Consider the following 71,783-nt stretch of genomic DNA (forward strand, 5'->3'; position numbering starts at 1 on the left):
CGAACTTCTTCAAGTTGCTGCTTCCTCCATGATGGTGTAATTTTAGCACCAGTAGCTAGAGCTACATAAAGGATAACTAAAAAAAAAAAAACTAAATTTTAGAATTGATTTACTTAGTTAGATATTTAATATTAACTTACCAATTGCCAAATGCATTCGCATGTTGAAAACTTTCTGAATGATATTTGAAGATTTCACATCACTTATATAAGAAAGTTGAAGTAAATTCTATTATTTAGATAAAAGGAAGTTAAAGATATAAAATTCAAAATTCTTAGAATTCTCCAAAAAAGTTACAATGTACGATGTGATTAATTGGGGTAGCTCTTCGGTTGGTGTTTAATGTTTTATTTTGTTCTATAGTGATCTGGCTAAGTCAATTCACATGTCGAACATATTTAGCGCCTCCGGTATGGTTAATTAAGATTTAATTTGATAAGGAAGTCACAAATGATGAAGTTTGTGGTTTAGTCATAAAAAAAACTGCAAATAGATTAAAGAAACAAATCTAAGCTGTTGAACGTTTCTTTTATCGCCCTCATCAAAGACTTTACGAAGATGAAAGTTGAACCAAATCTTGATGAATCATTCAATTTTATTATTTTTTGTTTTCGTGATTAATTGGGTGGTACAAATTTCTATTTTACAAATTTGACCAAAAAAAGTAAGGTGTGCTATAAATTTGTATTAATTGTATTAATCTTAGAAACTCTGCTAAGTTGTTAAAAAATCCTCGAAAGACCATTAAATCTTTGTGACATGTTAGAACAAAGATTCCTGACAACAAAGTCGATTTAAGTGTGAATGTAAAAGTTTTAGGAAAGTTTAATTTGGATTGATAAAAAAATATACAATATTTTACGACCAGTTGAAAAAAAAAAATTATATTTAAAATGCTAAAGATGCTAGCTTACTTACTTGCTAGCAAATGTATAAAAACAACGACAATTTTTTTTTTAATAAAAGTGGGGACTGCAAATTGGTGTAAGTTTTTGATTTTAACTTTTTACAACATTCATTCACATTCTGTCAGTAATAAAAACTCAAAAATACATGTTTGTGTATAAAATTTTTTTGAGAAAGTCAATAGCAAGCACCTAACATTAAATTTGTGCTAATAAAGATGAGTAGTTCCTGAGATATAGCGGTTTAAAAATCTCAAAAATTAATTTTTTAGGACAATAAATCAAAAAACGACTGCTACGATTTTGTTGAAAATATTTAAGAGTGATTTCTTAAATATTGTCAACCTCAGTATTGTCTATGATAAAAAAGTTGTTTTTTTTTGAAAACCATTATTAGCGGTATTCGGAAAGGATGCACTCCTTTCCGCTTTTTTTGTTCTGAATTATTCCCAAACGACTGATTTCAACATTTTTTTTTTTACACAAAGCCATTATGTACTTTTTCATTTAAATACAATTTAGGATTTTTTTAAAAAAAGTATACCTACAGTATTTTTTTTTTTTTTAATTTCGGAAATGGGACATTGAATTTTTTTTTAAATTTAGATTTTAGGTTTAGATTAATAAAACTGATGAATATTATTTAAAAAAATTCAAAAAATTATTTAAAAAATTTATTGTTTTAGAAACAAGTCTAACGATTTCGCAACCGAAAAGCAAAATCTTGAGAATAAGTGTTTTTGCAAGTACTATTCTCGTATTTAAAGGCGTGTTATTTTTTTGGCTTGCTTAAAAATAAACTAAGCAACTTACACTAAGAGTTTATTTGGCAAACATGACCACTCTATTGACTCTTCACATCAAAAACATCTAAAAATTCTTAGTAATGAAATTTTCAAAAGTGTGTTTTTTTTTTTAATTACGTTTCTCAACCTAACTTTTCCTAATCATTGTTTCGAATCCTTTATGGTCTTAAGTTATAGGGGATGGTTAAAATATGCGAAACTTTTGATGTGAATAATTTTTTTTACATTATCTACTTAAAAAATATTGAGAAAAATCTGATTTCTTTGATTTAAAAAAAAAAAATAAATTACATAACTTTTAATCAAAATTTTTTTAAGTTTTCAAAATTTCAATAGTAGATTTTTTTTGTTGAAATTTTACAACTGTAAAACTACTGCCAAAAACGGAAATAAAAAAAAACTCAGCACCTACTCATTTTTGATTTTATTCGCAAAACAATAATAAAAATAACAAAAGTAAGTATTTGTTTTTATTGTTTTTTCGAATAAAATAAAAAAATGAGTACTACAAAACACGCCTTATGTGAAAATAGAATGTATTAAAAATTTAGATACCTTATTGCTGGCATTATATTTCCATTGCATTTATCATTGATTGCTAAAATTTTTCAAAAATCAAAAATTAGTTCAACAAATATTTTCAACCAATAATAATCAAAATTAAAAACAAAAATGATTTTTTGCATTTTTCTCAATATTTTTGAGAGTTTAAAAGAAAATTATCTGGGTAAATAAAAGTTGTAGAGCTTTTGATTATCTACAATAATTGTTACTTTAATTTTTTTCTCGATTAAAGATCTTATGTATATAAACATCGTAGAAAACCCGTTTTTACACCCTAACCCACTTCCAGTCATCTGTTGCGATCCAATCTTTTCATTCCTATAAACCTACTAATACATTGGACTCTTATAAGTAATCCAGATTATAAGAAATTCCTGCTTTGAATTTCTATAGATCCATTTATGGACGATTCGAATTGTAGCATCCCACCAAAATTTTAGCTTCATGAATAAAATTCAAATCATTAAAAGAAATTTACATAACATTCTAGGTTCCTATAGAGTTTTCATACAAGTTCCTCTTGTAGCGACCCTAATTAGAAAAATAGAACCCAATAAGAATTATTGTAATATGAATTTCAACCGGTTATAAGAAGAATCTCAGTTTTACATTCGTTCAACCTACACACTAAACCGTTTTATTATATTTTATAAGGCTTTAAATTGTCTAGACTTGGATTTTTTTTTTCAATGATCTGATAGTCTTATTCATTCATAGATGATTAAAACTAGTTTGAAAATTGTCTACAAAATAATGCATAATTTTCGTTTCTGATTCAAATTTGTAAAATTAACAACTTGTTTTACAATATAAATTTGTCTTTGATGTAAGCTTATTTGAACTTTATTTCCAGTTAAAAATAAAAAGTACCTACTGAGAAGCAACACCAAAATCTATGCATTTCAAAATAAGTTTTTGTCAGTTTCGACAACTCATTGAGTGATTATAAATATTCAAAATCTGTCCATTATTGTCCATTATGCTATTAAAAAAAAAGACTTTTTTTCGCTGTCAAACTGTTTTCAATCTCTTTAATAAATAAAATTCAGAAAATTTTATATGCATTAATTAATTTTTTATTATCATTTTAATCAAAACAATGCACCAATTTTTTTTTTTTATCCTGCTGATGCAGATGCTAAGGTTGTTGTTGTTGCTGCAGTGGTTGTTGTTGTAGTTGTTGTTGTTGTAGTAGTTGCTGGTGTTCCTCTTGGTCCATCTGCTCCCGGAGCTCCATCTGCTCCTTGTGGACCCATATCTCCTGGAGGTCCCTGGAATCCCATTGGACCACGAGGTCCTCGAGCCCCTTGTACTCCTTGAGGTCCAGTTGCGCCTTGAGGTCCGTCTTTACCCTGCGCACCTTGAGGTCCAGCTGGTCCGGCAGGTCCTTGATCACCAGTTGGTCCTTTCATACCTTGACTACCAGGTGGTCCATCAGGTCCTGGCGGACCAGGTGGACCCGGAGGGCTCATTTGATATCTAATATTTTTTGATTGAATACTTAAAACATCTCCTTCTTCTTCCCCAGTTTCTTCATTTTCAATCAAATCCACGTCAGCGACAACGAGACCCAATAAGATTGCTGTTTAAGAAAAAAAAAAGTTGAAGTAAAAAAAAAAAATCTATGAAACCAAGAAAATTCGTAATTTTTATGAAAAGATTTAAAATTCTTACCAAAAATAACAAATGTGTACTTTCTCATGGCTATACACTATCTAACTTGAAATGAAGATGGGTTTTTTATTTTATAACGAATCTTATGGGAAATGCAAGGAAAAAAGACTTTTTCCATTGGGATGCATCTATTCTTTTCCATTCTTTTCTTTGAGAAAATTTCCAATCAAAATTGGGCGTCACCTCGATCTAAGGTGTGGTTAGAATTTTTTTCCCCAACAGGTATATTTTTTTGCTTTTTGATTCCAATTCTGATTTTCCAATAAAAATTTTGGTTGATTGAAAAAAATATATACATATACACAGTTTTGGTGGATTTAATAAATGCAGAAGAAAATTGTATCAAAAATTTTCTTGAAAAAAATTCGAGTACCTAATACAAAAGAATGACAAATAAGAATGGCTTCAAGGCATATTAAAAATATTGAAGTACGAGGACGAGTTTGTCCGAAAAATTTCCTAAAATTCGAACTCGAATTTAATAAATTGAAAACCTAAAAGTCAATTTGTCAAGTTGTAAAAAAAATTCTGTCGAGGTCAAAGTTTTCGAAAGCGAAATTTTCCATAAAAAATGTTTGCTTTAAAATTTATTTTCTGAAGTTTTTTCTTGAATTTTTTGATTTGTACTTTTATAATTTTTAATTTGCTACAAAGCACGATGGTATTTTTTCGTTAACATGTTCGCTGTTGACTTTGGAGACTTCATAATTTTTCGTTTCGCTTCAGCAGCGTACTAGGCTTAAAGCGTTGAGACTTTGAAGATTATGATAGCCGTGTAACAGAATCCTCTGTCGATTGAACCAAAACATTCAAAGGATATACCCTGAAATGTCATTGTGTAACTACTTTTAAATTATGTCAGGGCTCAAAACGGATTAATTGAATATAGGTTTGAGACCCCACATCCCTATAGATTTATATTGACTCAGATTCAGAGTTGACTCCCAAAAAGGTACATAATGAAAGTGTTTAGATTAGCTTTGATTAAACCTAACTAACTTTTTCTGTCCTTTTAATTTGTCGAGGAAGCCGAGTATACAAATATGTAGTTTTGTTTTAAGAATATAGGAATGTACTCTCTTTTATACCATCTTTGAAAAAAGAGATTCTATACAGATTTTGGTGAAACTAAGGTCATTGTGTCTCAAAAAATGTTGTCAATACCTACCTGAAATATATTTTTGTAACCGATTGTTCGATTGTTCTAATCATTTCATATTCGATCCAATAATTCGATTATTATTATAATTAGAATTTCAACACATAAGTGTAATGAAATAAAAAAAACAGACAACACATTTTGTATGTACCTTATGTATAATAAAAATATTATGTATTTCTTTATTTTCAAATCAGTTTACATTTCTCTTTTAATTTTATGAAAATATTAGATTACAGCTTAACCTACATCTACATTTACTAGTGGTGATTGTGTAGTAGTTGTTGTAGTTGTGGAAGAAGAGCTAGTTGTCGTTGTAGTTGGAGTTGTTGTTGTTGTTGAAGCATCCGAAGAACTAGATGTCGTTGAGGGAGTAGTAGTTGTTGTTGTTGTTGTGGTTGAAGGAGTGTTCGTTGTTGTTGTTGCTGATGTAGTCGTGGTCGATGAAGATCCTCCAATGTTCACATCCACATCAATTAAAGGTGGCGGTGTAGTTGAAGTAGTTGTAGTTGTCGTAGTGGTTGGTGTTGTTGTTGTTGTGGCTTCCGTGGTAGTAGTGGTAGTTGTTGGAGTAGTTGTTGTTGTTGTGGCTTCCGTGGTAGTTGGAGTAGTTGTTGTTGTTGCCGGTGTTGTTGTTGTTGTAGTGGTTGGTGTTGTTGTTGTTGTGGCTTCCGTCGTAGTAGTGGTGGTTGTTGGAGTAGTAGTTGTTGTTGCCGGTGTTGTTGTTGTAGTAGCGGTTGGTGTTGTTGTTGTTGTGGCTTCCGTCGTAGTAGAGGTGGTTGTTGGAGTAGTTGTTGTTGTTGCCGGTGTTGTTGTTGTAGTAGTGGTTGGTGTTGTTGTTGTTGTGGCTTCCGTGGTAGTAGTGGTTGTTGTTGTTGTTGCCGGTGTTGTTGTTGTAGTAGTGGTTGGTGTTGTTGTTGTTGTGGCTTCCGTGGTAGTAGTGGTTGTTGTTGGAGTAGTAGTTGTTGTTGCCGGTGTTGTTGTTGTAGTAGTGGTTGGTGTTGTTGTTGTGGCTTCCGTGGTAGTAGTGGTTGTTGTTGGAGTGGTAGTTGTTGTTGCCGGTGTTGTTGTTGTAGTAGTGGTTGGTGTTGTTGTTGTTGTTGTGGCTTCCGTGGTAGTAGTGGTTGTTGTTGTTGTTGCCGGTGTTGTTGTTGTAGTTGTGGTTGGTGTTGTTGTTGTTGTGGCTTCCGTGGTAGTAGTGGTGGTTGTCGGAGTAGTAGTTGTTGTTGCCGGTGTTGTTGTTGTAGTAGTGGTTGGTGTTGTTGTGGCTTCCGTGGTAGTAGTGGTGGTTGTTGGAGTAGTTGTTGTTGTTGCCGGTGTTGTTGTTGTTGTAGTGGTTGGTGTTGTTGTTGTTGTGGCTTCCGTCGTAGTAGAGGTGGTTGTTGGAGTAGTTGTTGTTGTTGCCGGTGTTGTTGTTGTAGTAGTGGTTGGTGTTGTTGTTGTTGTTGTGGCTTCCGTGGTAGTAGTGGTTGTTGTTGTTGTTGCCGGTGTTGTTGTTGTAGTAGTGGTTGGTGTTGTTGTTGTTGTGGCTTCCGTGGTAGTAGTGGTTGTTGTTGGAGTAGTTGTTGTTGTTGCCGGTGTTGTTGTTTTAGTAGTGGTTGGTGTTGTTGTTGTTGTGGCTGCCGTGGTAGTTGTTCCTCCTCCTCCAATGTCTATAGTTACATCTATTAACGGTGTTGTCGAAGTAGTTGCTGGTGTTGTTGTTGTGGCTTCTGTTGTAGTAGTGGTTGTTGTTGGAGTAGTTGTTGTTGTTGTGGCTTCCGTTGTAGTAGTGGTGGTTGTTGGAGTAGTAGTTGTTGTTGCCGGTGTTGTTGTTGTAGTAGTGGTTGGTGTTGTTGTTGTTGTGGCTTCCGTCGTAGTAGAGGTGGTTGTTGGAGTAGTTGTTGTTGTTGTCGGTGTTGTTGTTGTAGTAGTGGTTGGTGTTGTTGTTGTTGTGGCTTCCGTGGTAGTAGTGGTTGTTGTTGTTGTTGCCGGTGTTGTTGTTGTAGTAGTGGTTGGTGTTGTTGTTGTTGTGGCTTCCGTGGTAGTAGTGGTTGTTGTTGTTGTGGCTGCCGTGGTAGTTGTTCCTCCTCCTCCAATGTCTATAGTTACATCTATTAACGGTGTTGTCGAAGTAGTTGCTGGTGTTGTTGTTGTGGCTTCTGTTGTAGTAGTGGTTGTTGTTGGAGTAGTTGTTGTTGTTGTGGCTTCCGTGGTAGTAGTGGTGGTTGTTGGAGTCGTTGTTGTTGTTGCCGGTGTTGTTGTTGTAGTAGTGGTTGGTGTAGTTGTTGTTGTGGCTTCCGTCGTAGTAGAGGTGGTTGTTGGAGTAGTTGTTGTTGTTGCCGGTGTTGTTGTTGTAGTAGTGGTTGGTGTTGTTGTTGTTGTGGCTTCCGTGGTAGTAGTGGTTGTTGTTGTTGTTGCCGGTGTTGTTGTTGTTGTAGTGGTTGGTGTTGTTGTTGTTGTGGCTGCCGTGGTAGTTGTTCCTCCTCCTCCAATGTCTATAGTTACATCTATTAACGGTGTTGTCGAAGTAGTTGCTGGTGTTGTTGTTGTTGTGGCTTCTGTTGTAGTAGTGGTTGTAGTGGTTGGTGTTGTTGTGGCTTCCGTGGTAGTAGTGGTTGTTGTTGGAGTAGTTGTTGTTGTTGCCGGTGTTGTTGTAGTGGTTGGTGTTGTTGTGGCTTCCGTTGTAGTAGTGGTTGTTGTTGGAGTAGTTGTTGTTGTTGTGGCTTCCGTGGTAGAAGTGGTGGTTGTTGGAGTAGTAGTTGTTGTTGCCGGTGTTGTTGTTGTTGTAGTGGTTGGTGTTGTTGTGGCTTCCGTGGTAGTAGTGGTTGTTGTTGTTGTGGCTGCCGTGGTAGTTGTTCCTCCTCCTCCAATGTCTATAGTTACATCTATTAACGGTGTTGTCGAAGTAGTTGCTGGTGTTGTTGTTGTGGCTTCTGTTGTAGTAGTGGTTGTTGTTTTAGTAGTTGTTGTTGTTGTGGCTTCCGTGGTAGTAGTGGTGGTTGTTGGAGTAGTAGTTGTTGTTGCCGGTGTTGTTGTTGTAGTAGTGGTTGGTGTTGTTGTTGTTGTGGCTTCCGTGGTAGTAGTGGTGGTTGTTGGTGTAGTAGTTGTTGTTGCCGGTGTTGTTGTTGTTGTAGTGGTTGGTGTTGTTGTGGCTTCCGTTGTAGTAGTGGTTGTTTTTGGAGTAGTTGTTGTTGTTGTGGCTTCCGTGGTAGTAGTGGTGGTTGTTGGAGTAGTAGTTGTTGTTGCCGGTGTTGTTGTTGTAGTAGTGGTTGGTGTTGTTGTTGTTGTGGCTTCCGTCGTAGTAGAGGTGGATGTTGGAGTAGTTGTTGTTGTTGCCGGTGTTGTTGTTGTAGTAGTGGTTGGTGTTGTTGTTGTTGTGGCTTCCGTGGTAGTAGTGGTTGTTGTTGGAGTAGTTGTTGTTGTTGTCGGTGTTGTTGTTGTAGTTGTTGATGTTGTTGTAGTTGTTGCTGCCGTGGTAGTAGTGGTTGCAGTTGGAGTAGTTGTTGTTGCTTCCGGTGTTGTTGTGGCATCCGTTGTAGTAGTGGTTGTTGTGGGAGTAGTTGTTGTTGTGGCTGGTGTTGTTGTTGTTGTAGTGGTTGGTGTTGTTGTTGTTGTTGCTGCCGTGGTAGTTGTTGTTGTTGGAGTACTTGTTGTTGTTGCCGGTGTTGTTGTTGTTGCTGATGTTGTTGTTGTGGTTGGTGTTGTTGTAGCTTCTGTAGTTGTTGTTGAAGAGGTTGATGTAGTCGTGGCAGCTGCTGCAGTTGTTGGTGCGGTTGTTCTTGGTGTTGTTGTCCTTCGTCCAGGTGGTCCTGGTGGCCCAGGTGGTCCAGGTCTGCCTGGACGTCCTTTTAAGCCACTTGGTCCAAAATCACCTGGGTATCCGTTTCTACCACGTAATCCCCGAGATCCTGGTGGCCCTTGTGGTTCACGTGGGCCCCTCTCACCAGTTCTTCCTGTTGCTCCCTTCGGTCCCATATATCCAGAATTTCCTGGATCACCCTTAAATCCTTTTAGACCTCTTTGCCCTGGAAAGCCGGGCCTTCCTGGAAGTCCTCTGCGGCCCGGGGCTCCCTTACTAAAGATAATTCGTCTCATACTGTTACTTGCCATTATTTCGTTTTCACCGCTATTGCTATCAACCTTATTGCCATCGAAGTTGTTTATTTCTTCGCTTGAGTATTCTTTCCCAACAACGCATATTGACAGGATAGCTTTTAGTATTTAAAATAAATAAAAAAAAAAGAATGTTTAAAAAATAAATATTTTACAGTCATTATATAAATAAAGACAAATCTTTAAATTCTTACCAAGAAAAATCCACGTGTATCTCTTCATGTCCGTTCACTTTCTTACTTAACATTTAAATGATCAGGAAAATAAGATTTCTTTGTCATCGTTTTCTTTTTCCTTGATTTTTTGTATAATTTTCAATTTATAATCATGGAGGAGTTAACTTCAATATCTAACGAATGCATTTTATAGAAATGCACATAAAATGGAGGTGTGGCTAAAATTTATAAACTCGCTTTCTCTTGAATTGATGTTCTTAAGGCCAAGAGTTGTTGTATTTTACTGGAATATTCATTAAGGAGAATATATGAGTTCTTTAAAGAAGTTCCAAAGACCACATTTGGGTCTTAATTGTACAAAATAAAATTAAAGATATTTTCTTTTTTATAAATTAATATATTTTATTTTAACAAATCTATTTATTTCTTTAACTCAATGTTAAGCTTATAAATGGTATGCACAAGAATTTTGATTGGAAATAATGGTAAAAATTTTCAGTTAAGGTGTATGACTGTAGAAAAATAATATTCCAATTTAACCTACATTTGCATCAACATCTATTAATGATGGGTCAGGAGTTGTACTTGTTGTAGTGGTTGGTGTTGTTGTTGTTGTGGCTTCTGTAGTAGTTGTGGTTGTTGTTGGAGTTGTTGTTGTAGTAGCTTCAGTTGTAGTTGTAGTCGTTGTTGCGGGGGTTGTTGTTGTGGTAGTGGTTGGTGTTGTTGTTGTGGCTTCCGTAGTAGTAGTTGTTGTTGCCGGGGTTGTTGTTGTTGTAGTGGTTGGTGTTGTTGTTGTTGTGGCTTCCGTAGTACTAGTGGTTGTTGCAGGAGTTGTCGTTGTTGTAGTGGTTGGTGTTGTTGTTGTTGTTGTGGCTTCTGTAGTAGTAGTGGTTGTTGTTGTGGTAGCCGGGGTTGTTGTTGTTGTAGTGGTTGGTGTTGTTGTTGTTGTGGCTTCTGTAGTAGTTGTGGTTGTTGTTGGAGTTGTTGTTGTTGTAGTAGCTTCAGTTGTAGTTGTTGTTGCCGGGGTTGTTGTTGTGGTAGTGGTTGGTGTTGTTGTTGTTGTGGCTTCCGTAGTAGTAGTGGTTGTTGTTGGAGTTGTTGTTGTTGTTGCTGGGGTTGTAGTTGTTGTAGTGGTTGGCGTTGTTGTTGTTGTGGCTTCGGTAGTAGTTGTGGTTGTTGTTGGAGTTGTTGTAGTTGCTTCAGTTGTAGTTGTAGTTGTTGTTGCCGGGGTTGTTGTTGTGGTAGTGGTTGGTGTTGTTGTTGTTGTGGCTTCCGTAGTAGTAGTGGTTGTTGTTGGAGTTGTTGGAGTTGTTGTTGTTGTTGCCGGGGTTGTTGTTGTTGTAGTGGTTGGCGTTGTTGTTGTTGTGGCTTCTGTAGTAGTTGTGGTTGTTGTTGGAGTTGTTGTAGTTGCTTCAGTTGTAGTTGTAGTTGTTGTTGCCGGGGTCGTTGTTGTAGTAGTGGTTGGTGTTGTTGTTGTTGTGGCTTCCGTGGTAGTAGTGGTGGTTGTTGGAGTTGTTGTTGTTGTTGCCGGGGTTGTTGTTGTTGTAGTGGTTGGCGTTGTTGTTGTTGTGGCTTCAGTAGTAGTTGTGGTTGTTGTTGGAGTTGCTTCAGTTGTAGTTGTAGTTGTTGTTGCCGGGGTCGTTGTAGTCGTAGTGGTTGGTGTTGTTGTTGTGGCTTCCGTAGTAGTAGTTATTGTGGTTGCAGCTGTTGTTGTTGTTGTCGCTGCTGCAGTTGTGCTTGTTGTTGCTGCTGTCGTTCTTGTTCCAGGAGGTCCTGGCGGTCCAGGTGGTCCAGGTGGACCAGGACGTCCTTTTCCACCCATTGGTCCAGGTGGTCCTGCATTTCCAGGTGGACCAAATGGTCCTCTAGGACCGTCAATCCCTTGTCCCCCTCGTCGACCCATAGGCCCTTGTTTTCCCATTGGACCTCTTGGTCCAGTTACACCAGCTGATCCTCGGTCACCTCTTGGTCCTTTCATACCTTGATTACCAGGTAAACCTGGTTGGCCTGGTGGCCCCGGGGGCCCAGGTGCACCTTTAACAAAGTATATTTGTCTCAATCCGCCAGAAATCATTTCTTTGCTGTCATCATTATTGATATTGTCATTTTCTACTTCATTATTTGATATCTCTTCAGCCACTCCATATACTACCAAAATAACTTTTGGGATGAAAAAAAAAAATAAAAAAATAAAGTAATTGTATGTAAGGACAAACAAAATATATATATTTGTTTAGACCAGTAAATTCTTACCAAGAATAAAGATTGTGTACGTTTTCATGACTTTCCACTTTCTTACTTCCCATTTGAATGATCTTACGAATTTATAACCAATTTAATTAATTCTGGAAATATTTTATTTTCCATCGTATCTTTTTCTTACATTTTCTCCAGGTTTTTTTTTTTTTTTTTTTTTTTTTTTGGAAAATTTACGTCTAGAATTTGGGCGTTAACTAAAATGTTTAGGTTTGAATTTCATCATAGAGGTGTGGTTAGAATAAGAATTTCATAACGTTCAGATTTAAATCCAGCTTAATGTACCTTAGATGTATAAGAACGATATAGATGAGTTTTTTTTTTTTATTAATAAATTAATGTAAGAATTTTCATTAAGCCTCAATCGAAACAAATTGTTAAATGTAGGCAGATAACGAACCCCCGGGATTTTACAAGGAATCTTACCATAAAAAAAATTAGACTTAAAAAAATATAAAAAAGCATTTAGATATCGTACATTTCTTATGGAACATTATAAATTGTAACTTTAATTTTTTTTTCTTGAACAAATAATGTCTGACAACTACTCTGAATAAAAAAAGAGATTCTTATATCGAAAATATCCGTTTTAGGTATTTTGAAAAAAAAAGTTTTTACAAAGTCACAATTCTACCTAATTTTACAAGGGAAAAAACCTATTTTTACCAAATTTCAAATTTAAGAGCGAAAAAATACACAATTTGTTGAAGTTTTTTAAGAAAAGAGTTATTTTAATTTTTTTCGTTTAAAAGGTGTTTCCTGGCAGCTTTATTTTTTTTCATTTTTAATGTGAAATGTGGAAATGTTTTAGAAATTAACCTACATCCACTTCAGCTAGTGGGTCAGGAGTTGTTGTTGTCGTCGTGGTAGTGGTTGTTGTTGGAGTTGTTGTTGTTGTTGTAGCTTCTGTAGTCGTAGTGGTTGTGGTTGCAGGAGTTGTTGTTGTTGTAGCTTCTGTAGTCGTAGTGGTTGTGGTTGCAGGAGTTGTTGTTGTTGTAGTGGTTGGTGTTGTTGTTGTTGTTTCTTCAGTTGTTGTTGTTGTGGTTGCAGGGGTTGTTGTTGTCGTAGTGGTTGGTGTTGTAGTTGTGGTTGCAGGAGTTGTTGTTGTTGTAGTGGTTGGTGTTGTAGTTGTTGTTGTAGCTGCAGTTGTAGTTGTGGTAGTTGTTGTTGGAGCTGCTGTTGTTGTTGTGGTTGTTGTTGTTGTTCCTGGGGTCCCTGGTGGTCCGGGTGGGCCTGGTGGTCCAGGTGGCCCCTGTGGTCCTTGTGGCCCTGGTGGTCCTGCATCTCCTGGTCGACCATTTAGACCCCTAGGACCTGTAATCCCTTCTGGTCCAGTTTCACCCATTGTTCCAGGCTTTCCAGGTGGGCCTGTTTGTCCAACAGGGCCGTCGCTTCCTTGATCGCCACTAGGCCCTTTCAAACCTTGATTGCCTGGTATACCTGGCGGACCTGGTGGTCCCGGGGGCCCATCTGGTCCTTGAACGAAGAACATTTGTCTCAATCCGCCATAAGGCATTTCTTCGCTATCATCATTATTGAAATCATCATATTCTACTTCATTCTTTGATATCTCTTCACAGAAACCATACACTAACAAGATTACTTTTATGGAAGAAAGTAAAAAAAAAATTGTGTTTTAGTACAAAAAAAAATTTATATATTTTCAGTATATTCTTACCAAGGAAATAGATTGTGCTGTACCTTTTCATGGCTATCTTCTTTCTTACTTCACAATTCAATGGTCTTTCGAATTTATAACCAATTTAATTAATTCTGGAAAAGTTTTTTATTTTCCATTTTTTTTTCTTCTTTTTCTTACATTTTCTTCTGTTTCCTTTTTTTTAAGTTGTTCATTTATAATTTTTGGGCGTTAACTAGGTTTTGGATTTCATAAAACAACTCATGGAGGTGTGGTTAAAATATGAAAATTAATATTCTCTTAAAAAGATAATTTTTTTAAGGTAGAAGAACAATATTATAGAGTGTAAAAAATAATGTAAAGAATTGCTTTAAATAAGTAATTATAGTACAATTATGGTTAAGTGAAGACTCAAAATGGATCGTAATAAAATGCAGCGGTATATATTATAAAAAAGCTAAAAAAATTAATTTAAATTAATTGAACTAAAATTAAGCATTTCTCATTGTATGTCAATTTTTTTGTATGCAAAAGTATACAAAAAAAATTATACCTTCAATAAGCCTTTCTTTAAATGAATTAAACCATAACAAAAGCCTATATGATTTGTAGGAACTTTAAAAATCATTTCTTGAAATCACACATTTTTCATGATAAAGCGAAAAATATTAATTTTTATTTCATTTAACATCATACTTTCAATATTTTAATATGACAACCTGTAATGAATTTTATATCATCTGAAAGCTTATTATTTTAGCTCTCAATATTTACTTCAATCATGTTTGTACGACATCTAGAAAGAATTTTTTAATGCAATCAATTTTCATCAAAAAATTAAAAAAAAAACAATCTTTTTTTTCATCTCGATTTGGTCAATGTTTTTATTTGACTAATAATAAATTGTACATCATTGAAAAGCTAATCATTTCACCTTTAAAAACTTTATAAAGTAGTGAAAGAAAATTAAATCTGTTTTTATAATTAATTAAACACCGTTTTAAATGATCTTTTACACAAAAGTATGAATGCATTTCTTGTATAAAAACTAATTTTTGAAAAAAAAATTTCGAAAATGGTAAGTTTAGAAAAAATAATTTTAAAATTTTCTAAAAATTTTAATAAATAAAGTTGGCATAGCTTTTTTTAGAATTGAAATTTTTAGAACTGAAATTTCGATAAAATTCATAAAAAAAAAAAAATTTAAGGGGGGAAATCCCTCTGGAATTTTTTATTTTTGCATTATATATTTTTTTTGCGTAATAAATTTATTTACCAACCGAAGAAACTATTTTCAGTGGTCTTAGCCTTAAATGAAGCCTTAAAAGTGCCTAGATAGTCCCGAAACCAATGCGCTCCGAACCTACCATAGTACGAAAACGAAAATTTTAAACGCATTTTTTTCGAAACTAGTTCTTTTCCGCGCCGTGCAATGTAACTCAAAAACTAATGAAGCTATCGACTTGAAATTTGAAGCAAATTACTCCTTAACTTATTGGCCACAACATGAACCTAAAAGTTGAATAAAATTTGTACAGTAAATATTTTTTTTAACTACTTTTTCGTTTTTTTGATTTCTAATTTTTATTTTTCATTTAAAAAAAATAAATGTAGGTTCATGCAATGCGTACTAATATCATCTAACGGAATAAAATTTTTGATTTAAGATGATTTCCTGGACCTGTGCATTGCACGACGTAAACTAGAGGCGTCAACTTTGAAAGGCTCCAGAGCCGCCATTTTGTTATTTTTTCATTTCAAAAAAATTTTTTTCAATACTTAATAATGTCAGTAATATCTTGTATTTTTCCAAATTTCAATAAGTGCTTTCAGTTTTTCATAAAAAAATATTGAAAAAAGGTGTCGTCCGGAGGGATTTCCCCCCTTAAATATTTTTAAAATTACAAAAATGTGTTAATTCAATTTTTCTGTAGAAAAATGTTGGTTTAAATCGGTTATGCCACTCTTTTAAAAATAATATTCTAACAAATAATTTAGATTCTCGTTATACATTAAGATAAGTCATGATGTGGAGCAGCTGTTGTTGTTATTGTCGTGGTTGTAGTAGATTCTGTAGTAGTAGTGGTTGTGTTTCCCTGTGCACCTCTGTTTGTCCAGCAGCACCATCTCTTCCTTCTACTTCCTCATTGTATGATATCTCTTCGCAGACTCCATAAACTAACAAGATCACTTTTATGAAACAAAATATTAAAAAAAAAAGAAAATATTTTAGTGCAAAAGAAGAAAAAATAGATTTGCTTAAATCAATGAATTCTAACCAAGAAAAAAAATTGTGTACCTTTTCATGACTATCAACAATCTTTCTTCACAATTCAATGTTCTTTCGAATTTATAACCAATTTAATTTATTCTGAAAAAGTTTTTATTTTCCATACTGTTTCTTTTTTTCTTTTCGTCTTATATTTTCATCCAGAATTTTGGGCGTTAACTAAAAGCAATTTAATTTGAATTCCATATAATCTACTCACAATTCGAAGAATCGTGTTGGCTGGAATATATGAATCTCATTCTTTTACAAGTTTGAATCCAGCCAAATATAAGCTGCAAGAACGATATCATATAACTATAAAAAAGCTCTCTTCAAATCCCATAAAAGAAAGAATGCACAACATAATTCTATTACCTATCCTAATATAAAATTAAAACTATGAAATCTAGCTTTTCAATTCTGTAATAAAAACACCCTTTTTCAAGCAACAAGCGTTTGTTGCCATACCAACTAACAATTTCATAAAACCCAAAACTTAGGTGACATAAATAGAAAGTGAATTAAAATCCTTCATATGAGTCATAGTTAGCCAAATATACAATACATAGGTGAAAAGTCTTCATTAAACAGCATCCTTGTGAACTTTTTGGCCTTCAATGTCCCAATGTATATATTTGACCTTTAAATTTTAAAAGTGCACTTCTGATTTTCTCAAGCCAATGGAGACATTTTCACAAAAAAATAGAGTTTTTGAATTTTTTTTTGTCAGCAGTTGTCTTTTCAAAACATAATTTTAAGCAAGAACGCTTTAAAATATTCAAAGTTCTGTTTAAAAAACTCAGCTCAAAGCTACAATTGTTGTCCTTAAAAGTCCTTAAAATTTAAACTTTTCTCCATCGATCGTTACAACGGACAGGAAGTCCTCTTTACAAATTTAAAATTTCTGTTTTTAAAATTGACAAAACACCGTTTTCAATTATCTTTAACACAAAACCAAGTATGCCATTAGTTTTTAGGATAAAAAGAAAAAGAATTTAAAAAAAAAATTCGAAAATCGTTATAGCCGTTTTTTTTTTTAAATATTTATTTATACACAAAAATTTTTTAACATCATTCAAAAAAAAAAAAAGTTGGTATGCCAATTTGAAGAAATAATTAATTTATAGGTAAAAACGAAATTTCAAAATTGTTTGCCATATGTTTTCAAAAAATTGATTTTTGAAAAAAAAAAATTGAAATATTTTTTTAAAAATCCAAGTGTACTTCTCTCGTATAGGCTGTATCTTGAGGTATAAGCAGACAGACAGACAGAATTGCCGAACCCATTTTTTTGGCGTTATCCATGACGTAAAATTGTTAACTCGAGTTCAAGAGCGAAACCAGGGACAAAAAAAGTGTTTAAAAATGTTATATTAAACTTTAAATTACACGGTGTAACACTCAAAACATACGCGGGCGGAGACCTATCAGGTTTTGTTGAGCTAGTCGCACCGATTACGAAACGGTATTTGAAAATCCCCTAACACCCCCAAAATCTGGAGTTACGGGCAAAAAACTGTTTTTTGGACCTTCACCCATTGAAAAAATTTTAGCTTGGACAATTTTTTACCCATTTTCGATTTTTTTACAGTTTCGGATAGAAAATAAATATACCTTTTCAACAATGTATAAAACATGTAACTCGGTTAAACCACTTAGAATTTATAAGCTGTCAAAGTTCAAAAATTCCATTTTTTTCGTCATTTGCCCAACTTCGGCATCAATTTAAAGTATATGTTTTCAAAACAACATGCTATTTAAAAAATATATTCTAAAACTATATCTATTTCTCAATCAATCGAGGTATTTTTTATGAAAATCACTTCAAAATTGGCTTAGAAAAAAAAATTTTTCGATTTCAACCCAGATACAGAAATTCGAACTTTTAGGTATAGAACAAAAATGTTATTTCGGCACGTAGTAGGATAACCTTGGCGCCAGGATTTGATAACGGGTTTTTGTAGAGGAGCTCAGTACAAACATTTTTTTCTTTGGAAGGGGGGTCTATCTCCCCCCGTTTAGGTGGGAGGGGCAGTTTTCTTAAAAAAAAATTATCAAAATAAAAAAAAATTATTAAAAAACAACGGCAACACTTACAGTAATAAATGATACCATTTCCGAAAGGAAAAATTGTACATTTGATTCTTATTTTTAAATCAATATAACATAACCAATAGTTTTTGAAATAATCGATTTCAAAGTTAAAAATAGTCGAAAAAAAAATTTTAAAAACTCATTTAATACTATTTTTGTCCAGACTGTGAATTTTAATAAAAAAAATTTTTACGCACAAAACTGCCTCAATTGTTTCCTTATCGAACAGTGAAAATTATATGTTTCTATGTCTTCTAGTTTTCGAGAAAATTGAAAAATAAAAACAAATAAAAACAAAAAATATTTTGAAAAAAGAAAAATCTGATAAAATAATTTTTCAATTTTCTCATAAACTAGAAGACATAGAAACATATAGTTTTCACTGTTCGATAAGGAATCAACTAAGATAGTTTTCTGTGTGAGTAATTTTTTTACTAAAATTCATAGTCTGGACAAAAATAGTATTAAATGAGTTTTTAAAATTTTTTTTTCGACTATTTTTAACTTTGAAATCGATTATTTCAAAAACTATTGGTTATGTTATATTGATTTAAAAATAAGAATCAAATGTACAATTTTTCCTTTCGGAAATGGTATCATTTATTACTGTAAGTGTTGCCGTTGTTTTTTAATAATTTTTTTTTATTTTGATAATTTTTTTTTAAGAAAACTGCCCCTCCCACCTAAACGGGGGGAGATAGACCCCCCTTCCAAAGAAAAAAATGTTTGTACTGAGCTCCTCTACAAAAACCCGTTATCAAATCCTGGCGCCAAGGTTATCCTACTACGTGCCGAAATAACATTTTTGTTCTATACCTAAAAGTTCGAATTTCTGTATCTGGGTTGAAATCGAAAAATTTTTTTTTCTAAGCCAATTTTGAAGTGATTTTCATAAAAAATACCTCGATTGATTGAGAAATAGATAGGGTAAATTAGGGCATTATGGCATACCTAAGCACAAACTCAAATAACTTTACTACGGACAACAATTTTTACTTCAATCATTTTTTTTTATTAAATTTCATAAGAACGTAACATAAATAAATTATTTAAGAATAAAAATTCAAGCTTTTTAACAAAAAATAAATTAAATTAAAAATAGTCCAAAAAAAAACCATATTGCCCTATGTACGGGCAATATGGCGAACCATATTTACTTCGGAGCCCTTTACTTTTTTTACGTATATTCGGCATTTTTGAAATATAATTGTAAATAAGTTTCATAAAATTAACGTTAAATTGAGGTTAGTTTCAAATTAAAAAAAAAATGCAGAGTTACTTTTGAAATTAGTTTAACATAAGGGCATTATGGCGCAGTCGGGTATTATATATCGCCATAATGCCCTTATTGCATCTGCGCCATATTGCAAATTATACACATATTCGCAAAACACCAAAAACCTAACACAATTCTAACTTCATTTAAAATATTACAAGTTAAATAACAAAACCAAAACTGTACTCTGCATTCTACTCTTCACAACAAACACGTGCACTGTATAGTTACCGAGATACACACAAACAAAAACAAAGCGATATTATATTGGAACCCAGAACCGGTATATTTTTTTTGTTTTCTTTTTTCTCTGGCACAAAAATAATAGCACTGACCTGCGATTTTCACAAGGCCAGTGTTCGACGAAGACCAAAGTTTCTACATTGGTTTTATTTAAAAACGAGTATTGGAAGTATGGTAGTTGAGAGGTGCGCCATAATGCCCGGTGCACCATAATGCCCGAAGTTACCCTATAGTTTTAGAATATATTTTTTTAAATAGCATGTTGTTTTGAAAACATATACTTTAAATTGATGCCGAAGTTGGGCAAATGACGAAAAAAATGGAATTTTTGAACTTTGACAGCTTATAAATTCTAAGTGGTTTAACCGAGTTACATGTTTTATACATTGTTGAAAAGGTATATTTATTTTCTATCCGAAACTGTAAAAAAATCGAAAATGGGTAAAAAATTGTCCAAGCTAGAATTTTTTCAATGGGTGAAGGTCCAAAAAACCGTTTTTTGCCCGTAACTTCAGATTTTGGGGGTGTTAGGGGATTTTCAAATACCGTTTCGTATTCAGTGCGACTAGCTCTACAAAACCTGATAGGTCTCCGCCCGCGTATATTTTGAAACCTCATTTTTGTAACACCGTGTTATGTCAAAAATGTTAAAAAAATTGTTTTTAATATTAGATACAGAATAATATTTTTAATATTCAAAAAAAAAAAATCGTTTTTCAACAAAAGTTTTTCTATACATACCAATTATTTTGTTCATAATTACATAATGTATGTAGAAAAATTCAATTTCCCATTTTTAAATGGGAAAAAAATGGTTTTTGTGTTTACAGTTTTATAACTCCTTAATCGTTCAAAAAGGCTGGATCAAAATTTTCCGTTGAATAAAAGTGAACTCTTTCCAAAAAAGCTCTTAAAAAATTTTTTGATAAGAATTTTTGATACGTTTCAAAATGACTCATCTTTAAAATACATAATCATTTTTATCAAAAAAAAACAAAACCGACTTCCATGGATCAAAATTGAAATGGGATCACACTGCAGCCAGCTTTCCAACACAAAAAGAACAATCAAAATTGGTTCACTCCGTCAAAAGTTATGAGGTAACAAACATTTAAAAAAAAAAAATACAGACGAATTGAATACCTCCTCCTTTTTGGAAGTCGGTAAAATATTGAAAATTGGCCAAATTTTAATTTTTCCAAATCAAAATAAGATCAAGTTTGAAATTTTATTTCCTTTTTTTTGGTCTAATTTCACATCGCCACCTAAAACATTTTTTTTGTTAAAAAATTAAAATTCTTAAGACAAACTTTACAAAAAAAAAACACACACAATTCAAATTCAAAATTTCACTGCATAAATAATTTTATTAGTTTCGTTTGTTCGATTTTCTTTTGTACAAAGTTTTTTTTTCTCCATTTCTATTTAAGATTTTTTATGCTGCCATTCCAGGTTGTCCTGGTAAACCAGTTGGTCCGGGATTACCTGGTAATCCAGGTGGACCCATTTGACCTTGTCGTCCCTCGAAACCTGGACGTCCTGGTGGGCCTTCTGGTCCGGGAGGACCACGTGCTCCAGGTGGACCTGGATTGCCTGGTGCACCAATTGGTCCAGTTGGGCCATCAACACCCTTTGGGCCTTGATCTCCAGTTTCTCCTTTAGGTCCTTGTGGACCCTTTGCTCCAGGTGCACCTGATGGACCAGCTGCTCCTGGGATGCAGACACACTGTCCTCCTCCTCCCGATGGTGGCATTGGTTGTGGCATTGGCATGGGCATTGGCATTGGCATAGGCATCGGCATTGGCATTGGCATTGGTTGTGGCATTGGTTGTGGCATCGGCATCGGCATTGGCATTGGCATGGGCATTGGCATCGGCATTGGTGCTGGAGCTGGTGCTGGTATATGTACTGGATGTACTTGTTGGACTGGTATATAATATTTATCACCACCACCGCCACCACCATATTTATCATATCCACCACCTCCTCCACCACCGCCACCACCTCGATTGATGCTTATTGATTTTGGAGTTTTTTTAGCATTGCTCCCAGCAAAAATTGCAAAGAGACCTTAAAAAAAAAAAAAAACAAAACAAAAAGGATTAAATATTTTGACTAAATTTTTGTTGAAAAATAATTTGAAATAAAAAATACTTACAAACAACTAAACCAACGTTTAACTTCATGTCTGCATTGATTCTGATTGGAATTTTCATTTGTAGTGACCATTTATACCTGCATACTCATTTTAAGGTTTTTCCAGATTTTCTATTCTTTCCATTTCATTGGAATTTTTCCAAAATAATAGATACGCCCATGGAAAATCAAGTTCCTGATTCTTATCCAATCAAAAATTAATGTTAACACTGAAGAATTTGTATAATATAAGAAAAGTGTTAATGCTAATGAATCTGGGAAACGAAAATCCAGGGGGATATCGAAAGATGCAACAAAAGGTAACTTGTTATCCAAACCTTCAAGATCAATGTCAATGAAGGGCGGTTTATTTCTTAAAACTTGTCTTTTCCCAAAATCCAAAATCAAAGAAATATTGAAATTTTACTCGTAAAATTGTGAAATAGAAAAATTGTATTTTTAATGATTTTGTTATTTTTTTTTTATCATTTGCATATTATTTAAAAGAATCAGAATTACTGAATGAACATTAGAAAAAGAGATATTAAGAGGTTAAAAATAATTTCTATGTACAAGAACATAAGTTTTGTTCTTGAAATTTAAAAAAAAAATCTTTTTTATTGGTTTTTACTAAATTTTTATAAATAATTTTTAACTAATAAAAATAAAAACAAAGTTAGAAGGTATGCTATTTTAAATTCAAAATTAAAAAAAAAAATCAAACCAAAATATGTATATAAAAAAAAACTAATTTCATCAAAAGCTAGGCTTGTCTTAGCAAAATACACGACTGGGCCGTGCGTATTTTCTATAATTTTAAAGATTGCATTTTATAAATTAAGCTTTTTTCAAGAAAAAAAAAAAATTAAACTTAACAAATAATAATATAAAATTTCTTTTAAAGTTACTACAAAAACAATTCTTAGAATGATTTGGTCCTCTAAACAAAGTATACCATTTGATTTCTATAAGAATACATTTTGAAAATCGTTATGGCGGTTTTTTTCGATAATTTTATTAAAAAAAATTAAAAACAAATTTGGTATGCCAATAAAATGGAAAATTTGAGAACAAAGTTTCTATTAAATTAATTGGTCCGTTTGAAAAAAAAAATTGATTTTCTAAAACATTTTTTTTTTAATTGAGGACATTGGAAGCAAGTAAAAACTCAACTTTTCGTGTTTGAAATAAAATAAATATTTTTGCAAAATTAATTTATTTAAAGAACGTCTTAAAAAATTTGCATATTTTCATATTTTTTAATCAATTTTAGGATAAAAAAATATACCTATGTAATTACTGCGATTTTTTTTAGAGTTTGAATCTGCCTAGGCTAAAAATATTGACCTATTCCCTTTTGATGCAAGGTTCTCATTTTTTTATATATTTTAATATTAGAGTCACGAAAATGTTTTTGTATAAAAATTTTCCTTGAAATTTCTCGTGTATTTTAAAGAAAGTCAATCATAATAAACAAAAATATTATATGGCAAGTAGGTATCGTTAATAATTTAATTTAATAATTAACTAAAATTCGATGTCGGTTGCTTCAATGATGAAATTATTATTTAATTCAAGAGCTACTAATCCATATTTACAATTACAGATAAGAATAGATGGCAAAAAAGAATTAAATAAATAGATATGATTATTTTTATCTATTATCAAGTTTTCTTCTCAGCTCTTTCGTTTTTCTTTCATTCGATCGCAAAATAGTAAATGTAGTATTATATTTTTATTCCTCTATAAAATGTCAAAAGATGAACTAAAGCAAATAAGTAAGTAAGCAAATATTAATCGGATGGAAAATGTGAGTACGAAAATTTAAGTTAAAAACGTTTGTTGAGTAAATGTATTTTATTAGCTCCAATTTAGTGTTGAATTTATTGTAATAATTTTGTCAAACTTATTTTAAAAAGGATAAATATTTTAGGGTAGTTACTGCCAGCCTTTTTTTATTGCTAAAAGGCAGAACCTGACAAATTTTTGTAAAATGTTCTAATGTTTTTTTCTTTGAGATAAAAAGTACGGAAATATAAAAATACTTTATACAAAGTATGGAACATTTTAAATGAGATCTATTTAAGAAATCACTATCACCGTTATAAGTCTAGCCCAAAAAACAATAAACAATAAAAACAAAAAATATGTTTTCTATTGATTTCATTGATTCGAGCCTATACAAAAGTGCATTCACCTGATAAGTCTATAAATATTCATATAATTTTCCAACCTACAAAGTCACTTAAATTAACATAATCAAGCACTAAAATATCAAATTTATGATTGTGAACTTCCATTGACCCCAAAACAAGAAAATCCAATGTATCACGTGTTTTTTTTTTTTTATTTTTCTTTGAACTTTTCCAGAATTTTCAACAGCTAGTTAAAGGGGAAAATGGGATGGACAGATGAGTAAAACACCTTTTGTTCTGATTGGATAATAGGTTTTTCTAAAATTTTCCAATTCGGGAAATGGTTGAGATCGTTCCAACGAAAGATGCATATTTGTATTTTCACGAGGATATAAGAAGAAGTTAGCTGCATCGCATTGAATCAGAATCACTTCAGCAATGAATGGTTTCATAAGTTTGGCATTTTGTAAGTTTGTGTTGATATAATATTTTTTTACATTTGTTTTGATTTAAATTTTATGTCATTAAAATAATTTTTTTTTTTTTTTTTTAGGCATTTGCGCAATCATCAGTGGGGTTGTAGCAGATGAAGATCTTCGAGGTTTTGGCATTAGTATAGGTTACACCGGTCATGGTAGCAGTGGAGGAGGTGGTGGCGGCGACAAGGGTGGTGGAGAAAAAGTTATTCTTATCCCAGGAGGTTATCCATCATATCCATCTTATCCAGCACCACCATCCTATCCTGCACCATCTTACCCAGCACCATCTTGGCCAGCACCATCTTACCCAGCACCATCATGGCCGGCACCATCATGGCCAGCACCATCTTGGCCAGCACCATCGCCATCACCATCAAGTTGTAACTGTCCACCAGGCCCACCCGGAATGCCAGGTCCACAAGGTCAACAAGGTTCATTAGGCGAACGTGGTGACAAAGGCAGCCCCGGACAGACAGGTAATCCTGGTCCAACGGGACCAGTTGGACCTGATGGAATGCAAGGTCCCACTGGTGCAGTCGGACCCAGAGGACAAACTGGAGCACGTGGGCCACGTGGACCTCCAGGGATGCCAGGTCAAATGGGAATGCCTGGACCACAAGGTATGCCTGGACAGATGGGAGCACCCGGTGCTCCAGGTACTTCACGCCGAAGGAGTCTTTTCTATAATGATGACGATTCTGATGATGATTATTCAATTTATCTACATTAACTTAACTACTCGTTTAATGCTAAAAATTATAATGAACCCGTGAATATAATTTAAAAGAAAAGAAGAAGAAAACAATTTTATTTTTTGTTTTATTTAATTTTTTAATTCCCTTTTAACTCCGCTTTTCTATGAAATTGATTTCTCTTGGGTATAAATTTTTTTAATGTGACTGACTCTGTAGGGTAATTAAACGGAAGAGTTTTGGCCGATATTTTACTTATGATTTCGCTCTTATTTATTTAACTATTCACTAATTTAGGCCTCTTAATACATTAACACTTAGCATATTAATTTGTTTCATTGTTTTTGATGTTAAAAATATTCCAAATATTGTGCTGTTTGAGAACATCTTCAAATAAGATGTAACGGGTGTGACGTTAGAAAGTCAAAAAATTCGAATTATTTCAAAAATTCTCCACCGTTTTTAACCTATAATTCTCCAAAGTGTGGGACAAATTAATCTTGGATTTTATACATTATTATGTTTGAGCTTAGAATATGACGTTCTTTTAATTTTTAAATTTTCTTGTTCTCAATAAAATTTTTGTGCCAAACAATTTTTATAAATCAAAACTAATGGCGAATCCAAAACGGATCGGAATTTGAAGGCGTTTAAACAAAAGGATTTTCGTTGCACGGTTTTGTTTGATTTATGTCTAGAAGAATATAATAATGATTGTTACGGAGCCAACTTTTAGTAGTAAAGCCGGTGGTAAGCAGGCAAATCCAAGGAGTTTAAAAATTCAATTAGATGATGATGAATTATGTATTTTAAATCATCTAAATATTTATTCGCCAACAGCATCGATTAAAATGAGACCTTTATGACTTGAAAAATGGATCAATAGTAGATATCGAATATGATTTTTCTCATGTTTATTTGAGCCTATTTGAGAGCTTTTTTCATTGTTTATACATTAATGACTTTAACCCATTTCCGGCTAACGTTGCGTTTTCGCAACGTCATGGTTGAAGACTTCTAGAACATAACTGATTTTATTTTTAAATAAACTAAAAAATTATTTGGAAAGATAGTCAAATTATCTAATCGACCTGTTTTTGGATTTTTTTTGTAAAAAAGTTTTTTCGAGCTTTTTTGGGGCTATGAAAATTCGAGTTTTTCAAAATTTTGAGGTAAAATTTTTGAACTTTTGAAAAATATAGTCAAAATTATAATTTTTCTAAATAGTCTCAACTACAGGTAAATAAGGGTTCAAATTACATTCTAAAATAGTGCTGAAGTAATTTATTTGAGTTGCCTGCTTGTCAGGTAAGATGAAAGCATTACGTTGCGTTTTCGCAAACGTTAGCCGAAAGGGGTATCAAAATTTTTGAAATAATTTTTTTTTTACATGGAGTATGAATAAATTTTATTTTAGTATTTTTATGAAGTAATGAACCAAATAAAGATACACTGGGTAATGAAAGATTGTTGAAAATAAAATAACAAAATTTGTAATAAGTTATATATACATTATAATTTGGTAATTTTATGCTTTCAAAGAATGGGATTTTGTGCGGTATTCATCAAAGTATTTTTGATGAATCGGGATATAACATTTCTTGGAGGGAAAGCAGTTTGGCTAGAACACTTACAACGTCGCAATGGAGCACTTCATTGGGATTTCCTTCCGTTTGGATATCTGGTTCACTGTTTGTTTCTGATCGCAACAGGGAATCTACAACAAATATTCTAAATTCTAGTTTTGGCATTGGGGTAATTCCATGAAAAAGTGGACACGAATTTTGAACAAATTATGCAGTCTTTTTTACTTTTTTTTATTAGCAAACTACTATTTACAAACGTCAACTCTTTATGCAAGTTGCAAAAAAAGATTCTTTGTTGTATTCCCTTATGGATAGACATAAAATTCAGGGAGTTTAATAATCTTAAAGCATTTTTATAGCATAAGCTTGACAACAACAGAAGAATTTCACATGAAAATGACGGAAAAACAAGCAAACTGAAAATATGATGAGTCTAATAGTGACGATAACAATATCCCCTAATGAGTGCTAAAATAAGTTAACATTTAAACAAGCTTCGTTACACACTATTCGATTAAAAAAAAACTTGAGTGAAAATGCATCTTTTCTTTACTTTTGGAACCACAAATCGCAGGTAACATGAGTTACCAAAATAATGTAACGTGAGTTACCTAAATATTTTAAAATTTTTCCTCGAAATATTGAAAAAATGTTTGGTTTTGTCACTCATATTAAAAGCTTCTAATTTTGTATGTATGGAATCTTCATTGAAAACAAATTAAGATTCTTAATTATCACATAAAAACTTCATACTGTCGGACTCTTAAAATTCGTGTCCGATTTTTGTAACGTGAGTTACCATCAAACTTTTATTTTTCCCAAGCAAATGTTAAAAATAAAGACAATTTTTTTAGTTAATTATGAAAGTAATAGTTATGCTCCATTCATGGATAGTAATTTCGTATCAATTTACATTAAAATTGAAAAAAAAAAAATTATTTATTTGTTGGAAATTTTTGTGAATGTAACGTGAGTTACCATGGAATTGCCCATTGGTGTTTCCTTACCAAACTTTTTGCAAATGCCATATATTTTCAATACTTTTAGGAACGCTTCATCCAGCGCATTTGATAGTCAAATATAATTGATCAGTTCGAATCCAATAATTTGCTTGTAGCGTTATCATATAAATCAATTCCATCCATCGTTATGATGTTTTCACGAATTGAATTTGGCATTGGAATGTTGACAAGTTTTCCCTTTATTCGATCAAACCGGTGAGTCCATCAAATGATTTGATAAGACTGTTACAATTGTTGTTCCAGCGAACAGGTGCAATTTCATTTTCGTTATCGAATGCAAAATCAATGAAACCATGACTTTTTCTCATTTTTTTGAGTTCGGTCAGCTCTGATTTACCACTTCTATTCTCACGAACTATGAATGGAAATACAACACAAGAGTTGGTTTTTTGCTCTGCATTGAGAATAAATCAAATTACCTGTAAGAAGACGGTATTCTAGTTTGTGAGACTTAAAAAAAATTGTCGATTGTTGGCGGGTGCTGATTTGGTTTATCGATTTTTGAAAGGAATCAATTCAGAGAAGTTATCACTAAGTAATTGCACTACGATAAGAATTGAATGAAGTAGTCACTTTTATCATTTTTTTGACAACATCAAACATACTGTCACCAAAATGATGTCGCAAGTGTTTCAGACAATACGTTTTTTTCTGCAAGAAATGTAATATCTTGATTCATATCCAAAATGCTTCGATGAGTACCACACAAAAAACCGTTCTTATTAGGCATAAAATATCAAAATATAATGTTTAACTTATTAGAAATTTTGTTATTTTCTTTTTAAAAAACCTTTTATTACCCAGTGTATCTTTATTTGGTTAATTTCTTCATAAAAATACTCAAATAAAATTGATTCATGCTCCATGTAAAAATAAATTATTTCAAAAATTTTGCGAAAACGCAAAGTGAATTTTCTGGAAAACCAAAAGCTTTTCCAAAATTTTTTTTTCAGATTTCCTCTAATTGGGCCAAAAAACAGATAGTGTGTAAAATTTCAAGTTTCTAAGTCAACTGGAACTGGTAGCCGCCGGAAATGGGTTAAACATAAAATGGCGTCGGTGTGTTGGACTTTGCGAAGCACTTTCTTGAACATTTTCACTAATTTAAAGCATAACAAGTATTTCGCGACATTCAATCGGACTCAACTATCGGCTTTTGAGGTTGCTGATGTACTATTATGTAGCTGATGTAGTAGCTCTGAAACATGGCCCAAATAATCAATTTATTAAGTAAAGTGGAAGCCTCAAAAATAATAATTTACCAGCCAATTTGTTGCAGTGTTTTAAAAATATCAATTAAGACAAAATGCATTTAAAATAAAATAAAAATATAAAGCATATCAAAAAAATTGGCAATTAAAAAAAAAAATTTTAATTGCAACTTAAAAAATTTGCTTACACAAATATTTATATTGCAACTGAAAAATATTTCAAATAAAATATTCTGCATTAAGAAAAAAAAATTATTGCAAATAAAATATTTTCTGCATTGTTAAAAAAAAAAATTAAAGTAAAATGTGTGTTTTTTAATACCTATTCGTCGAATTTCTGACAATATTAGGTATTAATGTATTTATCTTTTAAAAACAAAAACGGTCTAAATAAATTGCACGACTGGGTTAGCACGTACTTGCTCTTATGCTAAAAGTAACTCCTATGTTAAAGCTTTTAAAAAAAGAAAATAAGAGAAAAAATCAAAATTTTATATTTTCAAGAAATTAAAAAAAGAGTTAAAATCTGTTTTTAAAACTAAATTAAACACCGTTTAAAATGATCTGTTACAAAAAATCAAGTATGCCATTTTCTTTCTTGTATTAAAAGGAATTTTTAGAAAAAAAATTTCAAAAATCGTTTGAGCCGTTTTTTCAAAAAAAAATAGTTTTTTAATATAAAAATTTTCCAACATTTTTCAAAAAAAAGTTTTTATGCCATTTTTAAGAAATAATTAATTTACACATAAAAACGAAATTGATTTTTCAAAAAAAAATTTGGAAATATTTTTTAAAAATCCAAAAATATGTTTTTTGAAAATTTTCTAAAATTTTAATTTAACCTTTACTAAAATGCTCGTTTTGTACGAGATATTCAGAAACCAAAAAAAAACGTTCCATGGCAGGTACCGTTAATAATGGTCCAAAAAATATTTTTTATTTCAAAAGTTGGCTCTTATGTAATACTACACACAAAAATTTTAATCAAAATCGTTAGAGCCGTTTTTGAAAAAATTTAACTTTTCTATTTCCGTTATATGACAGGTACCGTTAGTTTTGGTCCTAAAAAAAAAATTTCAATTTCCCCTCTAGGGAATCGCCTAAGATTGGTAACTACCAAGTTTGAAGAGAATCGCTCTAGTCGTTTAGGCTCTAGCTCGAGGTGCCTACAGACGGACAGACAGACAGACAGACAGACAGACAGACAGACAGACAGACAGACAGACAGAATTGCCGGACCCACTTTTTTGGCATTCTCCATCATCGTAATGTCATGTAAAATTGTTATCTCGAGTTTGATTTTTTTTACGAATCCTAATTCTAATTTTTAATAAATTTATGAACCATGTTGAAATGTATCCTATAGGTTACTTGAACACTAAGTAATTTTCGACAAGTTTAAATTCCATGAAATGAGGTATTCCTGATGGAATATCATTATTATCTAAAAGGGGTGTAGTTTTGTTGTTTTTATTTTTTTTTTCTTAGGACTTGTGGTTTAGAAAAATACGCTGCAAGTGAAAGTTTTTGAACAATCTTTCTTGTACTATCACTTAGTTTCATATTCTTCGAGAAAGCTTTTTAGATTCCAAAGTTATATGATAAACAAGATTTTTCGAATAATTACTCCAAATTTTGAGGTTGAAGAACTTACGATTCCACTCACATGTGTCTAGAAATATACATATGTCTCTATCAAGTTACAAGCTTTTAGACTAATTTGAATATATAGTTCGAAATAAAGTTTATTTTTGGACCAAATAAACCAGTTCAAGATGGTTGTTGATGGATGGAATTCTGTGATATAGATATTTTCTTGTTGTTGTTGTTGTTGTTCTTTTTGTTATAAATACTATTATCTTTTTATCGCAAAAAAATATTTTTACAAATAATCTAGGTCAAAATATTCAAATTATTTATGAATCGTATAAAATTAACATCCTAATCATCAATTTTACCTGTATTACAAAAACAATGTTATGATAAGAATGATTCTTATTTACATTTATGTGTTTTTTGAAGAAAATATAAAAGACTTGTAACGCCATCATTTCAATCAGAAGCAACAGAAACATGAAGGCTATAGTAGCATTATTGGTTTTAGGTAAAAATATTTTTTAAAAATTTTATTTTGAAGTAAGATTTTAATCCTTTTTTTATTTTTTTTTTTGGTAACTTTGTAGGTGCCGCTGTGGCTTTAGCTACAATCAACAAAGAAATCACCATCCAGGAAGAAAATCAAGGAGGTGATAATAATCCAAAAATTTACTACACTAAACCAAAACCCGTATACGTTCAATACCAACAATATCCTCAACCCTACTATCAACCACCACCAGTTTATTATCCACCAGCACCTGCTCCAGCACCCGCACCAGCACCATATCCTCAACCAGCACCACCAACATATTATCCATCACCACCAAGTCAATGTGTGTGCATTCCTGGACCACCAGGTCCACCTGGATTCCAAGGCCCACCTGGTCCTGATGGAAGACCCGGTAATAACGGTCTTAAAGGAGATGACGGTTATATGGGAAACAAAGGTCAATATGGAATGAAGGGTATTAAAGGTGAAATAGGTCCAATGGGTGAGATGGGCGAGAAGGGACGTAAGGGCGATGACGGTGAAAAGGGAGTAATCGGTAATAAGGGCGATGATGGAGCAACAGGACCTCAAGGTACCGCTGGAACTGTTGGCGATGCAGGTGCAATTGGAGCTACTGGACCACCAGGACCTCCTGGTCCAACAGGACCAGCAGCTTCCAGACGTCGTCGTGATTAGACTTTAGTAGCAAAGTGATACAGTTCTGCTGATTCTTTCATAACAAAACCATTTATAACCGATAGAAAAAAAAATAAATATTTTTGAAAAAAAAAAAAAAATCAAATTGTACGCATTCTTTTGAAAGCTTCGTAATTTTTTTTTAAGCACCGATTTTTTAACAAGTGGGCATAACAAATTAGGGTCCCTAAAAATGTAGGGTCCTCAAAATTGCATGAAGAAATAATTGGTACAATTTTTTGTTAGCAATTTCTACTAATCTTTCAGCAAAATCAACCGAAACAGTCAATAGCTGCTAGAAATAACAAGTCAGCAAAGAAAACCAAAACAAAAGAATTGATTGAGGCAACCGAAATAATCAATAGTTGCTAGCTTAAATAAATGGTTGAATGTGATTTTATTTCCTTATTAATAGCTGCTATTTTTTCGAAAGAAGAAATTCTCTTGAAAAACTGGTATTGAAGAGTTTTTCTATTGGTTTCCATCTAAATTCGAAAGCAATTTACCTTTAAGACCTTTCTATTTCTAAAAAAATTGCAACTTACAACATTAATCAAAATTTTAAGACCTCCAGACCAAATTTAACGACTTAACCATTTTATTCAAATTTCAAATGAATAACTTTAATTTGATACAGAATTTATTTAGTTTAAATAACTTGCATATTTTATTCTATCAGCTGCCATAAAATTTTTGGCAAGTTGGTGATAAAATTTGCATAGAATTCATCCAATAATCTGATAGACACATGTCTTTTTGAATAAAAGAAAAAAAAAAAAAAAAATGTGTAGCAGAAATTTGGGTCAGAAATATTCAAAGACCGTTAACTTTCTTGTGCGAATTTTTAAGTAGGTACTTTAGAATAATTCTTTTTGCATTATTTAGATAAAATTGCTCTGATATGTTTTTTTTTTTTTTAAATTTAGGTATAAAAGACATTCTTTGGATCTAAATTTTCATCAGAAGTCGCATCATCATGAAGATTGTAGTAGCAATTTTGGCATTGAGTAAGTTTTTTTTTCTCCCCGAAATAAATTTTAAGGATTATTAATTTTTTCTTTTAACTAGGTACCGTTTTGGTATCATCAACAAAGGATATTAATATAAGTGTTGAAGATCAACAACAACAAGATAATGGTGTTCGAACTTATGTAAAAAAACCAGTTAAACAAGAAGCCTATATTGTTGCCTATCCAAAACCACAACAAGTTGCTTATTATCAACCACAACCACAGTATTATCCTCCACCACAAATGCCAGCAACATATTATCCACCTCAACCAGCCCCACCAACATATTATCCACCACCACCAAGTCAATGTGTGTGTATTCCCGGGCCACCAGGACCACCTGGATTCCAAGGACCACCTGGAGGTGATGGTAATCCTGGTACACCTGGATTTAAGGGAGATTATGGTTATATGGGAAATAAGGGTAAAATGGGTGAGAAGGGAATGAAAGGTGATATGGGTCCAATGGGTCCACCTGGAGCGAAGGGACGTCGTGGTGAAATAGGCGATAAGGGACAAAAGGGTATAATGGGAAAGGATGGAGCAGATGGCCCACCGGGAAAGAAGGGTGACAAAGGTGATATGGGAGTTATTGGTAATGCAGGACCACCAGGACCAACTGGGTTACCGGGACCACCAAAGGCTGCAAGTAGATAAATTTATTGAGTTTTTGATTGTATATTTTTCATCATTTTGATATTGAATAAAAAAAAAAATATAATTAATTGATTTTGCACTTTTGATATTGATTTATAAATAAAATAAAATATTTAAAAAAAAAATTATGTTTGTTACTTTTATTATCATGTGTATTTACCATATTATTTTATATGACGCATAGAAAAATACCAAATGTCTGAACCGGAAAAGAAAATTCTCAAGTAGGTATACCTACCCGCAGACTACAGACAATTGTTTAATTTTAAGTCAATTGTAAATAACAAGTAAAAAAAAAAACAAAATTGAAAAATTGAAAAAAAAAAAAAAATTGAAATTGTTTGCAATTTTCAATCAAATTTCCAATCAAGTTCGGATATCCTATAATCCCAGCTGCTCAAGAGGGATTTTTGGAATTATTTTTTCTGGGACCAAAAATAGCTGCCAATTTTTGTACAGATAAATTTTCTGAATACGCCTCAAAGGATTTTAAATAAAAAAGTAACTATAATGTTAAAGCTTTTTATTCAAGAAATTTAAAATTTGATATTTTGAAGAAATTTCATAGTATAAAAAAATTAAATCTGTTTTATAATTAATTAAACTCCGTTTTAAATTATCTTAAAAAAAAAACAAATATGCCATTTTATTTCTTGTATAAAAAGGTATTTTTAGAAAAAATTTTTCGAAAATTGTAGGAGCCGTTTTTTAAAAAAATAATTTTTTATATATAAAAATTTTTTAACATTTTTCAAAAAAAAAAATGGTATGTCATTTTGAAGAAATAACTAATTTACACATAAAAACTAAATTTCAAAATTTTTCATTGATCTGTTTTCAAAAAATTGATTTTTCAAAAAAAAATTTTGAAATATTTTTAAAAAAACCAAAAATGCGTTTTTTGAAAATTTTCTAAAATTTTAATATTATCTTTACTTACACACTTTTGTATAAAAATTTTCATTTAAATCGGGTTAATTTTGTACGAGATATTCAGAAACGAAAAAAACCGTTCTATGACAGGTACCGTTGATAACGGTACAAAAAATATTTTTTTTATTTAAAAAGTTGGCTCTTATGTGTAGTACTACACACAAAAATTTTAATCAAAATCGTTAGAGCCGTTTTTGAAAAAAATTAACTTTTTTATTTCCGTTATATGGCAGGTACCGTTAGTTTTGGTCATAAAAAAAAAATTTCAATTTCCCCTCTAGGGAATCACCAAAAACTGCTAACTACCAAGTTTGAAGAAAATCACTTCACTCGTTAAGGCTGCAGCTCCAGATAGAGACAGACACACAGACAGACAGAATTGACGGACCCACTTTTTTGGCATTTTCCATCATCGTAATGTCATGTGAAATTGTTATCTCGAGTTCGATTTTTTTTACGAATCCTAAACCTGCACCATAGTACCTATATCGGAAGTAAAAAGTGATGGAATAAAAAAAAGTTGTATTTTTTCGATTTTTTTAAAATGATTTTTAAGGTTTCACTTCAACCACGTGTGAATTGCACACATGATTATTTTTGTAAACGGCTTTTATGATTTCGATTTTTTTCTAAAAATCCATAAAATTTAAAAATTGAAATTAAACACACAAATGTAAGTAACTCTAAGAGCAAGTTTGTTTAATCTAGTTGTGAATTAGATTTAATTTGTACCTAATTTATATTGCCTTAAGCTTTAATTTTATTAGCATAATGGCAACTTTCTACAAGCCACCCATCATGCAAACTCTTCATCACTGCATTACGATTTTCGTGAAGTTTGCCGAAGCGACATTGTATGGGAAAAAAATAAAATTAAAAAATAAAAAAAAACATATACCCCCGCAAAAGTTGCATTGGGTCCAAAAAAGTATTAAAAACTTTTTTTTTTATTTGAAAATGACCACTTGTGGTCGTGCATTCGCATTGAACATATCTTGCATTTTTTTGAGTGTTTTTTTTTTTTATAAATTTATAGATTCATTTTTCTTTAAAAAAAGCCCCCATACTAGAGAAGAACCATTTTTGAACCTTTCTTTCAAATCAATGAAATCAGACATTGAGCTTCTAATTTCTAAAAACAGACTTTTTTGATAAGAAAAAAAACTTTACTGAATAGAATTCAAATTTTCATTTTTCTCGCAAAACAGTTTCGAATGATTTTCCATCTTATGGTATCTATCTACTTCTACACTGAGAAAAAAAATATAGATTCATATTTAAATCAAACTAAAATAAATATGATTTGGTACATATGGAATCGATTTGAGTTTAATTTAAATATTAATTTATTTAATTTGAACATATTTCTGTTTGATTTTAACTAGTTTCTATTTAAAACGAATACATTTAAAAATTCTTCATTGAAACAAACCTGTTTTTGTTCATTTCATGCTTAATAAGATAACAGCCAAACATGAATGGGTTTAATTCAAACAGAATTCTGTTTGAATTATTTTTTTTTTCTCTTTAATCTAAATAGAAAAGAGGCAAGATTAAACCAAATTCTATTTGCAATTATTAAACAGATTTTATCAAACAGGTTTCTATTTAAGAAAACCATAGTAGAATTTTCTCCATGTAGGTAGTTTAACTCGCGAGGAATGTTTCAAAATTGCAATTAGATTTTTACTCATCCGATAGTAAATATCAGCAAATTATAATAAGAAATTCTGAATTGAATTTGGTATTGTTTTTTTTTTTGTTGTGTTTTTTTTTTAAGCAAACAGAGTCTGTGAAGATTTAAAACGGACTAAAAGATCATTAACATCAAAATTTTAATTTATTCAAGTTTGGAAGTGGTTTATTTTTTTCCTAATTAGCATTTTATGTTTATTCATTTATAATTTTGTGTATCAAAAATTTTGACGATAAATAGAAAAGCCATCAACAAGCTGACTGTCAGAACAAATGTATAACGATGAAGGCTAAGATCATTGCTAAAGAAATTGGTAAGATTGAAGTTGATAAATCATTAATAAAATTATAGAACATTTTCAATGATTTATTAATACATAGTATTTTTTCTTAGTTTTTGTATTGCTACTGGGAATACATCAACAAATTTAAGGTCTTATTTGGGCAAGAACAATGAGAAACAATTGTTTACTGTAGAAGCAGTAAAACCTCCAGAACCACCACAAATCTATAGTTTATATGATCAAAATAATTTTTATTGGCAACAATCCTCAGTACAACCATCATCTCCAACGTACAAACAATGTAATTGTCCGCCTGGTCCAAGAGGACCAATGGGCTCACCCGGTTTGCCTGGTCAAGATGGCATTTCCGGTCTAAAAGGTGATATGGGAGATCTTGGAGAAAATGGTTTCCCAGGAATGCAAGGTCCAACAGGTGATAACGGCTTTAAAGGAGATAAAGGTGACAAAGGGACAGAAGGAAATAAAGGATTTGAAGGAGATAAGGGTTCCAAAGGCAATCAAGGACCGACAGGCAATACTGGTATAAAAGGTGATAAAGGATCTACTGGCACAATGGGCATTACTGGACCGATAGGACCTCCAGGACCACTGGGAAAACCAGGGGACTCAAATCGAAGAATAGCTTTCGATTATTTTGATTATGATGAAAATTTCGTTGAAACACAAGATGATGCCTATAAACCTTTGTATCCCAGTTACATGCTTCATGACTTTGGCACAGAAGGACAAATTGAATCTCCGGAAAAAAATCAACAAGAATTGTTCGATGATTCTGTCCAAGTTGTGAAGGTTTTGGAAGATTCCGAAGATTACGATGAAAATCTAGAACGTTCAGCAAGTTTAAGAGGTCATAATCCCAAAACAACTTCGAAATGCTTAATTCAAAATCCTTTGCAAGCTTTTTTGTGTAATTCTATGAAAAAGTAATTAAAAAAAAAAATAACTAAAAACTAAATGGATTTGTTTTATTTTTTTATATTTTCAACTATTTTTGAATTATTTGAAAAAAAAAAAACTTAAGACCATTTTATATAGGTTTTGGTGGAATACAGCAATATCTTTTAGCTCTTCTTTCGTCTCTCGACTCACATCGTTTATAGCCTATCAAGTTGAAGTTTTTTTTTTATTAGAAACTAATTTTTTTTACCAAAATAATGTATTTTCAAACTTACCACTTAATTCTATTGCCCATTGATCATCAAACCATTGATAGCAATTTCCTTTTTTGCCACAAAATTGAACCGATTCTTGTGGAACACTGGTTGTTGCTGGCGGTGGCAATGCTACACTACTTGGAAATGTTGCTGGTATAAGTTCTTCTAGAGGTGATATTGTTGTTTGATTTGGATCAGCTGGTGTTGGTTTGAAAACTACTGGGGTTTGTGTTGTAGAAACTGGCAGTTTTAAAGTTCTGTTATTTAATGTATCATCACTAACAAGGGGCTGATTAATATCACTTCCGTATGTTCCTGGAGAAATTTGAAAAAGATTCAAGTCAATTTAATTTATTTTTAATTCGAAACAATGATCACAAACCTAATATCAACAATGTGAAAATATGTAATACTAAAGAAGACATCTTTAAACAACCGATGATGAAATTAAAATGATTTAATTACAAAAAAAAATTAAGTTTTTATAAACCGCTTTTTGGTTCGTTAATATACCACTTCGTCGATGCGATTTAAAGAGGCAATAAAACAAATTAATTTTTATGAGGACATTAAAGCCGGAAATAAAAACAACGGACAAAGAATATCATTAAAAGGATCAGACTGGGTGATCTTATTTATGAGTTCCTTTAATTAAGAAAATGATATTTAAATAAGCAGTTTTTACGATAAAGCTTATTTCTGAAGATCATGGATATAATAACATGTTGCTTTTGCGATAAAAATAAAAAAATAAAAACATATTTTTGGCAGGCCTACCCTTTTGTACTTCATCTATAAATAAATAAAACTCACGACTTGTCACACGAACTTGCTCTTTGAGTTCAAAGTCCTAAAATGTTTAAGACTTTTTATACCTATACAAATTTGGTATAATTTTATTCGTATTTCAAAGAAAAACAACACCTTTAATTAATTTAAGCTCCATAATAAGTATACAATTTAATTTCTTTTATTAAGATGCATTTTTAGAAGAAAAAAAAATACAAATTCCTTAGAGCTATTCTTTTATAAATAGTTTTTTGGAAAAAAAAATATAAACTAAAATTGGTATGTCATTTTGTAGCAACTATACTAAAAAGCATCTGAAATAAAAATTTCAAAACATTCAATGTACCGTTTTCGAAAATTTGATTAAACAAAAATTAATTTTTTTTTAAATCCAAAAAATATTTTTTTTTCAAAATACCTACCTACTTTGTTATTTTTTTATACTTAATATATGTAGTAGGGTGTGTCAAAATGCTAAGGTATGGAATTTTCAAATGTAATAGCTTTTAAAAGTTGCATTACTTATCAAAAATAAATTCTGCGTTTAGAATTTTGATTTTAATTAATATCTTTGTCTCGCTCAAATTATAGGAAGAAATCGAAGAAATTTGAATTTTTAGAGATTTTTTAAATATATGTTTTTTTTTTAACTACGCCGTTTGAATACAAAAACAAGTATATTAAATATATATCTTTATAAGAAAAAACTTTTAAGCTTATATTTGTTGGAATTGAACACTTAGTAAAGAAGCTGCGAACTAATATGCGAAGAAAAAAATCATTTTTTCATATAAAATCGTTTTTTTCCTAACAACTTCAACCGATTTGAGCGAGCAAAAGACGAACGATGTTACAATTTTTTTTTACATATTATTAAACCTTAGACCCTAATAAAACTTTTGACCCTTATTACATTGCAAAATTATGGTACTTTTTTTCGGCCATACAAAAGTGACACACCCTAATATGTAGTTATGCAGAAAATCAGATTTGTAAAAAACGGTTCTAACGTTAATACCTAATAATATTCGAAAAAAAAATTTCAGTAAAGATTTAGAAATTATTATTTGAAGTTTTTTAACAATATCTTTGGAGCCGTTTTTGAAAAAAAACTAAGCTTTTTCAAAATATTGTTCAAGGAATTAATTTCAAAAACACGGGTACAATAAGCGTTTAAATAGAATTTCATTTTTTCAAAACCGTTTTATACTGTCTAAAAAATATCTTATCTAATTATTTAAAAGATTATTTTACTTATTTGCCAACTTTGGGACTTTATTAAAAAAAAAAAACTTTAACAGTCATATCGTCGATTCAAAGGAAAAACTCACTAACTACTTACGATTTCAATAGCAGTTAGTTAGTTTTTCTTTTGAACCGACGATATCTAAATCGAAAAACTTTTTGAAATCAATTTAGCGGAATTTCTATATATAAGTATATGCTGTTTTGAAAAACAAAATTCGATTAAAACGCTTATTCTGTGTTTTGAATAAAAAAACACTCTCAATTTTTTCGTATTCTTCATAATAATATCCTTCAGTTTACGATATTTCATGACTTTTCCTTAAGAAATGGCCGTGAAAATCCTTATAAACAATATCTTCGCAAATAAATAATCATTATTTAAACAAAAATTGTTCAGATAAAAAACTTTGGAATAAAAGGTTTTTTTATTTTCAAATTAAATTTTAATTTTGTGTTTAACCAATTTTTCGAAAAATAGCTGTTGAGTATTTTCGATATTTTGTCTTCAAAATTTGTTTTTTAAAAAATATAAAATTTGCGTGCATAAATATGTGTATTTATTTTTTTAAACATTAAGCAATTTTAATTTTCATTAATGTTGCAAACTTTTTTTTTAATATTTTTTTTTTTTTTTTTTGAAAACAAACTAGTGATTTCGTTTTTCTTATAAGTGTTGATTGATAATAATTACTCTAAGCCATATTATTTGAACAAATACTAAAAATAAAAATGCTCTAACGATTAATTTTTATTCAAGGAATCAACTGGCAGTTCCAAACTATTTAAGGAACGATTTTAGTAATTAAATAAAAAACTAGTACAATTATTTTTACTAAACTTTAAAACCAACCTTGGCATTTTATTTCTGAAGTCATAAAACATATTTTTACATTTATATGTAATGTATAAGATAATTTTCCCTAAGAACTGTTCTGATTATATTAACTTTTTTGTATTTTCTAAAAACGTATTATTTATCAAAAAAAAAATTTAGCCATTTGAAGATTGCATTTTGAGTACGACCATCTGATTTTTCTTTTTATGAAAAGAAGATTTGAAGATATTGAAAAGCAAACGAAATTTGAAAAAAAAGTTTAAAGAGAAATTGTTTTATGGAAATAAAAACCTAGAACCAAAATATATGTTAAAAAAGTGTACCGATTAAAAAAAAAATTTAGAAGAATTTTCATTTTAGGGTCAAAGCCTTTTAAAAACTTATTCATCTTTTATTATTTTTCAGCAATAAAAGCTTTCAAGTATATGCTATCCAGTTATATAAACAAGTAATTTTCTATACCTTATTTTTATTGTCATATTGTGTTTATTTAAATCAATTAACATTTTGATCTAAATAAAATAAATTAAAATTCAATAAATTATTCTGTACAAAATCACATCACATTTATTTATTTTATTTTAATACACAAATATCTTACAAGAGTAAAATGAAGTCATTAACATACATTTATTTAAAAAAATAAAAGAAATGAGATTGTTTAAAAATAAGTTTTAGTAACACGAATGGATTTTTGCTTATTATCAATGGAAACGTGATTCTTTAGTTTTATATAAATTACCTGTTTTTTTTAGTAAGTTACCAAATATCCTGCAGGATCTCTCAAAATTCAGGCCATGATTGTCGTTCGGTTGTGCATTTGTGAGTATTCATTTTTTTTTTCATATATAAAATTGAATTATTCTTTTATTTGTTTTTATTTTTGAATTTCTATTTAAAGTAATTCTGGTTTTTGGAATAACTTGTGGAATACGTAACAATGATAAAATGAGAAATAAAAAAAATTGTATTTATCGTTGCAATGAAAAAACACCAGTATGCGGCTATAATGGAAGATGCAAATTCAAATTTAATTCGAGATGTGATTTGGGTTATTACAATTGTCAATATACAAATAAATTAAATAGTAAGTACAATATTCAAATTCCATAAAATACTATTTTCTTAATTTCTTAATAATATAAATACTTTTTTTTTGTCATTTTAGGAATTTCTATAATAAGTGACGATATCTGCAAAAGTAGAAATTATTCATCATGTGCCACTTTTTATGATACTCTAAAACACACTTATTTCCCATTGCCAACAAAATAATTTTGTTTAAGTTTTTTTTTTTTTAATAACACACACATCACAAATTTTAAAAAAATATATATTTTAACCACAAGAAAAATGATTACCATTTAAGAGAAACTCGTTCCAACTAAAAACAAAGGAGAATGTATAAAATAAGTCCTAGTAAAAACGAAGTTTTTCTTAACTGTTTTAAAAATTAAAAAAAAAAATATATTTGTATAAAAATATTTTATTAGAAAATTTTGTTTTTATTTTATAATTTTTTCCTTTTTTAGTGAATTTAGTGAATACTAAATTTCTTTTTCGTTGGCTATATAAAAAAAAAAAATAAAAAAAAAAATGTGAATTCTTGAATTTGAATGTTGTTAATGCCCTTCTACATTAAGGAAAGTTGTACAAAACAACTTTATCATTGTCGCAGGGTTATTTGAAAGTAAACAATCATCATCATCATATAATAAAACGGCGAACGCGAATTTTGTGGTACAAACTACGCGGCCCACAAAAACCGAAGGGGCATAAATTATATACCGACCGATAGCAAATGTTCCCTAGATGTGCAGAATGCATAATTTTTAAAGTTTTTATTAACCGAAATGGGTAAATTGATTAAAATAAAATTCGATATTTTAGTAAAAAAAAAAAAAAAAAAACAACAAAGCAAAACAAAAACAACTGGAAATATCTGTTAGAAAACTTCCAATGGACTGGAATGAAATGTCATTCATGACTGAATGAATGAATGAAAGCATTCAGCGAAAATCAAAAAACATTAAGATGGGTTCACATTGGTGCGTTGTTTTAAGGTCGAATGTAAACTATGGTTAACTTTCATTGTTTTAGTTATCTAAGTTTAGAAGTAAGATGTTTGTTTTATTACCATGATTTTTTTTGTTAAAATCAAATTCTATTAAAATCGAGTCGATTACTAAGGTCCAATCTTTTGTAAACACTTTTGATACCAATGAAATCTATTTTCGTCCTTTTCTCTCTTGAAAGAACATAAGAATTTGTCAGCAAATACATGAAGCCTTAAGAGGCACAAAAGAGAAAAAAGATGAAAGAAAAAATTATCCGACCGGAGAGTCGTGGGTCGTGAGTCCGAGACTCTTTTTTGACTTTTCTTTTTCCACTTTTTCTTTTTTCAACATTCCCTCACATTTCTTTTTGCTTCTTGGTGCAATACAACAACAACAAATTTTAATTCAAAAGATAAATATCAAATTTGGGTCCTTGACTCAAGGGACATCGTGAAAAGTACGGGCCTCACAGAATGATTACAAAAAAATATAAAAGTTCTGACCTGGGGCTGCGACTAAATTTTTCATATAGTTTTTGGGTCGCTGTAACCGAATCCAAAGTCCTTTTTGGCGTATCACGTCAGGTTTTTGAAATATCCTCAAAAAGTGTCTAAACTCTAAAAAAAAGTTCTTATCTCACATTTTTTGAGGATATCTCAAAAACCTGACGTGATACGGCAAAATAGAGTTCGAATTCGGTTTAAGCAACCCAAAAACTATATGAAAAACTTAGACGCAACCCCAGATAAAAAATTTTGTTTTTTTGGTTTTGACATATTTTTGAGGATATCTCAGAAACCTGACGTGATAGGGCAAAATTGACTTCGAATCTGGATTCAGCGATCCAAAAACTATATGATTAACATATTCGCACAATTAGATCAGAGAAAAATTTTTTTTGTTTTCGTGACATTTTTTGAAGTTATAGCCTTAACTACATTGGCTCAAAAAGTGAAAAAGTACAAAAGTGAAAATTTTCAAACTCATTTTTGTAAAGTTTTTCGGGCTGGAATATTAAAACAAATGATGCTGAAAGCTTATTTTTTGGTTTCAAACAAAATTTTTGTAGTTTTTTCCAAAAACAAATAGCGCTAGAAAGAAATAAAAAAAAATTAATTTTGTAAATTTCCCACTTTTTCACTTTCTAGGTCATTGTAGGTATGGCTTAAACATAAAAAAAACGTTATCGTGCGAAGCAGTTGGTGTGGTAAAGCCTTAAGAATTGATTTGTTTGATTAAAAAATGTCGATTCTCACTTTCAAAGGGATGCACAGTGGTTCCGTAGTAGGCCATAGGCCGAAATATCGATGTTAATATAATGACGCCATTTTTCGTTATATTTGTTATAAAAAGCCTATTCTTGAAGATGGCATAACAGAAATTTTGAGAAAATAACGGAACTTTTCATATCGACCATGAAAAGTTGTCGAATAAAAGTCTGGTTTCAATGCTTTATTTTTGGTCCGGAATCAACATAAACTTTTAAGTGTATTTTTCGTTTAAAATTATTTTTAAAGCTTTTTTTTTGTTATGGAACTTAAAGTTGAAGGTATGTACTATATTTAAAGAGTTTACAATTCTATTTTATTAACAATTTTCAATAAAAAAACAGACTAGAAAAGGACAGGTTCAAATTCCATACTTTTGTTTTTCTTCCCACTTTATCGAAACTTTTAACTATGTTGTCATCAATATAAATACATGATTCATATACATACATTTTCTCTAGCATGTGTAGTTTCTTAAACAATTGAATCTGTCTGCGAATAAGTGCGACGGGCTACTACTGACTCTTTCACCCCCATTACTTCAATTTTACTCATATTTCTCATATTTAAAACTTTTGCATAATATTTTTTTTTCTCTAAGTTTTTATGTTTCCTTTAAGTTTTTGTACATATTTTTATAAAAACAAATTATATTAAGCAAGCTTTAAATCTAAAATGTAACATAAAAATTATGACTAAAATTGAAAAAAAAAAAACAAATAAATAATTAAAAAAAAAACTTATCATTTGTTTGTATGTTGATTCAAGGCTTCTTTTTACATTTTGTTATTAAATATATACAAGATTTTTTGTAAATCAATTGTTTTTCATTTGAATTATTCTTTTTTATTGCTAAAAAAATATATTCTCACACATATTCATGTATATTTTGTTGCTATCATAACCATAATCCCCTATGGCCGCCCTTCTTATAGAAACCGGTACCACTGTGGGATGTTTTGCTTAAAATTTCATTGCCACATAGTACCACGGATTACCTTTCTACTACTGTATACTGCGAAAATCAACACCTCAACGCACCTTTAATAAATGTGAACCTATCTTTAATCTCTTATTAATAGCTGAACGCATTCATTAAAATTTTCACAAATATCATTCCAACTTGAAGTGCTATAAATAACGCCCTCTCCCTTCCGGAAATTTAAACTTCTACAAGCTAAGCTAAGACGAAAAAGTGTAGTTAATCGCAAGAAAACAACAACAAATACTATACAAAATAATGAAACTATTTTGGTATAATTATTGTATTTCAAATTGTTGCAAATACAAAAAAATAAAGAAATTGGCGCTCGAATTTCGAGGGCGGGGTCGGCTAGTTAAAATTAAAACACTTTAATTAGAAGTTCAATCCGTTTTACATATCATTTTAATTTTTGAAGTTATAAAATCTATAACAATTTCAAAATTCAGAAAAAATAAATCTATTACCTTTAAAAATAAGCAGATATTCAAACCCAAACTGAGTTTACCAATCTTTCTATAATCTTATTAAATTATACCAAATATTCATATACATATGTACCAGAATTCTATTACATTCAAAACAAATATCGAATTTAACAACCACAAGCGAAAACTATTGTTTATAATAATTCTACTACATTGTACTAAAACATCTTAGACAACAACCGTTAAATATGTGGGAAAATATTCAAACATTAAAAAAAGAGGTTTATCCCGGATTTACATTCGAACATTGTATATGAATTTTTTTTTTGGAATTGATATAGGTACAATGAATCGAAGACTTTTTTGGTGTCAATTTACTGTAGGAATTGAAATTATGTGAAACAGACGAGGACAATTTTTTTTTTGTTGAACAATCCCTCATGTAATTTAACAGAGAAAAAAAATTAAAGAACGTTATAAATATTTTCTTATAAGACTATTATAATCTTGCTAGTCAGTAAATTATGTTTTTAATATCTTGTTGCGGTTTAAATTGAAGGGTCCCTGTGGCGTATTAGACCAGTGCCAATAATTTTTGAAAATAAAAAAATTATTAGCAGCATAAGCGTGGTGGGAAAATTTAGGATAAATTGAATATGAAAGGCGAAAAATAAATTGCCCACAAAAAAATTGGTGGAAAGGGGGTGGGTGGGCGAAAAAGTGGGGTGGGTGTCAAAAATCATGGTTTTTTACGATTTCTGTCAAAATTAGACTTCCTATCGAAAAAAATCAAATGCAAAAGTTGTAGGTAGTGTAAATGTCTACAACTTTTACTCAAACAATTTTTTTCTATAACCTCAAAAACATTGAAAAAAAATGCAAAAAAACGATTTTTTTATTTTTTATTTTTATCTTTTACAAAAATACTTGGATTTTAACAAAACTTGGTTAAAAATTACTTTGTTATATTTTCTATCAATTAAAAATGTTTTTTGAGCAAAAAGTTAATTTTTGGATTTTTGACGAATTTAATTTGAAAAAATAGTCTATTTTTCAACCAAAAAAGTTACCGAAAAAATTTTTGATTTTTGAAAAGTTTGGAATGCAATTATTTATCTTAAAACAGTTTTTTAAAGATTGTGTGGAAAAACTATACTTTTGTTTTAAAAAATATTGAGAAAAATTGAAAAAAAAAACAAAAAAACGATTTTTAAGATTGATTTTTCCGTAAATGACAGTAATATTGGCGAGAAATAATTTTCCATAGAAACAAAATTATACTTTTCTAATGGTCATTGACCTTTTTAATTTGAATCAAGCACTAGAATAGTTCTAACGTGCAAAGTTTTTTTTTAGGAAATTAAGTTTTTTCGAAATAGTAATTGCATTAAAATGGCAGAAAATTTGTTTAGTAGACCTAGGTTTAAAAATTACAAAAAACAGACCTAATTCTTCAATCAGTGTTCATTGATATCATTAAATATTATTATAATATTGTAATTTAAGCTCATTTTCTTATATTTGTTAATTTTTTTTAGTCAATCCGTATCTAAATGATAAGAATAAGTAAATGAGACAAAAAAAAAAAAAAAAAAACATTGACAAAAACTTTAAAAATTAAGCAACATAAACCAGAAAATTGTATTTTTTTGCTTAGGATTCAATATTATAAGAAAAAGGTCACGAAGATAGAAATTATTATAATTATTAGGTATATATTATTATTATAATAAGGCAAGGTACTGTAGACTTATCTCAGGAGCACAATGTTTTTGTCAGTGACTGTGGAACTATTTTAATCGCTGGCTGAGAATTATAAGGGTGTATTTCGTACAAAATACAAAAAATGAGTTTTATACACCAAAATTTTCGTAATTTCAACGGCTTTCAGATAAAATTAAAAACAAAATTAGAAAAAAATTAATGGTGACGATACAGGTTAAAAATATATACAACTTTCATGATTTCACATAAATGTATTAATATAATAAGGTTCTAATGTTATTCAAATTGCAACATAGAACCCTTTTACTGATTTTTTTTTTTTTTTACAAAAAAAAATACATTGATTTTTTAAGTTACATAGAACTTTTTTGCGAAAATTTTTCAAAATGAAATCTTATGGAAATGATCTTTTTTTTTAACTAAAGTAAAAATAAAAGATCTTTTGATGTTTTTGCTGGTATTAAACAAGAGGGGTGAAATCGGCTAACTTGATAGTCGATAGTTGACAGTCAAAAACGACGATTTTGCTCCATAATTCTACAACTATCGACTATCGACTATCAAGTTAGCGGATTTCACTCCAGGGCTTTTGCTAAACAGCAAAAGATTTTTGTATCTCGTTCTGTGCTCTTTAAACCAAAATATGTACTATCCAACCCTGGCTTTTGCAATAATTCATTCGGGTTACCTAACCCAGATATTCTTACATTATAATTAAATTAGAGTAATGTTTTTTGTATTCCAAGTATTGGTAGTGATTTTTTGAAAACTTTTTTTTCATAATCGAGGTTGGGAATTTCATAGTTCGTATTAATAAACCAAAAGTTAAAGAAACACTTAGATTCCTTAACTAAAAAAGAAGTCAAAACTCAAAAAGTACCTTTGGACAAACCTAAACTGCAAACAAGATTCAGCTTTCACCTTAGTACCCCAAAAAAAAAAAAAATATTAAACAGAAAAATTAACTAATTTTTAGTTGTATTTAGTTGGAAAATTGAGTATTTTTTTTCAAAGGTCAAGATTTTACTCAACTAACGGAAGTGAACTCTTCGTTATTCATCTTTACAATAATTATATTAATTTATTTCTACACCGAAAAAAAAATTTGATAATAACAGCTATCAAATTAACATTTTTCAGTGACAAAAGTCGTCCAACAATTAAAATATCAATTTTGATATTTTATCATATCATTTTGACATTTTTTAATTTCAGGTGGGATAGTGAAAATTTCACTTTGACAATTAAAATATCATTTTGACATTTTTTAAGTTTAAGTGGATGGTGAAAATTTCACTTTGACAGCTAAAATATCAATGTTGACTAGATTTTATGTTTTAGTTTATTATAATGAAACCTATTTCTTTCCTTTTCATTTTTATTATTTTTATTATTTTAAGAATTTTCTTTCTTTTTTCAAAACATTACTGAAAGGGAATATTCTTTACAAAATAATGGTGATATTATTTTTTCTCTTATAGGTGATATAATTGTTTTGTTATTTTCTCCCAAACTATGTGAAGTAAAATCTTAGTGCCGATCAAATTTTCTCAGTAAATCATACATTTTACTTCGAAAAAACACAAAGCGCCTTTAAATTAGTACACATTAAGAATTTTTTATTTAATATTTTTCAATAATTTGAAATGAGAAATTGATATGAAAAAATGATAATAAAATATCAAAAAAAAATTTCCAAAATGTGACATTTAAATATCATCCTGATAATAAAAATGTTGTTTTAACATTTTAAATATCAGGTGCCGTGAAATAACGCCGAGCGAAATAACGCCGAATTCCAAAATTCGGCGTTATTTCACTTTACAAAAGCGAAATAACGCCGAATTTCAACATTCGGCCTTATTGCGCTTTGTCAAAGTGAAATAACGCCGAGTCCCAAGTGAGAAATAAGGCCGAATGCTAGAAAAGTGAGCATAGAAGTGGACCTAAGTTAACCCGTATATTAAATTGCTAACCTTTTTTATTTTCAAAGGCATATAAGGCCCTAATTTATTAAGGCAGAATGGCCCCAATACCAATTCGGGACTTATGTCCATCCAATCGAGGTATAGGTTCCAAAAAAGTTTTTTGTCTTATGTGCCTCTTATTTATTCATTAACAGATTAGTCTTAAGAATGTACAAAAACATGGCGCAGGGACAAAAGGCCCAGGGATATAGCACCCACTTTTTTTTTTATTGGAGTTATGTTCAACTTGAGTGGGTGTCAACCCACTTAAAAATTATATCCCACTTGAGTGGGACATAAGCTCCATATATTTTGCATTCAAGTGGGACATAAGCCCCACACTTTTCGAAATATAAAACAATAATGAACAATTATAACTTTTGTTATATTTTATTCGCGTTTTGTTCCAGATTCTTTAAATGCAAAAGAAACTTTGAATAAGATAATGATAAGAAACAAATAGATTCCAACTGTTTTAGTTGGTGGAAAGCAAAGCGAAAAATAAATTCTTACATAAGAATCTATTTAATTTTTGGAACCCGAACGCGAAGCGGAAAAAAATTTTGCCCACGGGAGAATCAATTTTGAGGTGTGAAAATAAAAATTCGCGCGAATTTTTATTTTCACACCTCAAAATTGATTCTCCCGTGGGCAAAATTTTTTTCCGCTTCGCGTTCGGGTTCCAAAAATTAAATAGATTCTTATGTAAGAATTTATTTTTCGCTTCGCGTTTGCCAAGTTATAACACAAACATATCTCTGTTTTGTTTGGTATGCACATAAATAAAACAATAAAACCCAGGACTTAGGTTTATAAACAGTGAAATAGGTTTGGAGGCTGGGAGCATGCTGCTCTGCTGCAATCCCCTTGATTGGATACACTATTGAATCGGCTTATTTGCCAATAAGGTGACACATAAGTGCAAAATCGAATTATGTAACTATCCCAAATACAGTTATCCAGTTGGGAGATAATTTTATAATTTGTAAATTCTTTGTTAGTGAGACATAACGCCCATCCTTTATTTGTGGGTCTTTTGTCCAACCTGAGTTTGACATAAGCCCCACATTTAATTTGGAACTTATGTCTCACTTAAGCGGGACGTAAGCCCCACAAATAAATAGTGGCTTTTATTCCATGGGCCTTATGTCCTGTGCCAAAAATATGGCATTTCAATACCAAACTGACTGCAGGTGGTAACATAGAAATTTTTCCTAAGCTCCACTTAGCAGGAAAAAGTGAAGTAACGCCGAATCGGCGTAATTTCACTTTATCTTTGCGAAATAAGGCCGAATGTTGAAATTCGGCGTTATTTCGCTTTTGTAAAGTGAAATAACGCCGAATTTTGGAATTCGGCGTTATTTCGCTCGGCGTTATTTCACGGCACCTAAATATCATAAAACACATTTTATAGAGCATTTTTGGCTGATATTTAAAAAATGTTAATTTGATAATTAAAAAATGTTAAATTGATATTGGTTTTTTTTTTTCGGTGTATTAATAGTTTCATCGAATAAAACTTTTTTTTTTAACTTGAAGCAAATTTACGTTATACATGGAGACAAATAAGGCACTGAATCTGGGTGATACTCCTCTAAAATCCAATCCTTTTAAATTAATAAGATTTCTAATAAAAATAAGTAAAATTTGTTTAAACTTTGTTCAAATCAAAGTGAACTCCATTTTAACAAGAATTTTCTTCTTAAGAAAATTTAAGTGCAGATACCTGCTAAGATTGAAATGATTTTTCATTAATTTTATGTGCATTCTAATTAAAATTAAAAGATTAAAAAAACTTTCAATTATTTTTTGGCATACCTACATTTTGATGATTATTTTAAGACGACTGTCTTTTTGGCAAAAAAGCATGCAAAAATCCGATTGATTTAATACAAATTCTAATTGTTTTAAGTATGTTTTTTTTCTGTATACCTAATTCAACAAAAGCAGGAATTGGGATTTGTGGTATTTTTTTTTCTGTTATTTAAAATAGAATTTGACTGTTTTGTGCAAAACTTTAATAAAATTAAATTAAATCAAAGCCTATTTCACGATGAAGTCACTTTTTTCATATAAAATCCATTTATTACATGTTAAGCTCTTTATAACTATTAGGTTCTATGTTGAACATAGAACCTTTTTCAATTTTTTTTACAAACATTTTCATAAAAAGGTTCTATGTCATTTTTTTTTAAATGCTCATAAAATCCTTTTTTGTGGTGAAATGAATGTTTTTTTCATGGTTTTATGATTTTTTTAGGGTCCTTTATAAGATTGCATCAATACTTTACTACTATGTAACTATTTTATCCAAAAACCAGCCTTAAAAAACTTTGTAAGGCATACGCTCCGACCATCGAAATACCAAGTTTTTTCGTGCTTTCTATTGTGCTTTTTTTTTCATAGCTGACATTACAAATTACATTTGTAATTTGAAAAATTGAAAAATTTAACACATACTTTGAATAATTCAATCCCCAATAATTTATATTCAGTACCATTTACATATACAAAATAATGATATTCTTCTCCACTTAACAACATATAAAACCTTTTAAGTCATCAACATTTTAACACCTTCCTTTATTTGGGTAAATAAATACTTACAAAAAAATCCAAAACCTACTTGAATATTCAAAAGCGAAAAACATATTCACTCCAATTTTCCCTTGAGTCAATTCAACATATAAAACACATATAGCTCTGGCCTCTTTACGTCAATCCATTTGCACTCTAAGGGTATACCCATTTTTGCTTTCTATAGCAATTATTCCACCATCTTTTCTCAATGCTCCCCACGACAAAACGACCCCAAAGTATTAACCCTAAAGAACATACCCATTGACTGCTCACATGGTGCTAACATTTCTTTGCTATACCGAAAATTATGTTATTATATCCTTGGGGGCCTCCTTATTTATTTATATTGATCCTATATGGATGCTCAAAAAGCTTTATCTAAAAGACACTCCAACAACACAAAATAAAATTAATTTGCTACTGTTTCAGGGATGGCACCAAAATATATCCCCAATTCGCCCCCCAATTCTCTGAAACGGGGGAAATATATTAGGTAATTGCACTTCAGGTGATGAATAGCCTCGTGTAGCAACAAAGAATACAAAGCGAAATGAATACATTTTGATCCTGGGTGATGCCCCTCTTGTGAATAGGTTTTGTCTGATGAGTAGCATCCTGTGTGTTTGTCCCTACGGCTGCTGCTGGCAGCCAGCACGAATAAACAATGGGAACAATGACAAAATATGCAATTTGTTCACACCATTTCGCTCTGCAAAATGAAAATCCCGTGGAAATGTATTAATTACTGCACCCGAGTGACACTAAATGGGACTTCCTGACTCGTATAATCACTTTGAAAGAGCATTTAATGAAATTCCCCAAACGTGTTCGGCAGTGTCCCTAATCATCATCCATGGTTATTTTCAAAAAGATAGAAAAAGGATGTGTGGAAAGAGGATGCGAGCTCCTACTTTTCACAAAGGTGCTCTGTGTGCAATCTCCAATTGCAATAAATAATGACTTTGTTTTACCCTGACATTTCGAGACATGCTGCATGAATCGGGTAGGTAGGAAGGTTATGTACATCTGTTCGAACATAGATCCTCTCTTGGAATCCTTTAATGGAACATGAAATATTCTTCATCTATTTGCTGGGTAGATTGGTTTGAAGGCGAGCAAGAAGAGGATGCAAATATCTTTGTTTAAAACATGGGGGGAAACTAGTAACACTTTGACAGAATGATTAATTACTGAAGGAATTAAGGACATCCTAGAACATTGACTATATCATTTGAAGAATTTAAAAACATTGAGCAATTAGTGGAGTCGATTTAATTTAGTTGAGGAAATAACATTTTAATTTTTTGAATATTGAAACAGTGATTTTTTTTTTAATCTATTTTTAATTGTCAAACGCTAGTCCTTAAAAAAAAGTGGTTGTCGGACAATAAATTTTACGTGATAACATCATAAGAAAACAGGTTATGATTTTTGATAAAAAAAAAAACAATAAAATTTTAAATTATTTTTTTTTCAACTTTCTTGTTAAAAACTTTAAGATTATAATACCATCTCATAGTATAGCTAAAGTTTTGAAGAAAAACGGAATAATTTTTTGAATCCAATCATAATTTACAAGAAAAAGCTAAAAAAATTACTTTTTTCTCTTTTCTCTTTGTATCATTTTTTTTTTGTATAAAAAGCTTAAAAAAAAATTATACCATCAAAAAGCTTAATAGTTCTTCTAAAGAATAAATTTATACTTCAATTTTTACAATCCGCAAAAGGTATACAAATAAATTATTGAAAACAATCATTTTATTATGAGAATATGTGAAAAAATCACTTCCATTATCTAAAAATCCATTTAATTTTATATTACAACCTATAATAAATTTTATAATTTCTGAAAGAATATTGTTCCAGCTCAAAATATTCTTGTCAACAATGTCTGTACGACATCTAAAAACACAGCTAGAATTTTTTGAACCCAATCAATTTTCATCAAAAAAAAAAGTAAGAAAATCAAATTTTGTTCTTGCATTACCTTAAAGTCGATTTTTTTTTATATGACAACCTATAATAAATTTTTTATCATCTTAAAGCTTATTATTTCAGCTTTAATATGATGCTTCAATCATATCTATACCTACATACGATGCCTACAAAAAAAATGCATTTTTTAAAGCCAACCATGTCGAAATTTCGAACTGAGATTACGTTACTTCCTACACTGGCTGGTCATCGGCAACAGATCTCCACAGGTGTTTTGTGGTAGTTTTGAAATTTTTCAATTAAAGTTTGTGTAGCTTGTATTGAAAGTACCATTATGAGTATTATATCAAATGAAAGGTTATATTATCAATTATCAGCATGCTGAAAAAAAAAATAAATCAAATTTTTATCTACTCCAGATAAAAAGATAAAGCGTATTAAAAAAAAAAACTTTATTTTACCATTATCTCAAAATTGTGAATACAAAATTCATTAAAATTTTGTACAAACATAGTCCTGTCTATTATCTTTTTACTCATTTATCTGTTAAAGAAAAAAAGATAGGTAAAAATTAAAAAAATGGTCAAAAACGGCCAAGAACTTAGGGCAACAAAACTTGTTTTTTCCGTTATACAGTCAAAAATCATTTTAAAATTTCATTCTTTATGAAATTTTTGACAGCTCCAAAAATTTCTAAAAATAAAAAGCAATTAAAAACAGAAATGTGAATTTTCCAAAAATTCACATTTCAAAACTCAGAGACTTAGACAAAAATCCATAATTGACTCTTTTGAATGGCATTTTTCAAATTGTCAAAAATATACCACATTTTTTAGTTTTAAGAAACCGTTCATAACTTGGTTTTGAATTTTTTTAGAATTTGTTCAAGACCTTTGTTTAGCCTTATACAATAATATTTATCTATCGATGAAAAAAAAAATCAAATTTGTACAACATCACTATTAGAAAATAGACACTTTTTTGCAATTTTGTTTTACCCCTATTTACCCTATTTAATGATTGAATTTTTAAAAATCCTTTATTAGTATTCACTTTTAGGTTATTGCCTTTCAAATAAGCTACAAATATACGATTTTTGTATCTCTAATAGTTTATTTTAAATTTTGAATTGAAATTTATGCCACACTGTTAAAAATTTCAGGCGGAACTGGAGAAAATGGCGTCACTTTTTCGTGGTTCATCGGTTTATAAGACGTCATCACTTTAAAAAAGCCACATAGCACATATATATGTATATCCTTAAAAAAATAAAATTAAAAAAAACTCATAAGTGAATGAAAAACACATTTCAACGATATGATTAGTTTTTTTTGTGCCACAAAAAAATTTAAATTTGCACTCGATATTTGGTTAAGTTGCTGCTGATGCTGCTGCTGATGGATAAAATTAAAATCGAATTCTCCAAATACAGAGCAAAACCACAAATCGAAATTTAACGAAATTACCGTGTTTGTATAAATTTCCATTTTATTTGTGGTATAGTGTCGTTTCTATATAACCTCTATAATCTACAAACACACATGATGCCTCTAAATACAATTGCAATATTCATTCATTTTAAAATAAATTTAATTTCCATTTTATGTACATATTGAATTGACCTATATTTTACTATCTTTCACTTCTCGCTCGTGTAAAATTTTCCATTTGCCAAAACTTTCAAAAAGTGTTGTCCAATTTTATAGGTACTAATTCCCAGCTAATGCCACACAACCACTTAGTTCTGCAATTGGAAATTCTAATTTAACTTTTAATGTGACTTAATTAATAACAACTTTTCTCTATGTACAAACCCGACTATCTACATATATCTATATAGCTTGTCCTGGAGAGTTTTTAGAAAAAAAAAATAGATATTAACGAACTCGTTCAAATTCAATTACCTTCATAGAAATGACACATACAAAAAAACTGTTATACATCTTTGGCTCTGTACCAGAACAGGGTCGGAATTATTTTTACACGAGACTGTGTTCCAGTGACAAAAAAGGGATCAAAACAAAATCTTTATTTTTTTTTTAGTGATTTTCAATAGAGGGTGAAAAATTGTCGTATAAGGATAGAACAAAAACCATTTCAGAGCTAAATTCTTTTTTTTTTTTTACAAAATTATTTCAAATATCAAAAGATGAAAATTAAGAAAAATAATTGATTTTCCTAAATAAAAAAGTGGGAAATGATTATTATTTTTAGAAATACTCTTTATTCACTCGGTTTCTCCTTAGTTTGAAACTTTTTTTTAAGACCACAATATCAGTCGTCATACCAAAAACCATTCTGTTGAATACCGTAATAGTACAGGTAAAATAGGCATTTATAAAAAAAAAATTGTTCCACTCATGAAACTTGACAAAAAGTTTGCTTTTGGGATAAAAACCAAGTACAAAAAAAGTTTTTAAAAAAAAGTTGGGTGGCAGGGTGTTTCTTTCGCGGAAAATGTTTGTTGAATATCATCATATGATACATGTTTTCAAGGTATTTTTTTATGCTGAATCTAATGACATAAAAATAAAGTCAATACTATTGCTCTAAGAAAAGTTATTGAAGATTTAAAACAATTGTGCTTGTTTTTTGACTTCAACAAGTAAAATATAACCGAAACTTATATGAAAAACATGCTACACAGATAAAATTCGGGATGAAGGTTTTAGATAAAGCATCAGGGACAAAGGATTCATAAAGTTGTTAAAATTATTTTTGGTGAAAGGGTGTTTTTTTTTTTATGGGTAGAGTTGTGTGTGAGGAAGATATCATAACAGCTGACTTAAATTTTATTAATTTTTAAAACTTGGTTTAAATGTTTTGGTTGGTATAAGAATTAAGAATCTATAAAGTGTGCAAAATTATCTTGAGTGAAAGGGTGTTTTTTTTTTTGGAAGAAATGATGAAATAAGGAACTAGTACCTCAAAAACTAGGAAGAAATTGTTACACCAATGAAAATTGGTAAACATGTTTCATTTATAACAGAAACCAAGAACCAGTCTATACAAAAATTTTAGGTTAAAGGGCGTTTTTTTTTTGCGAAATAATGAAAAATCCGCTATAAGTCCGATAAAATCAATGGTATAAATGATACCCTTACGAAATTCATTAAATATGTTCTCTTTCCCATGGGAATTACGAATAATTTAAGTCTATAATTTTTTTTATGTAAAAGGGTGTTTTTTTTAGAAGTAAAGAAAATATGGGTATATTTGAAAAACTCTGTAATACTAGAGTAATATTAGTGGTACCCTATTGAAATTTAGCAATTATGTTACTTTTAAGATGAGAAACAAGAACCATAAGTGTCTATAAAAATATCATGGTTAAAAGGGTGTTTTTTCTTGAGTGAATTCAAAAAAGATGGGCCACCCTAATGAAATCTGGTAAAAACATTGATTTTGGGATAGAAAGCAAGAATAAAGAGTTTTCATAAAAAAAATTTTGGTGAAAGGGTGTTTTTTTTTCAAGGAGACAGAAAAATTGGTCCCAAAAAGCCAATGATAAATAAAATAACTGGTTCAATTTTAATGTTGCTACAAAATAGCATTCCAACTTTATGCTTAAATTTCTTTTTAAAAAATATTTTTTTAGCTCGAACGCTTATATGTAAATTTTTTTTCTAAAATAAATCAACTATGTACATTTAAAATGTGTTTTTTTTTTTTGAAGAACGAATTGTACGTTTTTTATTATATTTTTTTTTCAATACATTTACCAAATTTGTATATAAAAGTCTTGAGATCTTAGAGCAAGTTCGTGCGACCCATTGATTCATTTTATTTTAAACAGATCTGTTTTTTTATACCATTCATCAAAAAACTCAGTGAAGCTCAAGTTAATTTTTAAAAGGGTTTGGCATGAATGCAATTTATTATTTAAAAAGTTCACCGATCTTGAGAAAAAGAGCTTTTTTTTGAAACATAATATTTGTTTGAAATCGGCTATAATGGTTTATGTATTAAAATGTGTGAATGTATTTGAATAAAACTACTGTTTTTATTTGTCAGAAAATAAAAAAAACATTTCTCATTATTATTTTTTCTAATTTGCTTGAGTACCTAATAAAATTATATTTTGGCGTCTGTTTCCATTTTATACTTCTTATTTAAAAAAAAAACGGTGCACTCCTGTTTACTACATATAATTTTTTTCTATTTTTTTTTTTTTTGTTGCTTAAAGCTTTGAATCTTATATCTACAACCGGATTTTAAATTGCTGTCACTTGCAGCATCACCCTTCGGCTTCAGGTGGCTTAATTACATTCGACTGCATAATGTCACTTGATGCTGGTGTTACCTTGACACATATCTACTTTGCTTCATGTATAGCAGATAACACAATGACTATAGTTCAAAGGATTATGTTTTTTTTTGTTCAATTTCACTTCTCTGTAAGTACCTACATCCTACATACCTAGAACGTATATTTCGATCTTTCTGTCTTTTTTTTTTTTAATTTTCCTTCTCCAGCATGATGATGGTTGGTATGGTGGTCTGTTTGTGTTTAAAGGACAGCAAAGGGATTGAAACATGGACAAGAACATTGTTAAAAAGAAAAAAAAAAAGAGAATGGATAGACAAAAAGAAGAAAAAAAGTCGAACTGGTTAGATAGAAAATCCATTGCCGCAGATATTTAATTAACTCAATCGAAATCTATTTTATTTAATTAGATCGTAATTCAAAGTGGACATTTTTAAAAAAGAACGAATATAAGGATGGCCTGTATAGAAACGGACGAGACTTTGAAGATACTTGAAGATAGCACAATGAGAGTTGTAGTTGTTTTTTTTTTTTGTGTACGAGTAGATATAGGCAGATCAATAAGATGTGAAATTTATTTTCATGTAGGAGTAGTATCAAATTGGCTTTTAAATGTAAAGTGAAAGATTGAAAGATAGAAAATACCATTTAAGATCGTCACGATAAATTTGAAATCGTATAAGTTTAAGATAATTTCATAAATTACCAATGTACTTGTACGTTTTAGAAATGTATAATATTCTTATACAGTCCAGCTTAATATGTAGTAAAAAGTTGAATAAATAGTTGAATGACAACAAAATTGATACATTTTTTTGAGACCTTTCCACAGATAAAATTGTTATTTTTTAAATGTACTTTTTTTTATAGAATAATCTTTTTTTTCTCGACTTTTTTTTAAATCTTTGCCGATTGACGTCATCATTTTTAGGATAGGTGTTTTGAAAAAAAAAAGCTTAAGCAACTAGATAAGAAAAATAATTCAGATTAAGAACTCCCACTGAGATTTTTACGACCTACACAAAACGAAAAACGAATGATAACTTGTAAAATACACTGTGGTGACCATGTTCAGGATGTGAATACAAAATCTTATGCTAGGGTCAATCGTAGGTCTTTATCTAACTCCTATTAATAATTATTTAAAAAATATATAAATTTAAAATAACTTTTTCACTTTACCATTAACTCGAAACGAAAGAGCTGGGGTACGAACTTGAATTAAAATCGAGTGAAATGATTTCCTTTAAACTTGCAGTTTTAGGTGATTCCCTAGAGAAGAAACATTTTTAAGCAAAAGCGTTTAAGTATAGGTTAATATTAAAATTTTAGAAAAATTTCAAAAAGCACATTTTGGGATATATTAGAAATTTTTTTTTTTTAAATCAATTTTTTGAAAACGGGTTGGTGAATAAATTTGAAATTTTGTTTTATGTGTAAATTAATTATTTCCTCAAAATGGCGTACCAACTTTTTTTTTGAAAAATGTTAGTGTGTTTTTATATATAAAAAATTATGTTTTTAAAAAACGGCTACAACGATTTTCGAATTTTTTTTTGTTAATTTGTTTTTTATACATGCAATAAATCAAATGAATTACTTGGTTTTGTGTAAAAGATCATTTTTAATGGTGTTGAGTCAATTATAAAAACTGATTTTATTTTTTTACTACTACTTATACTTAAATTAAATTTCTTAAAAATACCAAATTTTCCCTTAGGTATTTTGTTCAGTAAAAAGCTTTAATATTAGATTAACTTTTACCATAAGAGTAGGTACGTTCGACCCCATCAGTCGTGCATTTTTTTTTTTTTTTTTTTTTGTGAGGAAAACTTTTAAACGTTACAATTCATTAAATAATTTTGTTCTGACATTTTGTTCTGCAATTATGTTTATACTGTCTGGAATAATTAAGAGGAGGACGAACAAAAAAAAATGTTTTGTGAAATCGTCAAATGTGTTCCTGGCAATGCTTTGTAGAGCAGTATTTTTAATTTTCCTGACTTAATTTTGAGCGAAAGAAAGTGCTTATTTTAAGCAAAAGTAATAACTTTTATATGAGCCAAATTTATCTCATCCCTTTGAATTTGTCAAGCATATTTAATCCAAAAATAACATCCCTTAAAATTCCTATTTATATTAAATGCCCTTATTACTCAAATAATATCCATAACAATCTTATATTAAAAAAAAAAGTACTTAAATCCTTAAGTGAATTTCGATTACAAAAAAAATACAGAAAGGTACTTGAAAAATATTATTATATTTGTTTTCTTTTATCCTTTTCAAACAGAACGAGACTTGAATAAAAATTATTGAAATTATTATGCGCGTAGGCATTTCACCAAGGAAAAGTAAAGGTATAGTAGAAGTGTTTACCTTAGAGTAATAAAATAGAACTCCATTTCCAGACAAGCCGCATGGAATGTTATTATTCGATTAGGCTTTAGGGCATCATTGAGAGATATCCCTACTAATGTTTATCAATTTGATTCATCCCCAATTGTAGCACTTTCTCATATAATAGCAATATCCGAATATATCCTTGGCCCTGGTCATTTGAAAATCAAATTTTCCCTTAAATATCTCTAAGCTGTTTAGTGTTTATATGTGCTTGTGTATATTGCTTCAAGGATCATTGTGAAAATATAAATAGAAATTGAAAACCCCTTCCGAACAATAAACTTTGAGCTCGTATACCTAACTTGTACAAACTCAATCAATGTTCTCTTGTTTTTAGGGTTTTGTATGTTGTTTTGTTATATATAAATTGGCAAATCTCCTTGAGCACTTCTACACTTATCATCCGCACATATTTAGTCTTTGGTGTATGGTATTTCTTTTTTTTTTGGGGTTTTTGGTATGAAATTCCGGAAATATCCATTCAGAGGAATAAACCATAAAGCTGCTTCAATTACGCATCAACAAATATTGAACAAAACCACAAGTTCTGTGGTAATCGTCATCGGCAGTGTTGTGTAGACTGCAACTAGCTAACGAGAACTTTATCATTTGTATACGTTAAGGGGATGCATGTCGGGATTGTATTCGTATGTTTTGGTTTATATAGGTTTCGTAGTATAGTTTTTGGAGTAGCATCAGCCAGCAATCCAATTTAATTTTTGGAAAATGTTTGCTCTAATACGTAGTAGATAATGTTCACAGTAGGTATTTGCGCTCTGTGGGATATAATCAGAACTTAATCGAATGAATTTCTATTCCAAAGTACGAGTACTTGTATAGTAGTTCCTAGAAATTAGAAACATCATGAATACAATTGATAGTATACTCTTGTTTTAGTCTGGAAAATTTAGATGATGTCGAATTCTGTTTAGCATTCATGTGGAAATTTGGAAATGAATAACTATGATTTCGAGATTGGTGTGTATGTAAAACTATTGAAAAATCAAAACAATGAACATTTGATTCTAGGAAAGTGTTACAGTAGGTATATTTGAGTTGTCATTTGTTCCGATATAAATATTTTGACTTCCATAACATATTTTATAGTAAAAAGCATTTGTTGTGAATTTCAATATAGTATTCCATGAACAATCGATCCATTTAGCTAGTTTTAATTGTTTTTTTTAACTCATATAAGTTTTCACTCAAAATAAAGTCAGGACTGAACAGAATTATGTTATGAAAAACTATAAGAAACAGATCGTCGCCGTAAAGCAAAATTGTTCTAAGTCACAAAAACTAAATTTTACAGGGGACGATTTTTAAGTTTCAAATTGGTTTAATACGACAATTTTCTGCTCGTTTGCCATTCAAGTTATGTTTTTTATAAAGTTTGTTCTTTTCTCTTGAATAAAATATACAAGTTTACCTCATTAGTAGATGCATACTATTTTTAAATATTTTTTAAAACTAAAAACCCAGAATTGGACATAGAACAATTCCTACACAAGTACGTTTTTTCCTTAAGTAAAAAGTGGACTTAGAACAAAATTTGATGAGACTTAGAACAATCAAGAATACTCGGGCTCATTTTAAAAATGCTACTTCCCTGTTTTAATTGTTCTATGTCCCATTAAATTATATTATCTGCGGAATACAATTTTTTTTTTGACAAAAACGGTTTTCAAGTTCGGAAAGAGCACCCTAAAATTAGTAAAACTGCATCATTAACTCATTTTCGGTAAAAAGTAGATTTAGAACAATTTTGCTTTACGCCGACGAGATGTAAATACATATTTCACAAAACAGCTCTATTTTTTATGACTCAATAGCAAATATGTTTTGGAAAAAAAAAACTATTTCTTTTAAAATATTCCAAAGATTGTCATAGAACGCTAAAACGAAACTTACCTATTCTATTTACTTGCGATATAGGTACTATGGTCTGTAGGGTAAGTTTAGGATTCGTAATAAAAATCGAACTCGAGATAACAATCAAACAACGTCCTACTTTATAAATAAAAACAACTATTTTTTGAACCGCTATTAACGGTTACTGCAGTAGAACGATATTCATGATTTCTGAGTTTCTCATAAAACATTTTTATAGCTTTAATGTTCAAATTAATTAAAATTTAAAAAAAAAATTTTTTTTAAGTTTCAAAATTTATTTTTGAAAAATTATTTTTTTGTTACATTTTTTTCAAATTTCGATTTTCTGTGTTGAATAATATTTTCTTAAGAAAAGCATATAACTTTTTTTTTTTTGACGTGATAACGTCTTATAAATCGATGAACCATGGCAGCCACCACAAAAAAGTGACGCCATTTTCTAACGTTACACTCTCTCACTTTCGCAGTGCGGCAAAAAATTTCAATTAAAAATTAAAAATAAACTATTAGAGATACAAAAATCTTCTATAGCTTATTTAAAAGATAATAACCTAAAGCTTGATCCAAAGGATTCTTAAAAATTTCGTCATTTAATAGGGTAAACAGGGGTAAAACGGAAAGATCAAAATGGGCTAAAATCTCAACGCGAAGTCGTAGAGATTAGAGAATTAGGCGTCTGATACGGATTTTTTTTTTGGAGCGTTCAAAAATCTCAAACTTATAGGACATGTAAGTTTTGGCCTTATGCATACATGTGCAAAATTTTGAAATAGTTTAGTGAGTTTTGACTGAATAACGAAAGAAAAAAGTTTTAAAAATACACGTTTTTTGACCGTTTTTAACCGATTTTCATCGTTTTTTATTTTTATCTTTTTTTTAATAGATAGAGGAATAAAGTATATGGAGTAATGATAGACCATGACCACGACTAAATGTGTGCGAAGTTTCAATCATTTTCGTAAACACAATTTTGAAATAACGGTAAAATAAAATTTTAGAATTCAACAGGTTATAACTTTTGACCAAGAGCAGATAGAAATTTTATTAAACTTTTATGAGCATCCTAATACAATTACCTTTCATTTGGTATATCACACATAACGGTAGACTAACTACAAGCTACACAATGTTAAATCAAGAAACTTGCGAAAAACCTCAAAACACCAGTGGAGATCTGTTGTGCCCCGAACAGCCACCAGTGTGGGAAGTCACGTAATCTCAGTCTGGAAATTCGACAAGATTGTCTTTAAAAAATTCTAACTTCTCTTGTAGGCATCTTTGAAATGAGATTGATACGTCATATGAAAGGGGAAATAATAAGCTTTCATATGGTATATATTTTTTATAGGTTGTAAAACAAAAAAATTGAATCCATAGCCTGAGAACATAAAAATAAATGTTTTTTTTTTACTTTTTTTTAGTGAAATTTGATCGAGTTCAAAAAATTCTAGCTCTTTTTGTAGATGTCTCATAGACCTGATCGATATATATATTTTGAGCTAAGACAATAAGCTTTCAGATGGTATAGGTTGTTAGGGAAAAAAAATGGAATTAATGAAATAAGAAGATAAACATTCATGTTTCGTTTTGCTTTTTTTTGATGAAAATGATTGTTTTCAATAAATTATTTTTATACTTGTTGCGCATTGTAATTTAAAAATGGTTTTATTTTTAAGAAGAAATACTTGGCTTTTAAATTGCATACTTTTTTTGTAAGCTTTTAAAATAAAAAAATTAATATAATGAGAAAATAAAAAAGGTATTTTTTTTTTTAGCTTTTTCTTGTAAATTATGATTGTTTCAAAAAAGTAAACGCTTTAATTGACTCATTTTAAACAAAAGCACTCAACCTGTTTTCTGACGACGTTATCACGTAAAATCATAGTCCGTAAACCGACTTTACAGACAACCTCTTTTTTTGAATAATTTTGAAAATTTTTATTTTTTATTAGGTATAAAAAAAAAAAAAATATCTAAAAATGTTTTGCTATACAAGAAATTAAATGGACTAATTAGTTTGGAGATTTAAACCATTTAAAAGGGTATTTTCTTTATTAAAAAAAAAATATTTTTAATCCTCTTTTACATTTCTTATACAATTAATAATAAAATTAAATCAAAATTTTTATTTCATTAATTCTATAAGAAACTTTAACATTCTAATTAACTTTTACCATAAGAACAAGTTAATGCGACCCAGTCGTGCATTTTATTTAAAGTATTTTCCGAAAAATTAGTGAACCAATTTTTTGGAAACATGCGTAAAATTGTTTTAAAAAACAAAGAACTTATGCATATAAGTAATTCCAAGCATTTTTCTCTCACAAAATTAATAAAATCTGTAAATATGTTTCACTTAAAACTAAAAAACACACGGTGGTTATTCAAATTGATTTCCATTTAAAAACATTTTGCAGAATCTTTCTTTAGTAAGAGTTGAAACTTTACCAAACCTTGCATTTTGGTTGCATTTTAAATCAAAAGTGCATGATAATGACATGTAATTGCCCTAGGAGCAAAAATATTATTTAAATGTATAGACACGCAATTTGCAACAAAGTAGGAGAAAATGTAGGTATTTTACGCCCTAAGGCTGAATCATGAAAAATTAAGCTACACTGAGAAAATTAAATGAACGAAATTATGTTAAATAGCGAAATACGTAAGCAAATTACTGCAATTAAATGTTTTGAAAACAATAAAAAATTATTTAATTTTGCTTTAAAAGCGTTTGATCCAAGCTTCTTTTTTGGTACTGTCTTAAAGTGAGAATAATTTTCAAATATTATTTCACATATCTTTTCGCTGAGTGTAGAAGAAAAACCGCAGAAGGAACATTTCGTAAGATAGCCTCACTGCTTACAGAACCGTTAGCAATGCAAACAATGTATCTCTTTTCGTATATATTCCTCACGAACCCCATCACAGTTGGAAGAAGCTGCAAAACACTTCTTTCAAAGTCTGTTCATTTTCTGTCGTCTCTAGACCGGACAAGGAGGACGATAAGAACTTGACTAAGGTTTATTTTGATTGAGTAATTTTATCGCATTTTAACTGGAGCGCGGTAGCGGGAAAACACAATGCCCTCGGGTTAACCTGACTTGACTCCGGCATCGATGATGGAATGGAAATACGTTACCTACTTCTATACCCCACACATAATTTATACCTTCGTAGCATTTTACTTGCGTTTTCGCACTGCGATTCATGTTACCGGACACAGAGTTATTTTTCTTTATTTTGTTTTTCTCTAAAGCCTTTTCAACTTTTATCCCGAGGATGAAACCACATGACCGACCGGAACCGGTTGCAAATAAACGTTTTTGGGGCGTAGCACGTATAGGGCTTTAACTTAAGTTGGTTGTTTGAAGACTGACAATGATTGAAGAGAAAATGAAAAATACTTGCTCATCAATATGCACTGCTCATTTGATTGGCATTAACGCTGGTGATTGGTTCATTTACCTGATCTTTAAACAATTAACTTGCCAACAAGTTTGAATTGCAATTACCAAAGTTCGTAACTGATATAAATGGTTAACAATTAGGTGTTTCGCAAAGGTTGAAGAGTTTTGGTTTATCTCCAATGGATGGCTGATTGTTGGGTGTTGCCTTCAGTTGTTGAGGTAGGCTTTAATTTCGATGAAAAACAAAAGTACACAAATTGTTTAATACCACATTCTTACATCCTTTAATGTTTTTGTCAAGAATCAAATGTTAATGATATACAATTATTTTGTTTGGTCAACTCGCACGATAAAACTATCTTAGCAGCCAACGCAGATGATGGGCAGATTATCCTAGTTGATATTATATTATTTTGTTTTAAACTAAATTCAAAACAGAACCAAAAAAAAAATAATATTGCAACCGCAAGGTTAACATATACATTATGTTCATACATTTGTACACGGTTAAGAAAATTGGAGTATTTTTTAATACAGTTTTTGTATTAAAACAATCAATACAAAAAATATTACATTTTAAATCTTCCAAAATATTAATTATTAATTATTTTCAATTAATTAAAATATAATATAGCTAATATAATAATATTAAAAATTAATATACAAAGTATTAAATTGTAATATGGCCATAATTACACAATTTAAATTCTTCTTTTTTTTAGTACAAAAATATTAAATTTTAATCAAATTAAAATTAAAAACCAAAACGACAACAGCAGCCATTTTAAAAAATGAACAATAATCTATTAGTAGCTTTAGTGGACTGTATAATATTTTGATAATAATAAATAAAACACAACACATTGTTTTGTTATTAATTGGACTGCACGTCCTCTTTATTGAAAGATCTTGTTAAGACTGAGGAGAAGAGAGGGAGGGAAGAATAAGGAAACACACACGATCGTTGGTTGGTGTTGTTGGTTGGCATGTCATGCGTGTGTGTTGGTAGTCTTCTCCGTAGTAGGCACGGATTATTGAACATCCTGCCCACTTTAAACCTTCGGTTTAATATCTTCTGATTGTTATTTTGCTTGAAGTTAAGTTCTGCTTTGGGGCTCCTTCCGAATAGCATTTGCTCAAGGACATTGGGAAAACCATTGGCGCCCCTGAGTGTTTGTCAATGCCAATGGAAAAAACCAAGTCGATTCGGGTATTATGTAAAGAAGTGACTATAGTGACAGAGGAGATCGTTGTTCAAATGAATCTCCAGACTGAAAGCCTGTTAGATGCCTTGGAGACTTGATTTGAGAGTCGGGAGAATATCGTAGTGGTGTATTTAATGAACCAGAGTTTTGAAACTTGAAAATGTCCAAGGCCAGTTTTGTTGTTGTGAAAGCTGTTTATACGGTTGTGTCATATCTGCTATTATTGCCAAATAGATATCTGGAGATTTCTTGGTGTGTTTTCAGTGTGTGCTTAACTTTTTGATGAAAATTTTTCTACTTTGTGTGTGGAAAAACTTGATCCGTTTTATTTTGCAAATTTTTGGTGATGATTGTTGTAAGACTTGTAGATACTGCTGAATTCTTGTGGTTAAAATTGAAAAGCTACTGAAACTTGTTGGTGTATTCTGTTGATGGTTTGATGAATCACAAGTTGGTGCTGTGCTGTCGTTCTTGCAGTTCTTGCTGCTGCTTTGGTTGTTATCCTCGTTAAAATACTAATATATGACGAAATATTGCTGCTATTGATATACTGCATTGTGTGCCTTGTGTTGTGGGTTTGATCTGCCTATGAACAGATGTCCCTGCCCACTTTGATTCTACAGAATCAAGAGAATTGAAAAAGCTGTGTCGTGTCTCATATGGCTTTCTTAGCCATTTCTCTGTGTTGGAAAAGCTCGGAAAGAAAAGAAAATAAAGAAGAAAATATTTAGTCATGCTTCCTACTTGAAGGAATATAATTTATAAATGTATGTTTGAAATGTGTATGTTTTGATTTTTTTATATTGTGTTTTATATCGTGCGCCTCTTGTGGGCTCATACTTCTAATTAATTGTCAAAAGGTTACCCATTGTAGGTAGATCCTTTTCTGCAATGTCAAAAGGTTACCCATTGTAGGTAGGTCCTTTTCTGGAATGTCAAAAGGTTACCCATTGTAGGTAGGTCCTTTTCTGCAATGTCAAAAGGTTACCCATTGTAGGTAGGTCCTTTTCTGGAATGTCAAAAGGTTACCCATTGTAGGTAGATCCTTTTCTGGAATGTCAAAAGGTTACCCATTGTAGGTAGATCCTTTTCTGGAATGTCAAAAGGTTACCCATTGTAGGTAGGTCCTTTTCTGCAATGTCAAAAGGTTACCCATTGTAGGTAGGTCCTTTTCTGGAATGTCAAAGGTTACCCATTGTAGGTAGATCCTTTTCTGCAATGTCAAAAGGTTACCCATTGTAGGTAGGTCCTTTTCTTGATCGTCAAAAGGTTACCCATTGTAGGTAGGTCCTTTTCTGCAATGTCAAAAGGTTACCCATTGTAGGTAGATCCTTTTCTGGAATGTCAAAAGGTTACCCATTGTAGGTAGGTCCTTTTCTGCAATGTCAAAAGGTTACCCATTGTAGGTAGGTCCTTTTCTGGAATGTCAAAAGGTTACCCATTGTAGGTAGATCCTTTTCTGCAATGTCAAAAGGTTACCCATTGTAGGTAGATCCTTTTCTGCAATGTCAAAAGGTTACTCATTGTAGGTAGGTCCTTTTCTGGAATGTCAAAAGGTTACCCATTGTAGGTAGATCCTTTTCTGGAATGTCAAAAGGTTACCCATTGTAGGTAGGTCCTTTTCTGCAATGTCAAAAGGTTACCCATTGTAGGTAGGTCCTTTTCTGGAATGTCAAAGGTTACCCATTGTAGGTAGATCCTTTTCTGCAATGTCAAAAGGTTACCCATTGTAGGTAGGTCCTTTTCTGGAATGTCAAAAGGTTACCCATTGTAGGTAGATCCTTTTCTGGAATGTCAAAAGGTTACCCATTGTAGGTAGGTCCTTTTCTGCAATGTCAAAAGGTTACCCATTGTAGGTAGGTCCTTTTCTGGAATGTCAAAGGTTACCCATTGTAGGTAGATCCTTTTCTGCAATGTCAAAAGGTTACCCATTGTAGGTAGGTCCTTTTCTGCAATGTCAAAAGGTTACCCATTGTAGGTAGGTCCTTTTCTGGAATGTCAAAAGGTTACCCATTGTAGGTAGATCCTTTTCTGGAATGTCAAAAGGTTACCCATTGTAGGTAGATCCTTTTCTGGAATGTCAAAAGGTTACCCATTGTAGGTAGGTCCTTTTCTGCAATGTCAAAAGGTTACCCATTGTAGGTAGGTCCTTTTCTGGAATGTCAAAGGTTACCCATTGTAGGTAGATCCTTTTCTGCAATGTCAAAAGGTTACCCATTGTAGGTAGGTCCTTTTCTTGATCGTCAAAAGGTTACCCATTGTAGGTAGGTCCTTTTCTGCAATGTCAAAAGGTTACCCATTGTAGGTAGATCCTTTTCTGGAATGTCAAAAGGTTACCCATTGTAGGTAGGTCCTTTTCTGCAATGTCAAAAGGTTACCCATTGTAGGTAGGTCCTTTTCTGGAATGTCAAAAGGTTACCCATTGTAGGTAGATCCTTTTCTGCAATGTCAAAAGGTTACCCATTGTATGTAGGTCCTTTTCTTGATCGTCAAAAGGTTACCCATTGTAGGTAGGTCCTTTTCTGCAATGTCAAAAGGTTACCCATTGTAGGTAGGTCCTTTTCTTGAACGTCAAAAGGTTACCCATTGTAGGTAGGTCCTTTTCTGGAATGTCAAAAGGTTACCCATTGTAGGTAGATCCTTTTCTGCAATGTCAAAAGGTTACCCATTGTAGGTAGATCCTTTTCTGGAATGTCAAAAGGTTACCAATTGTAGGTAGGTCCTTTTCTGTAATGTCAAAAGGTTACCCATTGTAGGTAGATCCTTTTCTGCAAGAATGTGCGTGTTGTAAGGACGCACACTCTTAGTCCAACCCAAAGTCAAAAGGTTACCCATTATAGGTAGATCCTTTTCTGCAAGAATGTGCGCGTTGTAAGGACGCACACTCTTAGTCCAACCCAACGTCAAAAGGTTACCCAACCCAAAGTCAACCCAAAACACCAAAGTCAAACCCCGAACACCAACCTTGTGTACCCTATTTTGTATATGTACAGGTACCTAATTTTTTTTTTTTTTTTTTTCAAATTTAATTTTTTTTTTTCAAAAATGTTTCTCTTGCACAATAAACCCATAAATAACACAGTTTAAGTTAGTAAATACATACATAGATGTAAAATGTAAATGTAAATGTACTAGCATTTTTGTTCTGCATGATACTCTTTGAAATTTTCTATGATTTGATTTTGCTTAGTTTGTTGAATTTTGTTTATTGAGTTTGCTTTATGACTCTGCTTCCAATGATTTAATTTGTAAGTTAATTTGTGTGATTTGAAAATAACCAATTGAACAGGTTTTTGCATAGGTGTGAATGAAAAACTTTTGGTTTTATCAATTTATTATTTTTCAATTGCTTAACCTTTTTTAATGAATGCGATCGATCTGATGTAGCTGCATTTTCTTGAGCAGTTTTAATGGATACTGATTTTTTTTTATTATGTACACACGTGTTTGAAGTGTTTTGTATTGTTGAACATTTGATATCAACTGATGTTTTTGGTTTGAATTTAGTGTCTTTAACAAATGCTTCATCTTGGTTTCATGTTAGAATGTACGCCGGGATGAATTTTGTCTCCTGAACAAATGATTCATCTTGCGAACGCACACTCAAAATTGAATTGTGAAAAGGACACCCTAGGTAGGCGATCTGCTTTTTGTAAGAATGTACGTTTTGTAAGAACGTACACTCAAAATGGAATTGAGAAAAGGACACCCTATGTAGGCGATCTGCTTTTCTGAAGGAATATACGCTGGGATGAATTTTGTCTCATGAACAAATGATTCACCCTGGAAACGTACACTCCAAGTGAAAATATAAGAAATAAAAGGTAATCCTTTGTAACAACTTGTCTGCTAGAATGTGCGTTTTGTAAGAACGCACACTCAAAATGTTAAATTCACCCTTGTAGGTAACAATTTTTCTTTTTTTTTTTTTTTTTTTTTTTTTTTTTTTTTTTTTTTTTTTTTCGGAAGAATGTGCATTTTGTAAAAACGCACACTCAATATGAAATATCGAAAGTTTACCTTTCAAGGGCAGCAAATTTCCTTCAAGAATGAGTGTTTTCACACTATGCTGGCAAATCCTCATGTTATTATGTTATTATGTTTCAAATCTTCGTCTTTTTTTTACAAAAATGTGAGTTTTTTCAAATGAAAAATTAATTGAATTGAGTTCAATTGTGTTTAAGTGCATAAGTGTGGAACAAACCTTTAGTTAGGTCAAGAAACGGTTTTAAATGGTGAAATATGGCAGTTGTCATTAACTCTATATGTAGCTTAAAGCTCGACGTACAATTCGATGTACCTAACCTATTATTTGTGTAATATTTGCAAAGACAACTCAAAATATTGTGAGGTAATTTGTCTCAAGTTGTAAATGTGAATAGGTTACGCTTTGTGGGTAACTGCTTACCGGAAGAATGTACGCTGGGATGAATTTTGTCTCAAGAACAAACGATTCATCCTGCGAACGTACACTCAAATCGACTGAGAAAAGGACAAAAGTATAAAGTCAAATAAAATCCCTGATAGACAAATTAACACATGAAATTCTTAGAAAACAAATGAAACAAAAGAGTGAAATGTAATTGAAATTTTAGTTTGGATGGAAGTAAACTTTAAATGCACCTGTATTTTGTTTTGTTGGTTTAATATGTATGTTTTGTTACCTTAACGTAAATTGGCCTATATTATTTTGCATTGTTATATTATTTATTTAGTCGCTCATCATGAATTAATATGTTTTAAAAGTGTATTATTTGTGTTTTTTTTTTTTTGTTTTTGTTTTTTTTTTTTTTTTTGTTAGAAAAAATGCTTTGTATTTGTATATTCTATAACTCAGCTTGCACTGACTCTTTTTCATAGTTTGTATGATTTTTCTTATAATTATATAAACGCCTACGTTTTGTATATATAACAATAAACGGACAAAATAAATATGTAGGTATTGCATAAATGTTAAGATCCTTAAATGACAAATATTAAATGCTTTTCCTATAAAATGAAAAGCGCTATTACTTTGTTTTCCATTATTCTCATTCTGAGCTATGAGGATTAGAAAAGTTACCCAAATTGACTTTGTGACTTGTGAAAAGGTCTCACAACAAGTAGGTAGATAATTATCCTACCAGCACCTTGAGAAAACAAAACAATTCAATTCAACCCAGGCAAATCTTAACCTCAGATTCACTGCGCAAAAGGACTACCTACATTTTTTGGAAACAAAAGCAGCGCGAAAAATAAAACTCTAAGATCCTAATTGTCTCAGCGATCTACGATTATGATTCCCTCATAAAAGAATTTTGCACAAGAACACCAACCTACCTGCCCTGCAAAACACAAATCCCCAATCTCAAACAATAAATAAAAAGGGTTAAAGGAACCAACTGTGAACCTACGTGACCAAAAATGTAGGTAGGTATACTTTCTTGATCATGGAAAGCGAAGTTCTTTACTACGCACAAAAGGACTATTAACATGAAGAGGACCTAACGGGGTTTTCTTTTTTAAAAGCTGCACCCTGCACGATATATGTATTCCGCAACAACAAATCGATGCAAATAGATTTTGATATTTTCGAAGATTAAAAGTGTACATAACTATCACCCATGTAGGTCTCGGAACCTGCATACAAAAAGTTCGGTGGTTGATATATCTTTTGATTTCTAACGAGCAATTTAAGCTATGCAAATTTTCTGTCGAGTTAGGTAGCTAGGTATTTTTGTTTTGTTTTTTTTTATGTAGGTATTTTTTTTTTTTCCTCCCTTCCGAGTGCACAAGCTTACACCAAAAAGAAATTCTACTTGATGAAATTTGGCTTCTTGTTCTTTTTATTTCAATTTC

At 30.7% G+C, this 71,783-nt stretch overlaps 5 protein-coding genes across 5 annotated transcripts; 1 reads left to right on the top strand and 4 right to left on the bottom strand.

Moving 5' to 3' along the window:
- Positions 1–3,390: 3,390 nt before the first annotated feature.
- Positions 3,391–4,042, bottom strand: LOC129918682 (complement C1q and tumor necrosis factor-related protein 9-like). Its single transcript, XM_055999364.1, has 2 exons — positions 3,950–4,042; positions 3,391–3,857 (listed from the first exon to the last, which is right to left on the bottom strand). The coding sequence occupies exons 1-2, from the start codon at positions 3,975–3,977 to the stop codon at positions 3,394–3,396; spliced, it is 492 nt and encodes a 163-aa protein (XP_055855339.1). The 5' UTR covers positions 3,978–4,042; the 3' UTR covers positions 3,391–3,393.
- Positions 4,043–5,348: 1,306 nt separating this feature from the next.
- Positions 5,349–11,685, bottom strand: LOC129919287 (AF4/FMR2 family member lilli-like). The gene is made up of 8 exons (XM_056000142.1): positions 11,679–11,685; positions 11,106–11,539; positions 9,955–11,053; positions 8,769–9,301; positions 8,452–8,725; positions 7,557–8,380; positions 7,210–7,384; positions 5,349–5,698 (listed from the first exon to the last, which is right to left on the bottom strand). The coding sequence occupies exons 1-8, from the start codon at positions 11,683–11,685 to the stop codon at positions 5,349–5,351; spliced, it is 3,696 nt and encodes a 1,231-aa protein (XP_055856117.1).
- Positions 11,686–12,469: 784 nt separating this feature from the next.
- On the bottom strand, positions 12,470–13,344 carry LOC129919289 (collagen alpha-1(V) chain-like). The gene is made up of 3 exons (XM_056000145.1): positions 13,314–13,344; positions 12,684–13,237; positions 12,470–12,589 (listed from the first exon to the last, which is right to left on the bottom strand). The coding sequence occupies exons 1-3, from the start codon at positions 13,342–13,344 to the stop codon at positions 12,470–12,472; spliced, it is 705 nt and encodes a 234-aa protein (XP_055856120.1).
- A 7,171-nt stretch (positions 13,345–20,515) lies between these two features.
- On the bottom strand, positions 20,516–21,496 carry LOC129918681 (collagen alpha-2(VIII) chain-like). The gene is made up of 2 exons (XM_055999363.1): positions 21,315–21,496; positions 20,516–21,226 (listed from the first exon to the last, which is right to left on the bottom strand). Exons 1-2 carry the CDS (start codon positions 21,370–21,372, stop codon positions 20,592–20,594), a joined length of 693 nt encoding a protein of 230 aa, XP_055855338.1. The 5' UTR covers positions 21,373–21,496; the 3' UTR covers positions 20,516–20,591.
- Positions 21,497–23,865: 2,369 nt separating this feature from the next.
- On the top strand, positions 23,866–36,729 carry LOC129919290 (collagen alpha-1(XIII) chain-like). The gene is made up of 5 exons (XM_056000146.1): positions 23,866–23,893; positions 23,981–24,616; positions 30,601–31,194; positions 32,271–32,861; positions 35,879–36,729. Exons 1-5 carry the CDS (start codon positions 23,866–23,868, stop codon positions 36,727–36,729), a joined length of 2,700 nt encoding a protein of 899 aa, XP_055856121.1.
- Positions 36,730–71,783: the final 35,054 nt, after the last annotated feature.

This window comes from Episyrphus balteatus, chromosome 4 (genome assembly GCF_945859705.1).
Source record: "Episyrphus balteatus chromosome 4, idEpiBalt1.1, whole genome shotgun sequence".
Taxonomy (NCBI): Eukaryota; Metazoa; Arthropoda; class Insecta; order Diptera; family Syrphidae; genus Episyrphus; species Episyrphus balteatus.

What these genes read in the sequence shown, in the direction of transcription:
- LOC129918682 (XM_055999364.1), bottom strand. Translation starts at nt 3,977, where the DNA reads ATGAGAAAGTACACATTTGTTATTTTTG. An exon ending in GTACACATTTGTTATTTTTG is followed by an intron (nt 3,858 to 3,949) that starts GTAAGAATTTTA and finishes TTTCTTAAACAG; the next exon opens with CAATCTTATTGGGTCTCGTT.
- LOC129919289 (XM_056000145.1), bottom strand. Translation starts at nt 13,344, where the DNA reads ATGAAAAGGTACAGCACAATCTATTTCCTTG. An exon ending in CAGCACAATCTATTTCCTTG is followed by an intron (nt 13,238 to 13,313) that starts GTAAGAATATAC and finishes CTTCCATAAAAG; the next exon opens with TAATCTTGTTAGTGTATGGT. An exon ending in CTACGACAACAACAACCCCT is followed by an intron (nt 12,590 to 12,683) that starts GCAACCACAACA and finishes CTACGACTACAG; the next exon opens with AAGCTACAACAACAACAACT.
- LOC129918681 (XM_055999363.1), bottom strand. Translation starts at nt 21,372, where the DNA reads ATGAAAATTCCAATCAGAATCAATGCAGACATGAAGTTAAACGTTGGT. An exon ending in AAACGTTGGTTTAGTTGTTT is followed by an intron (nt 21,227 to 21,314) that starts GTAAGTATTTTT and finishes TTTTTTTTTAAG; the next exon opens with GTCTCTTTGCAATTTTTGCT.
- LOC129919287 (XM_056000142.1), bottom strand. An exon ending in CAACCACAACAACAACATCA is followed by an intron (nt 8,726 to 8,768) that starts GCAACAACAACA and finishes GTACTCCAACAA; the next exon opens with CAACAACTACCACGGCAGCA. An exon ending in GCCACAACAACAACAACACC is followed by an intron (nt 8,381 to 8,451) that starts AACCACTACTAC and finishes CTACGACGGAAG; the next exon opens with CCACAACAACAACAACACCA.
- LOC129919290 (XM_056000146.1), top strand. Translation starts at nt 23,866, where the DNA reads ATGAATGGTTTCATAAGTTTGGCATTTT. An exon ending in TGACGATTCTGATGATGATT is followed by an intron (nt 24,617 to 30,600) that starts ATTCAATTTATC and finishes GTAACTTTGTAG; the next exon opens with GTGCCGCTGTGGCTTTAGCT. An exon ending in GGGACCACCAAAGGCTGCAA is followed by an intron (nt 32,862 to 35,878) that starts GTAGATAAATTT and finishes ATTAATACATAG; the next exon opens with TATTTTTTCTTAGTTTTTGT.